Genomic DNA, 60,409 nt, shown 5'->3' with positions numbered 1-60,409 from the left:
AACAAAGCTAGATGACTAACCCAAACAGAATACTTCATCTTATGACTGATGTTTTCTTCAGAGGATGTTGTCCTTTTAAGCCCCAGTAGATAGATATATTGCACCTGTCTAGAATATCTTAAAAGAGTTAACTTTTTGCCAAGTATCCTATATAATACTATTCAAACAACTGACACTTTAATTGTAAGCTGTACCCCCAAAGTAGGCATTTTTTGAATTAGTGTACCTGAAATTGATAAATATGCATCACATTAATTTATTGGAAGCAGGAGAATAGAGTCACCTCTAAAAGTCAGCTTGACAAACCAAGGAAATTCCAGTTGAAGGCACATAGCCTATTAGTATAAAGATATACTACTATATCAATAATTCATATAAAGGTTATTGGAAACTGATTTTGATCAATTTTTGATGCCAAGAACAATTTCTGAATTTTTTAGTAAAGACAAGAAACTTCTTGAGCTACCCAAATGAAAACTCATATAAATTGTCCTTGATTTCAGAGGATTTCTCTGAAATGAGGAATATTGAATATAAACCTTCATGACAAACTTCAAGATGCTTGGAGAGTGCTTGACACTTTTCAGAAAATATATATTTAGTCTTGATGATTCTCAGATCAGAAAGCATTTCTTTCTTTTTCTATGACACTAGGAACTGACTCATGCATTCTACCTGAATTGAGAGCCATATCCTGACTCAAACCTCATTGTCACCCTGGTTCCTGGGGTTAAAAAGAGGTCTAGTTGGGTGGGAGTAGTTTTCTCTCTGATGAAATTTTGGAGTTGATGTAGTTATACTGATAACAATATTAGAAAGATTTATTCATTAGATGAACTATTCAATTTGATGAGGATTTTAAAATATATCCTTGCTTTGGCTATGCTATATATATATATATATATATATATATATATATATATATATATATATATATATATAGTGTGTGTGTGTGTGTGTGTGTGTGATCTATTTCAAGATACCTCTCAGTACATCAAATTTCTGCCTTTCCAAGGTAAAGATGTTAGTCAACTACCACCTTTCTGAGTTTCTGAAGGAGATTTTTCAAATTAAAATCCTCTATTTGTCAATCTCTAATAGACTTTTTTTCTACTTTTCTTACAATGCCATTTCAGTAAAAACCTTTTTGCTTTGAACTAATTGTGATTCCTGGTAAACATATAATTAAGCATGTGTGTGTAGTATAGTTTTAAGAGTAGAGAGCCATAGAATACCTTGAACCCATGACAACTATTCCATGGGTAATCTGTCCTATAATTTTAGGGGTTGCCCAAAGGATATATCACACACACACACACGCACACACACACACACACACAAAGACAAATATACACATATATATCTCTCTCTTGACACACACATATACAAATATATATAAATAGATAGATAGAAAGATAGATAATCTTGGGCATATGGAGGCCTGGGGGATACAGTCAGTTTAGGGGAGGTAGTTAACTTTTTTGATTGACTACCTGTGTATTTAAAACTGGCTATGGTGAAATGTTTGCTTCCTTTTTTGACAGGTCTTCTTTTTCCAACTACTCTCTGCTGCACTCTTTTCAGCAGCTTTTATTTTCCATAATTAGAGTTTCTTGGGTGCTCTTATGTCAGGATATTCATTCAACAGCAGGAAAAAAGAAATACAAAAGAAATAGTGATAACAAGCATTCACGGTCACATGAGAACTTTTATAAGGGCTCACCGAACTTCTATGGAATCAGGCAGTTCATACTGGACATGCTCTAAGTACTGGACCCACATTGGCCAGTTTCTCATTTCACTCTTTATCCATCACCACCTTTCCAGGAAAAATTTTCTATTTTCAGAAAATTAATAGAGTGCTTTTAAAATTTCATGTCCATATGTCCAATTCAAACCAGTTCTCTGGAATTCTATAGAGACATTTCTGGAATCCACAGACAAACAGCCAAATTTAATGAGGAACCAGGACAGACTTGGATATCAGTTTGATCCAACCTAAGAATGGATTGATCTATTATTTGAGACACTAGGTTCTAGCCCAGTTAAGTACAGAAAATGGTTTATTAGTAACATAGCACTAAATAGGGAAATTGGTAGTAAGAACTAGAAGGAAGAAAAGCATTTCCCTTGAAGTCATAGAGTACCTCTTGGTCCACATGTGTGGACCACATGTGTACCTTAGTACATTTTTGCCTCAAGTTTGAGCCTACACTCCCCAGACACCAGATGTGGACAGGTGGAGAATGCACTCCCAATTTGTCAAATATCTTAGCTATTCAGTAAATATTGCTTTATAAAAAAAACTAATTGATATCAATTGGTTAATAAAAATTAAAAGGAACATATTGTATGAGAGATCATCAGCAACAATTTTTCAGTCCAAGACAAAGCCAAGAACTATAGGAACACAATACTTTTCACACAAATAAAGTTAGATCTAAACAATTGAAAAAATATCAATTGCTGATTGATTGGCAAAGTTTATATAATAAAAATGACATTCTGACCTAAATTAATCACTACTTATTCAGTGCCATCCCAATCAAATTGCCAAGAAATTATTTTACAGAGCTAGAAAAAAATGATAACAAAATTCACAGGGAAGAACAAAAGGTCAAGAATACCAAGGGAATTAATGGGGGAAAAAATGCAAAGGTAGGTGGTCTAGCCATAACCGACCTTAAACTATATTAGCAAGCAGCAGTCATTAAAACCATTTGTACTGGCTAAGAAGTAGAGTTGTAGATCATTGAAAGAGATTAGCTACACAAGACACAGTCAATAATATAGTATTCTAGTGTCTGATAAACCTAAAGAATAAGAATTCACCATTTAACAAAAATTGCTAAGAAAATTGGAAAATAGTATGGCAGAACTGAGGCATTGACTAACATCCAACACCCTATACCATGATAAGGTCAAAATGCGTTCATGATTTAAACATAAAGAGTGATAAGATAAGCAAATCAGTAGATCAAAGGATAGTCTACTTGTCAGATATGTGGAGAAGGGAGGAATTTATGACCAAACAAGAACTAAAGAACAATTTGAAATACAAAATGGATAATTTTGATTATATTAAATTTAAAAATTTTTGCACAAACAAAACTAATGCAGCTAAGATTAGAAGAGAAGAAGAAAGCTGAGAAGCAATTTTTACAAACAGTGTTTCTGATACTGATATTTCTAAAATATATAGTGAATGGACTCAAATTTATAAGAATACAAATCATTCCCCAAATGATAAATGGCTGAAGGATATGAACAGATAATTTTCAGATGGAAAAAATTAAGGCAATTTCTAGTTATGTGAAAAAAATGCTCTAAATCACTGTTGATTATAGAAATTAAGATAACTCTGAGCTAGAACTTTATACCTATCAGACTAGCTAAGATTACAGAAAAAGATAATGATAAATGTTGGAGGGGCTGTGGGAAAACTGGTACACTAATGCATTGTTAGTGGAGTTGTGAACGATGCAATCAGAAAACAAAGGGCTATAAAAATGTGCATACCCTTTGATCCAACAGTGTCACTACTTAGTCTGTATCCCAAAGAGATCATAAAGAGAGGAAAGGATCTACATGTGCAAAACTGTTTGTAATGGCTTTTTTTGTTGTGTCAAGGACCTGGAAATTGAGTGGATGCTCATCAGTTGGGCAAGAGCTGAATAAATTATGATATATGAATATGGAATAGAATATTATTGTTCTATAAATGATGAACAGATTGATTTCAGAAAAGCCTGAAAAGACTTACATGAAATGATGCTGAGTGAAGTGAACATAACCAAGAGAACATTGTACACAGTAACAACATTATGTGATGTTCAACTGTGATGGACTTGTGTTTTCTAGGCAATATGGTGATTCAAGACAATTCCAATAGATTTAGGATGGAAAATGCTATCCATATCCAAAGAGAGAGCTATAGAAACTGAAAATGAATTGATTGAAGCATAGTATTTTTACCTTTTTTCTTTGTTTGCTTTTTATTTTTCTTTTTTTCTCCTTTTGGCCTGTTTTTCTTGCATAACATGACAAATATGGACATGTGTCTAAAAGGACAGCATGTTTTACAAGGATTGCTTGCTGTCTTGGGGAGGGAAGAGGAGGTAAGGAAAGAAGGGGGAAATTTTTGGAACACAAAGTCTTATTTTAAATTTTTCAATAGTATTTTATTTTTTAAAATGCAAGTAAAAATAGTTTTCATAATTCATTTTTGTAAGATTTGCTGGACTTGAGATGGGAGGACTGCAGTTCCTGGAGGCTATAGGGCTCTGCTAGCTTACCTGGCACTGAGGTGAGGTCCTAATACTGGAGTCTGGCTGAAGCCAGTAGAATGTTTCTGTGATTACCTAGGGCTACATTGAAGCATGTGACTATCGGTTGTTGGAGATTGCCTAAGGTTACACTGAAGCATGTGGTAGTTCTTAGAGCTGAATCTACCCATTTCACCGGCAATGCTGAGGCACATGTTGTGGGGAGAGAGATAAAGAGGGAGTTTGTTTGCCCCCACTGTATTAAGATCTCCCACTGGTTTGCTAAAAGTGATACTCGCTGCTGACTTACTGGGATGCTTCTTGTTCTGGACTGTGTTACCCTTTTGCTTAAGTGAGACAGACTTTCTTGGTCATATTCCAAATTTCTTGGGCTAAAAAATTGTTTCATTTTTTTCTTTTGACTGGTTCTATTATTCCAGGATTTTTTTTCAAGGCATTATTTTATTGTTGTTTGGAGGTAAATATGGAAGTATTGGGATAATTTATTGCTTACTCTTGCTCTGGGAAGTCTATCATTTTCTTAAGTTTAGTCAGTCAAAACAAATACAGTAAATCACCCTAATTTTTCATGTTTGTAAATATCCAAGGTACAAATGCTCCCACAGAAAAATGTAAAAATCATCTCTAATAAGCCAGCAGTCCAAGTCTATGCCAGCAGTCCAAGTCTATTCCAGCACAGCCTTGATACTACCATACTAGCTAGGGTATTTCCTAATATCTTGACATTGGAAATGCACAATTAATAATCATAGTGATGAATCTGAATGGAATGAACTTAATGAGAAGAGAGCAGAATGAATTAGAAATCAGAATCCAACAATATGTTGTTTATAAGAAATAAACTTGAAACAAAGAGACACCTACAAAGTAAAAATAAGAGACTAGAATAGAATTTATTATGCTTCAGATGAAGTAAAAAAGACTGGGAAAGCAATCATGATCTCAGATAAAACAAAAGCAAAAAATAGGCCTAAAAAAAGAAAATTACATTTTGCTAAAATATATCATAGATCATGAAGTTATGTCAATATTAAACATACGTGCACCAAATGGTATAGTGTCCAAATTTTTTAAGGAAACATTCCATGAGTTACAGGAAGAAACAGACAGTAAAACTATGCTAGTAGGGAAGCCCAAATTTCCCTTCTCAGAACTGGATATATCAAACCAAAAAATAAACAAGAAAGAATTTAAGTAGATATATAGAATTTTAGAAAATGTAGATATCATAGATCTCTGATGAAAACTTAATAGGAATAGAAGAGTGTATACCTTTTTTTTAGGTGTATATGACTCTAAAAAAAACTGAACATGTATTAGGGCATAATAATATGATCAAAAGTAGAAAAATAAATATTATATGCATCCTTTTTAGATCACAATGCAATAAAAATTACATTCAATAAAGGGTTATGAAAGCAAAGATTAAAAATTAATTGAAAACCAAACTGTCTAATGCTGAAAAATGCTTAGATCAAAGAATAAATCATAGAAATAATAATTTCATAAAGAGAAAGACAAGCATGAGACAACACAGGAAACCTTCTGAAATACAGTCAAAGGAGTAATTAGGGAAATTTTATATCTATAAATGCTTACATCAATAAAAGAAAGAACAGAACAATGAAGTGGGTATGTAACTAAAAAGAAAAGAAAGAAGAAAAAAAAACAAATTAAAAATCTCCAATTAATCTTCAGGTCAAACTAGAAATCCTAAAAATCAAAAGAGGGATTAATAATATTAAAATAAAATGGATTAATTAATAAATAAAAGTAGGAATTACTTTTATGAAAAAATATATAAAACAGATAAAACATTGGTTAATCTGTTAGATTACCAAATCACCTGTATCAAAAATGAAAAGGTGAATTCACTAACAATGAAGCTTAAATTAAAGCAATTATTAGGATCTATTTTGTCCAATGATGTGCCAAAAAATCTGACAACCCAAATGAAATAGATAAATGTTTACAAAAATACAAATTGCCCAGATTTATGGAAGAATAAATAGAATATATAAATAAGTCTATCTTAGAAAAAGAAATTGAACAAGCCATGAGAGTTCCCTTTAAAAAATCCTTATGCCCAGATGGATTCATAAATGAATTCTGCAAAGTATTTAAAGAATGATTAATTCCAATACAATAAAAAAAATTTGGAAAAATAGGCAGAGGGAGTTTTATTAAATTCCTTCCATGACCCAAATATGGTGCATGAAGAACAAAGACGGAGAAAGAAAATTATAGACCAATTTCCCTAATGAATACTGAAGCAAATTTTAAAAATAAAATCCAGTAAAAAAAAAATATAGCAATATATCACAAAGATCATACACTATGATTAAGTGAGATTTATACCAATAATGCAGGGCTGGTTCAATATTAGGAAAACTATCCACATAACTGACCATATCAATAACAAAACCAATAGAAATCATATGATTAGCTCAATAGATACAGAAAAAACTTTTGACAAAATAAAATATCTTAAGGAGTGAGTAGAAAAGGGAGGAAGGAAGGACAGAATTTGGAACTCAAAATGTTAAAAACGGAATGTCAAAAATTGTTTTTAATATGGAACATTTTTATATAAAATTACATTTTACATGTAATGTTTACATGTAACGGAATTTTTTTATTTAAAAATAATACTACCTCCTACATTTGTTTATGAGAGTGAAATGATTTAATATCTTTAAAGAGCTTTGCAAATTTTAAAGAGTTGTAGAAATGCTAGTTATTACAGAACCAGAATAGGGAGTCAATAATTAAGCTAATTAAAGGATTAGGGATTATAGACATTAGAAGAAGAAAGAGATTGAAAAATAATACAAAAGAAGGGAACCTAAACAATAAAAGTAAGATGGCAAAAAACAATAAAAAATTCAGGTAATTGTAGACACTCTCATGTAGCCCCAAACTGTATTCCATAAAGGGGTTGAAAAAAAATATTCCACTAGCCACCAAATCAGTGAAATTGTTCTCATTTAAATGAATCATCTATGGCAATGCAGAAAATTTGAAGCTGTAATCTTACATTTTTAAGATGAAATTTATATAAGATATGTCATCTTTTACAAATTTATCATTGAATCACTGGCAGGGGTAGTCCTTGGGCAAATGATAAAGGAAAAGAGTTTTCCTTTGTAGGTGAAGGACTACTCTTCCCTCTCTTTTCAGAGCCCCATTTTGTGTCACATTTTAGCAGACTGTTCCTCTCATTTGTTATCATAGAATGGGGAAACTAGAAAGAGCTCATAAATTCATCCCCATGAAAATGTTAATTTACAGGCTTCTGACATTTTCACTTTCTAGAGTATTTGCTTTACTTTAATAAAAGGTTTTTGATGGTTGAAGGCTCTTAAAGGTTGGAAAACATTGCTGAAGAAGGAATTTCAGACACTTAAGAAGACTAAACTAGAGAGTAAGATTAGGGACAATCAACAGAAATATTTTTTCACTTTGGAGAATAAGCTAATCAAGACTGAGATAAAAAAATGTCTCTTTTACCAAAGAAAAATTTGATACCAGGAAGACCAAAGGGGCATGAGTTAAATTTCTAGGTTTGCAAGTTCGCTTGTACATTTAAGACGTTTAGGGAAAGAATAAAAATTCAATAGGTCTCATTTTAAGACTGTAGATATTCAGCTACAAAAATACCTGAAATCCTTATGGAGTTACTACAAATCTATGTTCTGTTTATCCTTTTGAGCATGGCTTTGTCTGTAAACATCATCCTATAGTGTTTATTCTTCAGGTGCCCCTCAAATCACACCTGGCAGAGTTGTCTATTCTATTTGTTTTAATAAGTCAATTGAATAGCTAAGCATGTACTTTGTGTCATGCACAGTGCTTGAGTTTGGAGGTAAAAAGAACAAAACAAAACAATTCCTTTCTTCAAGGAATTTATGTTCCTGTATAATGTATATCATATTGCTTGTTTTCTCAATGGGTAGGGAAGGACAGAAAGGAGAGAGAGAATTTGGGACTCAAAATGTAAAATAAATAAATAAAAATAAAAATAAATGAATGAATATTTTTAAAAGGAATTTATGTTCCACAAGGTGACTACAACATGTACCCAGAGTTCTGAATTTTACAGCAAGCAAACTCTGACTTTAATCTCACTTTCCTTAGCCATGTCACATTATATGTATTTCTTAATCTCACTGGGCCTTTGTTTCCTTTTTCATAAAATAATGGGGATGGACTACATCTTAATGCATTAGTATATAATCTCTTTGAAGGCAGGAACTATCCTATTGTGGTTGAACTTGGATTCAGAAAGATTTGAGTTTAAATCCTACACAGATATTTACTTGCTTTATAATACTGGGGAAATCACTTTAGTTTCATTATCTGTTAAATGGGAGTGAAAATTACACATATTTTACAGAACTGCTGTAGGAATCAAATGAGGTAATCATAAAGTAGTTTGTAAGCCTTCAAGAGCTATATAATTATTAAGTGACACATAGCGGTAAGTGTTTATATCTACTGATATAATTTCAAAAATTCTTTTCAACTTTAAAGCATTGATGGGACAACTCAGTAAATAGAATATCCCCAAAAGTAAATAGAATATAATTAGAGAGGGAAAAAAAAGCACTAAAACAGCGAGTTTCAAAAAAGACTTTTTATAGAAAGGTATATCTAATCTGATCTTTAAAGGAAGCTAGAAATCTTAAGAAGCAGGTATAAGGAGAGAGTGAATTCCAGGCATGGGAATTGGAGATGGGTAAATTCAGGGATCACAGATTGAGCTGGAAGTCCTAAAGTTGAATCTTCTCATGTTATAGATGAGGAATCTGAAGCTCACCAGTGAAGAGACTTGCTCAGGATCATACAAATACCAATCAGGGACAGAGAAAATATTTGAAATGAAGTGGGCCCCTTCCCCCCCCCATTCCAGAACCAAATCTCATTCCACTATTCCAAAGAGTAGTCCAATTTGACAGAAAATTGGTTGGTATCAGTTTGTATACACCCTAGTTTTAGGTTAACAGTTAACCTGACCCTTAGATCATCCATATGTTTATACACTTAATGAACTTTCAGCCTCTTCTTTTTATATATTTTACTATCCTTTCTACTTCTTTCATTTCTTCTTTTTCTAATTCTACATTTTGCCCCCACTAAATACATCCTATTTCATATAGTCCAAGGATACTGATTTTCTACAATGGAAATACACTTGTGCTGGTACCATTTCTAGGTCCAATGGAAACCTAATCCCTGGGATTGACAAAACCAATTTCCTAATCTTGTCTGTGGTGTGAATTTTGCTCCAGCCTTGATCTTCTTACTCTCCAGTTATCCTTGCCTGTTTTAGGACTCTCTGATTCTTTGTTCTCTCTCCCTGATTTTCCACTTGACCACTGTTAAGACTAGTTCTATTTTTTTGGTGATCAAAGGTTCAACTTTTGTTCTAAAATGACCTCTGAGATTAAAGTATACTGAACTATGTGAAGATACAGAAATTTTGGACCTGGAGTTTTGAAGACTTGAGTTCAAATTCTGTCTTAGAATTAACATACTTAACAGCTGTGTGACTTTAGGTGAGTCAGGTAACATCCATTTGTCTCAGTTTTCTCAGTTGTAAAATGGGAATAATAATAATACTTAATTTCCAGGGTTGTTGTGAATATCAAATGAGATACTACTTATAAAATACTTAGCAACAGGCAATATTATTGTTGTTAATTATTATTATTAATACAGTAGATTGTTTTAAATGCTAAAACTATAACATTTAAATCCCACAAAAGTAGAGATGAAGACAATGTTCTTACTAGGTAATCTCTTGAGATCACTTTTAGTAATGTTATCTATGATTTTATGATCCTTTCCAATCAAATCAACAAGATTAAATATGGAGTCTATATAACACATTATTCACAAACTCTATGGTCTCTGTCATTTTCAGTAAGCTTCCCCCCACCTCCAACTACACTTTAACAACTATAGAAGTAGAGTATGATGTAGCTGGGGAAACCCTGGACTTGGAATCTAAATCTGGATTTGATTTTTGGCCTTGCCTTTTGACATCTGTGAGGCTCTGAATAACCTATGTAACTCCTCTGGCCTCTGATATAAAATGGAAGACATGATACTTCACAATTTACATTACAATTCTTATGAAGAAAGCACTTAGACCAATAATGATCAGTGGCAGGACATCCAACTGGAAATGTTTCTGCTACCTTCTCCTTTTGCTCCTCAGTTCCCTACTCTTATTGGTGAATTGCTCCTAGAACTTCCATTTTGTAGAATGACCAAGATTAGCCAAACTTCATTCTCTAGATTTTGCTATCATGCTCTAGTATCAGTATATTGGCCCCCCAACCCTACACAAACACTATTTTTGCTCCCATTTATATGGTATCTTCCCTCATTACAATATAAACTCCCTGACTGTTTTTTTGCTTGTATTTATATTCTCAGTACTATCCCTGGAACATTTGTTATCCAGTCATTTTCAGTCATCTTCAACTCTATGCAATCCCACTTAGGGTTTTCATGGCAGAGATTCCACAATGTCTTGCCATTTCCTTCTCCAACTCATTTTACAGATGAGGAAACTGAGGTAAACAGGGTTATGTGACTTGCCAAGGGTCGAAGCTAGTATCTGAGTCAGATTTGAACTCAGGAAAAGTCTCCTTGACTCCAGCTCAGTACTCCATGCTCTATGGTACCATCTAGTTGCTCTCCTGAAAGTGCTTAATAAATGCTCGCTGATTTGAGATCAGGTCTTTGTTGAGGGCCAGTCTAGCTAAGTTTGAAAAGGCAAGCAGGTTAGAAATGGGGGGAGTGTTTTCTTTTGTTTATTTTTGTCATAGCAACTCATGTGGCAGTCTTTGCCATTGCTGCAATTTTACTGGCAGCTGTCACCAGCTGTTCCCCTCCCCCTCCTGGATTCCATTCCTTATGTCATTTCTGGAGATAAGACTTGGTGGAAAAGGGGTGGGAATTGGAAAAGCAAACTGAAATGAGTGTGAAGGGTTTTTTCCTCCTAAATTTAAAAAGACTGTGGCCACATGTACAGAAGGAAGGGGTAGAAAGAGGAAGAAAAAAGAATGTGGCCTAGATAGTGAGACAGGGAAGAAGTAATTGATGTGTTGTTGGCTTTGATATTAAAGTGTTAGGATGTGATTGGCATATAATTGGGTTTTACAGTAAAGTGTTGGCATGAAGTTGGTATGTAATTGGCATGTTGGATTTCATTGTAAAGTTTGTGGTAATTGGTGTATTGCTGGCTTTGAATGTTAGCATGTTGGTGTAAACTTTGATGGTAAAGTATAACCAGATGACAAAATGGAAGTAGAAAAAATTCTGTAGTTACTTCCTGGGGAAGGAAAAAAAACTAAAAGAACTCCTTGAACATCATGGCCAAAATCCAGAACTTCCATTTCAAAGAAGAAATATTGCAAGCAGTCAGAAGGAAAAAATTCTATTATCAAAGAACCAAAGTAAGGATCACATGTGATTTAACAATCACCCCTATAAGGTAGTGAAGAACTTGAAATATAAATTTCCACATGGCAAAAAGAAAAAAAAAACCATGCAATTGCTGTGCTGTTGGACTTTGCTTCAAAACATCAGCATGTAGTTGGCATGGCGCTGGCTTTGACAGCAAAGTATTATCATGTAGTTGGCATGTTGTTTAGTTTGACATTAAAGTGTTAGTGTGTAATTAGTTTGATATTGACTTTGGCATTAAAGTGTTAGTAGGTAGCTGCTCAGTGCTGCCTGGTGCTACAGTCACTGTTGCCTGATACTTTTGCTGCTGCAGTTGCTGCCTAGTGCTGCTGGTGCTGCTGCTGCTGCCTGATGCTTTTGCTACTGCTGCTGCTGCTACCTGGTGCTTTTGCTGCTGCTGCCTAGTGCTGCTGGTGCTGCTGCTGCTGCCTGATGCTTTTGCTGCTGCTGCTGGTGCTTTTGCTGCTGCTGCTGGTGCTGCTGCTGCCTAGTGCTACTGCTGCTGCTGCTGCTGGTGATGCTGAGAGCACTGTAACCCCCACTTTAGGAACAAAGAAAGCTGCCAAATCTCTAATCAATTCCTGAAATCCTACACAATATATTATACTCAATACCTAATGAAAGCAGCAATAGTACTGGCTCACTTTCCCACCAGAAATGGGGCAGAGGCCCATTTCAAGTACAAAGTCAGAAAGTAGGTTGGAAGGATGGGCCAATAAAAAAAGGTATCACATCATAAAGAGCTATTTTGGTAACAGGGATGCTGAAGATACACAGAGGAAGAAAATTAAAACAAATGATCTGGAAATCAGATCAAGGAGAAAAAGTTTAAGGATCTTTGGATTATGTGCACACTGTAACACACAAAAAAGAACATACAAATTCTACTTCAAGAAATCCTAAAAAGAAAATGGCCTAAATCTCTTAGAGCTGGATAACAAAGTAGAAATAAAAAAAAATCCAGTTGTTATTTCCTGAAAAAAAAAATCCTAAAAGACAACTCCCTAAACATTATGACCAAAATCCAGAACTTCCAGCTCAAAAAAGAAATATTGTAAGCAGTCAGAAGGAAAGAATTTAATTATCAAGGGGCCACAGTCAGGATAACATGTGATTTAACAGTCACCATTATAAAGTAGAGAAGAACTTAAAAATACAATTTTCCACAAGGCAAAAATGGACTCACAGTCAAGAATAATTTACCCATAAAAGCTAAAGGGGAAAAATGGACTTAAAATGAAATAGGCAACTCCTAAGTATTCCTGATTAAAACAACAACAATAACAAAATCAAATTCAAACCTGAAAGTGAAGAGAAACCTAAAATACAAAAACTCTGAATGAACAATTGATAAAGGACCAAGCAAGGATCAATGCTTAAATTAAAATATGGGGAGATATAGCAGTTCTTTTTATAGCAGTAAAGAACTGGAAACTGAGCAGGTGCCCATTTAATGGAAAATGGCAGAATAAGTTATATTATATGAAAGTAATGAAATATTATTTTTCTATAAGAAATGATGAACAGGATGACTAGAAAAATCAGGAAAGAGTTACATGAGCTGATGATTGTACATGTGTAACTTGAAAAAAAAGAAAGAAAAATATGGGGAAAGTATACATGTGTCTTCTCTGAACCCTATTGTCATCAGGAATCAGAAAGAGTCCAAATAGACAAACCTTGGGAAGTGTTCTGTTTTTACTTTGTTATTTTAAGAAAAGAATATAAAGAGAGAGGAAGAGCAATATGCTGAGGAGGGGAGGAGAGAAAGGAAGGTTAGGGGAAATTATATCATATAATCAGAGAGCACTAGTAGATCTGTACAAAAAGAAGGAGATTTAGGGAGTGTGACTTTTGAACTTTGCTATCTCTCTCTCTCTCTCTCTCTCTCTCTCTCTCTCTCTCTCTCTCTCTCTCTCTCTCTCTCTCCCATGAGTATGCTTGTAATAAATGCTCAGGAAATCACAATTCTATTTTGGGTCTAGACTCAATTTATTGAAAATGCTATGTTTTAGAATTATTACCTTCTGCAAATATTTGGAAAAGAAGAAATGATGAGTAATGCATTAGAAAGCTGTTATAAAAAACACATAAAGATAGAATCATAGAATGTTAGAGCTGGGAAAATAAAACAGTGATCATCTATTCGAGCCATTCATTTTACAGATAAGGAAACAAGAAATCAAAGAGATTAAGTGAGGAGTGCTCAATAATCTCATTCCAATTTAGTTGTAAAATAAAGACTATCCTTTCTGGTTTAGTTTTCTTTTCTATAAGGCAAAAGCAATCCAAACTTTTCTGTAAGGTCATTAAGGACAAAAGTTAAGTAGATTGTGTAAAACAAGATTCTTATTTCCATAAATCCATCTATCTAGGAAATCATGCAGAGTCAACAAAATGGTCCAATCTTTTATAACTAAGAACTCATGAAAGAAATCACAGCATCCTCCCTTTTCTACTTCTTATTTAAAAATTACTACAGTTGTCTTATTATTTATCAATTCCCAAGTTTCTCCACAATGAATTTATTTCTCTAGAGAGTGCTTGATGTCCTATTGATTAGAACACTGTTACATTTGTATGGAAATTTTCAAAGTCTTTGTTTACTGTAACAAATGAAAAGTCTAAGAGACAGAATTTCTGGTAATTAATAATGAATATATTAATTAGACTAGCTAATAATCAATAAATTGATGATCAGTGGTTTCTCTCAGCAACAAAAGACAAAGGACACGGAGAGCCAGAAAGCTTTAAATAATCGTTGAGAGGGAATTCTCTTGATAAGTGAAAATCAGCCTTGATTAGTAGACATTTAATGAGAAGTTGGGTTAGAAGTTTTTAGTTCCTTCTACTGAGAACATGACCCAATCATAAGAGTGAGCCACCTCCAGCAATCTGGACAGAGGAATGCATCTCCTTCCAGACCTGTCTTGTTGGTTTTCTCCTTCATGATTTGAATCACCCTAAACTCTAAAGGAGAGATACAAAGACAGAAACTCTTCTCCTCTGGGCAATATCTAGTCTAAACTGGATTCTTTTTACACTTTAAACATAAGTAAAGTCTTCTAGTTAGATTGAGATCTGGACCAAAATAGAAAAGCATGTTCCTCAAGGGTTAGGAATAATCTCAATCAGTCATGTTCTTCAGAGGCTGACCTTCCACAGGAGCTGGGTCTTAATGAAAAAGAAGCCTGAATACCAATTGGTTATTAATGTAATAGTAAAATAATAATTTCTCTCATTACAAAAATATTGGTAAGATCATCACATCTGGTTACATGACAACTTGATATTTCTGCTGTATTATTTCCCAGAAATGACCTGCATAAAGCTGATTTTTCTAGTTTTGAACCTGGTTGTATGAGTAGTTAGGAAAACAATCTTAATTAGCTGCTTAATGGAAGTGCTTAAATATAGCTTACTGTTAAGTTGCTATTAAAAGCTTTTCCTATATCTGAAGATGACTCAGAACTAATTCCATAGAGGATGGTAGGAAAAAAAATATAAAAGTAGCAATTTTTTTCCCTGAACAAATCTTATTCATTCTAGATAAAAAAAGATTTCACTTTGCCAAAAAAAAAAAAAAAAAAAAAAAAGAAAAAACTTGTAGTGAATGAAAAGTACCACAGGGAAGAAAGATAATCTGTATTTTTAGCTGGGTGGACTGCTGGGATTTTAAACAAATGCTTTTCAACCTCTTAATTATCACTTGATAAAATGAAATACAATTGATATTTAATATACTAGACCAATTTTGAGTAATAAAGACAATCTTCATCAAATAATATATATACTTATCCAAATGCAAAGGGTAGTCTGGAGGACTATCAAAATTCCTTTTTATTTGGGTAAGTGAAGGTATAGAAGTGGAAAAACCAGTCAATTTTCAGATAGGGATTCTGTTTTGTTAGTTTAGAAATATCAACTGCTAGTCACTCTGGTTTCATGTTAGCTTTTTCTCTTAACCTAGAGCTCATTTCCATCAAATACAAAGGGCAGCATCATTTTCTACTTAACAAGGCTAAGGTTAGACTGTTTTACATTTAGTTTCACTTTGCTTGCTGAAGCTTGAGAACTCTGCAGCAATAAGTAACTTCTGTGCCTTTCTTTCACAGGACTCAAGGAGATAATATTTTAAAGCCCTAAGGATGATTCCTGACTCATAGTAGGTACTTAATAAATATTTGTTTGTTCATTTGCTTTATCACTGATTAGAAGATTTTGAAGGAATAATGGACAACTGATATTGAGGATATATCAGATTAATGGCTTGACTCAATTTTTTGTTCATCCTTCCTTTAGAAGCAATTCAATGACATCATGGGATGATGTCTTGACTTGTGTGTGAACTGAATTTCAGTGAGGCAGTGTTGAACAAAATAGTCAACCTCACTTTCTCTTCCAGGTTACTGAAACCCAGTGGAAAGACAAAAGTCAATACCACTGATGATGGCCTGGAATGCAGTAAATGACCTTGACATCTCTGTTGTCTGACCATGTACTCAGTACTCTCAGTATTTGCACCTGTTATAGCAATATAACCTTCTTGGGGTATATTCCAAGAGATGTTATAAGAAGAAAAAGAAACTTCTGTTTTATGACAGATTATGCCTAAGTGCTAAGCAATATTCAAGATTAGACTCAATCAGCCTATAGAGTTGCAGAATCATTAGTATTTATTGATCAATCAATTCCTCTCTGAAATTTGAAAATATTTCCATTACAGATGCCTGAATGGCATGAAATGCCCACTGGCCAATTTAAGAGTATTGCCCTATATGTTGGGCAATATGTTTACAAAGGAAAGGATAAGGAAAAAGAGAAACAGAAGACAGAGAAACCCATAGAAAAAGAACATACCCACTCTTTTACTGTATAGGTTTCAGTGCAAATCATCTTTGATCTATAGAGGCTGTTTTAGACCCCAATATTCACATGGACTTCACAAGTCACATAAATGTAAAGTAGCACTAGGGCCTTTCTCATTCTTTATACAGAAATGGAAACTCAGGCCAGATTAGAAATTCTGAAAATCAAAGAAGAGATTAATAAAATTGAAAGTAAAACTATTAAACTAATAAATAAAACTAAGAGTTGGTTTTATGAGGGGAAAACAATGAAATAGATAAACCTTTGATTAATTTGATTAGAAAAAAGAAAACCAAATGTCCAATATCAAAATTGAAAAAGGTAAACTTACCACCAATGAAGAGAAAATTAAAGCAATAATTAGGAGCTATTTTTGCCCAATTGTATGCCAATTATCTGACAATCTAATTGAAATGGGTGAATATTTACAAAAATATAAATTGCCTAGATGAATAGAGGAAGAAATAAAATACTTAACCCCATTTTAGAAAAAGAAATTGAACAAGTCATCACTGAACTCATTAAGAAAAAACATCCAGGGCCAGCTATGAATTCTACCAAACATTTAAAGAACAATTAATTCATTTTTCCCTATTTATTTTATATTTTTTCCAGTTACATGTAAAACAATTTTGATATTTGTTTTAAAAATTTTGAATTTCAAATTCTCTTCCTTCCACTCCCCACTCTCCATCCCCATTGAGAAGGTACATGTAAAGTGATGCAAAACATTTCCATAAAAGTCATGTGAAAGAAAACATAGATATCCCCCCCCCAAAAAAAATCCTCAAGAAAAATGAAGTTAAAGAAAAGTATGTTTCAATCTATATTCAGACACAATCACTTCTTTCTCTGAGTACGGATAGCATTTTTCATTATATAGTTTTGGGTCATTATTTTGCTGAGAATAGCAAAATCATTCATAGCTGATCATCTCACAACAATGCTATTACTTTGTATACAGTACATTTCATTTTGTGTGAAGGACTTTTCAGGTTTCTCTGAGAGCATCTTACTCATTATTTCTTACAGAACAATAGTATTCCATCATAACCATATACCACAATTAACCGGCATCACCTCAAATTTAGGAGAGATAACTGCATTAATATCTTTCCTTTACCTAATATTTATAAAGGGGATCTCTTTATCTGTGTTAATGCCATTCTCTATAATGATCAAAATGACCACACACCTTTACATGTTTCACTAATTAATGGGTTGAGCTGGGTTCAGGTGGATGAAATCAAGGACCAATACTATAAAAGGTGACTGTTTTTGGCAAAAACCCTAGGATAGGCATAAACTTTTCCTTCCAAAATTTAATCACTATATAGGACTAATGGGGGAAGTCAGGTGCATGGTAGCATAAACATCAAAGGAGCAAAGAGACTCTACATAATAAAGATGTAGTTTTACTCCCAAACCCTGTTAAAGAACTTGGAAACAGAATAAAATTCTTTTGGTCCTTATTTCTGTTTTTAGGAGTCACTTTAATAAAACAGACTGCTAAATCTCTCCCTTGAGATTGAGAAGTTGGCCCACATCACATGTGAATACATCTCTTCCTTCCAGACTGAGATAGATTCACAATAGCTCAAATTGCTTTGCAAAATTAAATGACCTTAGATATTCTTACTGCATCTCAGGGAAGGATTTGTGCTATGATTAATCATCCTGTTGTTCCTATATTAACTATTCAAGGGAAATTATAACCAACCTTCAAAGAAATCCAACAAGTTATAGTAGAAACACAATTATATCATCTCAGTAACTCCTGGTAGAATTCCTCTTCTTGATTAACTTGGCTGCAAGGAAACAATTTGTCTGCCATTCTTGGTAAAATGGACTTTTCTTGCTCTTTGTCTTACTATTCTTTGTCTTAGTTGCTGTGTTAAAACCTTTTCTAGACTTCTGTCAGAAAAACTAACACACACACAGCTGATTACTATGTTAAAAATTATTAAGAGAATTAGCTTATAGATTCCAATACACGTCATAGAGAGAGCCATCTATATCCAGAAAGAGGACTATGGGGACTGAAGGTGAATCAAAGCATAGTATTTTAGACTTTTTCTTTGTTGTTGTTTGTTTGTTTTTTTGGGGTTTTTTTCTCATTTTTTTCCTTTTTTATCTGATTTTTCTTGTGCAGCATGATAAATGTGGAAATATATGTAGGAGAAATGCACATATTTAACATGTATTAGATTACTTGGTGTTTAGGGGATGGGTTGGAGGAAGAGAGGGAGAAAAATTTAGAACACAAGGTTTTGCAAGGATGAATGTTGAAAACTATCTTTGCATATACTCTGATTATAAAAAGCTATTATTTTAAAAAATTTAGTTTATAGATAAGTGATCTATGGGAGATATGTTTCTCATTAATCAAAGAGGGAAACTGAAAACTGGGATAGCAAAATTGATTCTATTTTGTTATTGATTCCATTCTATATCAACACAAAAATTTTTGTAACTGTCTAAATCATGTATCATGTTAAATTTGTTACTATCTTATTCTTGCTGCAAGGAAATCTGTTATCTTTGAAGGATGCAGGCAGACACGAGAGAATCTGGTTTGTTATCCACTATTTCTTGGTCCACTATTGCTAAACTCTTCACCTTGCAGGTGAACTCAAACAATGAACATTCTCAGCAATAGGGTAGAAGGAGAAACCATTACTAATCAATTTCCAACCAATCATATGATGCTACAGCCAATTCATACTGCTTTTCTCATCTATAAGGCTAGCTTCTTTCTGGGTTTTGGGTGGATTTTTTTTTTTAGATTTTTTTTTCATCTATAAAAAAGGGATGCATGCCTATTTGGGCATTTTAGGTTTGCTTAGGTGACTGAGATTGTTGGCAAATTCGTGCTTTGCCAATAAATTGATCATGCTCATAACTCTGTGCCTCAGTTAACCTTAATTTTGATCATAACATCATGAATATGGTTAAAAATACAGTTATATAGAACAAATACAAAATACCATTTTTTTGATAATATAAGTTATTTTTTCCAGAGACTTTTTGTTTGTTCTTCATATGACAATAATATAAAAACCACACAATAGTAAGCTTGACATTGATTACTAGCCAAATAGGACAGATGTTTGGTGAATAATTAGATGGGCAAATAAGTATTATGGGGGAATCATCAAGGGTACACTAAAATAATAATGTTATGTATATTGCTCAAAGGTTTGATAAAATAGCCTTTATGTTTGCCAAGGGCAGTCCCTCTATGTATACCTTTGACATTATTTCCTCCTTCTTTCTGTATAATCATTCTTAATTTTTCTAAATTTAGATCTCTATTTATTCTTTTCTAGTTGTCTACAAAAATACTCATATACCCTATTTAAAAAAAAACACTTCAATAGATATTATAATCCTTCAACTCTCATTCTAAATCTTTCTTTTCCTCAGCCAAACTCCTAGAAAAAGGTGTGTGTGTGTGTGTGTGTGTGTGTGTGTGTGTGTGTGTGTATGGCTTCTAACTTCAACACTCAACTGTAACTGCTCATTTCAAAATAATCAATGCTATCACATTGACTCCTCTGCAATATATGACATGCTGACTCTCCTGTCCTGAATAACCTTTCCTCCTGGAACTTTCATGAAACTAATCTCTTCCAATTCTTCTCTCCACTCCAATCTATTTTCTATACATTCACTTAAGTGATTTTCCTAAAACACAAGTCTGATCATGTCACCTCCCTATCAACAAAATCCAGTGGTTCTCCATTGCCACTAGAAGCAAATACAAAATGCTCTTTTTGATGTTAAAAGCTCTTCATAACCTAGCTCCCTCCTACCTCTTCAGTCTTTTTATACCCTAGTCCCTAACACCTGTTCTTTAACCCAGGGACATTGGCCTCTTAACTGTTCCATAAATAGTCTCTTCCATCTGTTGATTGCAGGGATTTTCTCTGGCTGTCCCCCATGTCTGTAATGTTCTTCTTCCTCAACTCCACCAGTATACTATCTTGTCTTGTTTTAAGTAACAACTCTGAATTTCATCACTTACATACTAGTGACTTCACTCTGTTAATTATTTCCAATTTCTCTTGTATATTGCTTGCTTTGTATATAGTTATTTGCTGTGTGCTAGTTTTTATTCTTTTAGTAACTTCATCACTCATTGCAATGGCTCTTAAGCTAGTGCCTGTTTAGTTCTGACTCAATGCTGTGATGAAATCAGAAAGATACTGAACATTTAATAAAGGAGGAAGTTTACTTTGCCATAGTACAGCAAGATATGTATGCAAGAAGGACACAGTGGCACTTAGCTTCTCCAGTTGTGTCTTTCATCTCTCTCTGGAAACGTGTCTGGTCAGTTAGTCACCAGAGTACAGAGACTTATGTGGTCTTAGTTACCCACTAATTCGGAGGGTGGTGGCTATGTATACTTACATCTTTATGCTTCATAAAGTAAGGACCCATCAACTTTTGTGGAGAAAGGAAGGTATGTCAGGATCAGTGAATCTTTGATGACTCCCATTTCTGCCCTAGTTTCTTCAATCCCATATCACTAGTTGTTTTGCAGACATTAATTTTAACCAGATCTTAGGAGATACCTTATACTCAACATGGCAAAAGGAGAACCCATTGACTTTCCCCCCAAAAAAAACCATCCTTCTTCCAAACTTCCTCTTTTTGCTGTAGCTACCACTATTTGTAATCTTGTCATTATCCCTGATTTCTCATTCTCCCTCACCTCACATATCCAATCAGTTTCTAAATCTTGCATTTTTGGAAGGAAAGAACTAAGATTAAGGTGGGCTGGTAAATAATTCATAGAAGGTGGGATTTTAGCTAAGATTTGAAGGAAACTTAGAAACTGAGTGGGAGCTCTAGTTTCTAGAGCTAGGGAGGGAGAGAATTCTAGGCCTGGGGGGTAAAACAATGAGGGGAGAACAACTAGTGAAAATGTCTGGAGTTGAGAGGAGTATTCTGTGTAATATAAAGGGCAAGGAGGTTGGTGTCATTTTATGACAGAATACATAAGTACATAAGATGACTAAAAAGGTAAGAGGAAGCTAGGTTATAAAGGGTTTTGAATGCTAATCAGAGCATTTTTGCTCCTGGAGGTAATCAAGAACCAATGAGGTGAGCAAGAATCAAAGCAGCAGATAGTGGGAGCAATCCAAAGCTCAGGTTTAACAGAACAACCTCTTTACTAAGAGGTCAAGTGAACTGAGAGAGCAGGGTGGCTTTGAACTGTTTTTTTGTTTTTTTTTTTTTTAAATTAAAGCTTTTTATTTACAAAACATGTGCAAGAGTCATTTTTCAACACTGACCCTTGCAAAGCCTTCTGTTCCAAATTATCCCCTTCTTCTCCCCACTGTCTCCCCTAGATGGCAGGTAGTCCAATACATGTTCAATATAGTAAAAATATACGTTAAATCCAATATGTGTATACATATTTATACAGTTATCTTGCTGCACAAGAAAAATTGAATCAAGAAGGAAAAAAATTGGGAAAGAAAACAAAATGCAAGCAAATAACAACAGAAAGAGTGAGAATACAATATTTCAGAGTCTGATTCTTTTTGTACAGTAAAATAACGGTTTGGTCATGTATACTTATTGTGTATCTAATTTATATTTTAATGTACTTAACATCTACTGGTCATCCTGCCATCTGGGGGAGGGGATGGGGGTAAGAGGTGAAAAATTGGAACAAGAGGTTTGGCAATTGTTAATGCTGTAAAGTTACCCACGCATATATCCTGTAAATAAAAGGCTATTAAATAAAAAATAATAATAAAATAAAATAAAAATAAATTAAAAAAAAAAAAGAGTGAGAATGTTATGTTGTGGTCCACATTTAGGTCCTCTCTTTCAGTGTAGATGGCTCTCTTCATCACTGAACAGTTAGAATTGGTTTGAATCATCTCATTCTTGAAGAAAGCTCATCATATAGTCTTGTTGTTGCCCTGTATAATGATCTCCTGGTTCTGCTCATTTCAGCATCAGTTCATGCGAGTCTCTCCAGGCCTCTCTGAAATCATCCTGCTGATCATTTCTTACAGAACAATAATATTTGTATACTAGAATTTATTTAGCCATTCTCCAATTGATGGGCATCCACTCAGTTTTGAACTGGTTTAGAAAGGGATTAAAAAGGGAAAACAATTTAACTACAGCAACTAGGTCACCCTGGTATTCTAGTAGTTTTAAAAACCAAGCACTAGTTTGAATCCAATGCATTATACAGTCGTACTTTTTTATTTATATATTTATATAATATTTATATTTTATTATATTTATATATTTTTATATAATATTTGCATATTTATAACTTTTATTTCTGGTAAGATCGGTAGCATTAATACACCAACAGGCTGAGGGGATGTTTTGTGGCACAGACATCGCAGAGCACTGACTGGAACGGAAAAACCTGGATTCAAATTCCACTCTGCCTGCCATTTAGGGGAGGGGGTGGGGGGGTAAGAGGTGAAAAATTGGAACAAGAGGTTTGGCAATTGTTAATGCTGTAAAGTTACCCATGTATATATCCTGTAAATAAAAGGCTATTAAATTAAAAAAAAAATAAAAAAAAAAATAAACCCCCCACCCAAAAAAAAAAAAAAAAAAAAAAACAAATTCCACTCTGAGATTCGTTTCCTTCCTCTGTAAAACCAGAGGGCCAGGCCACATGGGCTGCCAGAAGTCTCTCCAGGCTTCTGAAGAATTGCCCATCTATATCGACGGGAGTTTCTTCACAAGAGTTTCCCAATCAATCATGAAGTAAAGGTGCCAGACAGACAAAAAAGGAACATTCTATCCCTTCTAGATCATTCTGTGGGAGAGAAATATATACCTTAATTTTCCTGCATTTGGCATGGAGTAGGCTGGGAAGGAAGCCCTTTCACCGGCCAGCTACAGCCCAAGGACCGGAGGAGACAATCGGAGGTTCCCGGCCTCAGGGGCCTTTCTCTCCTCGCGCCCCAGGCCAAGAACGCGCGAGACGAGACCTTGGCGGGCACGTGGTCTCTGCCGGCCGGCTCTCCCTTGAGCTCCGCGGCGCTTGGCAGCCCCGCCTCCCTTCGCTCCGCCTCCTCTGCTTTCTTTTCCCTCCTCCTTTCCCCTCCCCCAGCGCCTGGTCCGGCGCACCACGCATCACGCTAGGCCCGCCCCAGGGCGGTTGCTCGCGGCAGCCACCGCCCTCTCCTAACCCAATGGCGCGGCGGTCGCGTCAGCGCTGTGAGCCAGCACTTTAGGCTTCCCCCGCCTAGAGCCCATTACCACATCCGCCATGGCTGCTGCTGAAGCGGCATCTTGAGGAGCGAAAGGAGGTGACTTAGCCCAGTTCGCTTTGGTGGCGGTGGGGCGGCTAGAATTCCTCTGCTGCGGGTCATGGAGGAGCTGGACGCCGACCAGGAGACCAGGGCAGCCCAGGAAGCGTCGGCTCAGACGGCGACGGTTATCATTTGAAGGGGGTGGCGGCGGCCCGAGCTGGAGCGGCCGGAGACCCGACCCAGCTACGGCGGTGAGAGGCGGGAAGCCGGCTCGGGCAGGTGGGTGGCGGCTGGGGCACCCCTCGGGCTCGGAGGTCAGCCTGGAGCCGGTTCACAGGGAATTTAGAACTGGGCACGACAGCGGGAAAGTCGAAGTTTCGGGGCGCGGGGAGCGGCGCCGGAGCAGGGAGAAGCGGGAAGGCCGTGAGGCCTGGGAGGCGGAGCCGGGCTTGGGGAGAAGAGGGCTTGAGGGTCATGTGGGAAAACCCCCAGGCTTTAGAGGAATCTGCTGGGGGATGTCGGGAATGGGGTGGAGCTTTCGGGGTCCGGAGGGAGCGGAAGTTAGGGTTTTCGAGGTGCCCTGAGTTGAGGAAGTTCAGGGGGAAGTTGAAAAGGATGAGGATCTTTCTGGTTAGTATTTCTGGAATTGGCCTCGTTGTTTTCGGACCTTTTGTTTTCTCTCTACCGGGATCCCCGCCTCCCACTTGGGGGTCGGTGCCCTTGACGTTGATTGCCAGGAGATAAAGTAAAAGTTCATTAGGACCCCAACTGTTTACTTTCCCAACTCTCTGCTGTGTGCACCACAAAATTAGAAGCTTGGAAGCTTAGAGTTGGAAGCAGAAACAATAAAATGAGCTCTGTAGGCATAATATAGGGCCAAAATTTGGTGTAATCTGGCCCCCACAAGAGCTTTTAGGAAAATTAAGAAAACAATAAAAAAAAATAAAACTTTTTTTTTTTTAATTGTCACAGGAACCATTATGCTGAGGGTATGTCTGTACCAAATACAAATATGGTAACTTTAAATCTTTTTTTCCAGTTTGGTGATCTCAGATGCCAGATGTTGGAAGGCAGTAGGACAACAGACATTTTTCGTGGTTGTATCCATACTGAGTTGCAGTGATTGTCATTGAACTCTGGTTCCTGTTAACTGTTGGCCCTGCCCATAAAGTTAAGCAGGAACTTGTTCCTGAAGGATAAACAAGACACAGACTCAATTGGACATAAATGGATCTAAAGACAGCAGTGTTTAATGCAGCTCGGGATGGCAAGCTGCGCCTTCTTGCCAAGTTGCTGGCAAGCAAATCAAAAGAGGAAGTGGCCTTGTTGATCTCTGAAAAAACAAATGGTGCCACTCCACTTTTGATGGCAGCCCGATATGGGCACCTTGACATGGTGGAATACCTTCTGGAGCAGTGCAGTGCCTCCATAGAGATTGGAGGCTCTGTGAATTTTGATGGTGAAACGATTGAGGGGGCCCCACCTTTATGGGCAGCTTCTGCAGCAGGACATTTGAAGGTAGTCCAATCCTTGCTAGACCACGGAGCATCTGTCAACAACACAACTTTGACTAATTCAACTCCTCTTAGGGCTGCCTGTTTTGATGGTCACCTGGAAATAGTCAAATATCTTGTGGAACACAAAGCTGATTTGGAAGTTTCAAACCGTCATGGTCATACATGCTTAATGATTTCATGTTACAAAGGACATAAAGAAATTGCTCAGTATTTACTTGAAAAGGGGGCTGATGTTAATAGAAAAAGTGTTAAAGGTAAGTTCAAGGTCTGTGTTTTTATTTTAAAGTGACTACAATTTAAGTCTTTTCTAAAAGTATTGATTAGTATTGACTACTAGGTGTTCTCTTGTTTACTTTTCTTGAATCCTCTTGTAAAACTCCCTTAAAACACTATGATAAGCATTGTCTTTTAATTTATAGTTGAGTAAATTTGTACATGGATGTGAAATGACTTGCCTAGGATTACAGAAAACAAGATTCAGTTAATCAGATATATTCTTTAGTTTTTATTTAATGTATTCAGATAATTTATCTTTTTCTATTTGTAAAATGTACTGAATATAAAATATCGAAGTTGGCTTTTTACCAAATAGAAGGATATGTTCTTTTGCAGGAAATTGTGTCAGTAAACTGACCTTACTGGAGAATTTCTTTAAGTGCAAGAAGAGAATCTTTTCTTTTAAAACATATTTGTTGTATGCCTCTTTTAAAATGCATATTTGTACAACATTTATTAAATGAGGCAAGCTAGAAAAATCTTAAAATGCCCTTTACTGTTAGGTATTCGATTTAAAAATGGGGGGAGAGGGTTGTGCATTGAAGTTATCAGGAATGCTACCTCCTAATTTTTTCAGAGGAAAATGGCTTATTTATACAATTTTAAATAAGTGTTAACTTTGAAGGTCTTTTTCTTTCAATACTTGAAAACGTTTGAGTCAGTGTTTTGACATGGAAAGCCTTGTTTTTTCCCCAAAGTGTATAACAGTGACATAATTGTTTCTAGCCAACTTTATATAAGTTCTTTGAACATAAGAATATTTAGATATAATATTGCCCTTCTTTTTAGTTGAAACTCAGTAATATTAAGAGATAATCTCTGCTTACTTGTGATCATATTAATGTGAGAAGTTATAGAAAGTAATATTATAGAGGGCAGCTGAATGGCACAGTGGATCGCTCATTGGCTCTGACCTGAGTTCAAATTCTGTCTTCAGACACTTAATAATTATTAGCTGCCAGACCTCAAGCAAGTCACTTAGCCCTAATTGCCTTGCCTCCCCTTTTCTTCTCCCCTTCCCCCCCGGGGAAGTAATATTAAAGTTTGTATTATTAAATGAAAAAAAACGTGTTAGGGGCACTTTTGGAGGTTGGTTCATCAATATAATTTGTAATACCTTGAGATTGTTCTCTTATTCCAGTCATGTTCAACTCTTTGAGATCCCATTTGAGGTTTTCTTTGTAAGGATACTTCAGTGGTTTGTCATTTCCTTCTCCATTTCCTTTTACAGAAGAATTAACTGAGGCAACCAAGGTTAGGTGACTAGCCTAGGCCAGATTTGAAATTCAGGAAGATAAATCTTGTAGGCCTACTTCTCCATTCATCTGGCTGCCCTGTAGCACTCACAAGAATCTATGATGATTCGTTAAGGACTTTGTAACACTCTAGGAATACAGAAAGTCCTTAATGAGGAATCATAGATTCTTGATAAATTTCATTTTTCTTCTTTTACATTCTCTTTATAACTCAGAACAGTAATGAAAATTATGTAAGGGCCATTAATATAAATAGATTGTGTTGTTAGCCTTTTTCTGTTAAATTATAAATGACATTAAGCAATATTTAACTCTGCCTTGTGGTATTTGTCTCATCACCATTTACTCCTCCATTTCTTTGTTTTTATCATTTAAATAATATTTTATAGATCTTTATATGAAAGGATTTACTTTTTTTTAGGCCCTTGAGGCACAGAGCACCTCTGCTATTTGCACTTGTTTGTTGTCTTCAGAAATTATATTTTCCTCAATATCATCAGAAGTGTTAATTTTTATATATGTTGAAAAGCATACATTTCCATCTTAAAATTCAGTTTTTAAAGGTTTGCCACACTTTTTCATTTTAATTTTCACTAATGTTCATATTACATACAAAGATACACATAAAGAAGCTAGGGCAAGTATTGTTTTAGGTAAAATAACTTAGAGCACCCAAAGGTCACAGTGCTCTGGAAAAGCATGAGCCACAACCATTGCAAAATCAAGGTAATTCAAATTTATATAGTACTTAAAGGTTTACATATTATCTTCATTTGCTTCTCACAAAACTTCTGCTATTATTCTTAACATTCATATTTTACAGATGAGAAAACTGAAACTCATAGTTTTATATAGCACTAGCTATGGTCACATAGCTAGTGAGCTTCAAAACCTGGATTTCCACCAAGTTTGTTACTCTAAATCCAACGCTTTATACAATGTCAGAGCTAGGAATAGCAAGTAGGTCAATTTCACTAGAATACTTTCACTGGAAAGGTGAGCTGTCGCCAAATAGTGCAGGACTTAAATGATAAAACAGGAATTTTACTTGACCCTAGAGGCAACAGGGGGCCCTCACATTTTTTTTTTTTTTAACTTACCTTTTAAAGCAGTATAGTGTTTTAGACATGCATTTTAGGAATATCAATTTAACAACTGAATAGAATATGGATTGGAGGTGACAATGAGGACTTTTGGCAGGGATAGCATTTAAGAGGCTACTGTGTAAGTGGATGAATTGGGTAAGGTAGTACAAAAGGATGGATGTGGGAGATGTGGAGGTAGAATGAAAAGATTTGGCAGCTGATTTAATATGAAGGATAGACAATGAAAAGAAACATGAGAATCAAATAAAATATTTAATCAAAAAGTTCTATCTTCTGTGATCCTTTCTTTCCCTTGTTTGATCATATGCTCTTCCCCTATCCAGAGATATGTGTCAGTTAATTTCTCTGTTGTTCTTGATTTCATCTATTAGGTTTAAGTCAGATACCCTTTTAGAGCTTTAAGTCTTGGTATATTGTATGAAATATTATACCTAATTTCTACCAGATTGCTTTCCAGTTTTTCTAGAAGTTTGTATCAAATTACCCCAGTTACTGCAATCTTTGGGTTTATCAGGGTGATTTTTTTATTTGTTTTCTTCTATAGTGTACCTGATCTCTTTCACTGAGCCAGTCTAACCAAATCTCCAATTATTCTGATCCTTTTTGCATAAAGACTGTTTGAAGTGTTTGTTTTTATATAATTCTGAGTCTTGGCAAGTAGACTTTCAAGAGTACATGTGTTTTTAAATGTCTATATGGTATATTTGTGTAATGAAAAATACTTTTTTCTTATCAAGACATAAATTTGTTTCCTAAAAATTATTGATAATTGATTGTTGGCAAAATTAGAACTGATCTTTTTTGTAATAGGACAAAATAATCCCAAGCATTGGCACACATTAACTTAAATAATAGTAGCCCATTTTAATATTTTAGAATTTCCAAACTGACTTACATAATTTTTATTTGATCCTCACAATAATTATGTGTGGTGGGTATTATTATTATTCTCATTTTACAGATAAGGAAACCAAAGCTCAGAAGACATGGCTCCATATAGCAATGAGGCAGCAGAGTACAACTGTTTTGGCAACCATATCATATTTAACTTTTGCTGAGCATGTAGTAAATTAAAACATACAAAGCTTTGATAAACTACTACAAGGCAGACATGTCCCATTCTATTTTTGATAACTTAAAAGCGGCTTTTTATAAACTTAAAATACTTTTTATAAACAAGTGGCCCATAAGTTTCATCAGATTGTCAAATCCATGATAAAAAAAAAAGTTAAGAACCCTTGATCCAAATTGGTATGAATTACATAGAATAAAAGGAGCATATTTTTTCTGAAAAAGCAAGAACCTGCCTTCACTGAGGTTAGAAAGTGTGCTAGGGTGAGATACAGAGACAAACTGGGCCAGAAAACATTGTTAGATTGGCATATTAATTTAAATTTGATCATGTGTATTGTTAGTTTGTTTAAAAATTAGCATTGATTTTTGTGTGTATGTGTCCATATTTCCACCATAAAACCCTTCTTTGTCACAGAAAAGTATAAATAAGCAAAGCCAATAAACATATTGGCTACATTTGATAACATTTTTTTTGTATCATTGTGATCATCATGTAGATTACCCTTGGCTCTCGTTACTCTGCTGTGTATCAATGCATACAAGTCTTCTTAATTTTCGTATTTATCATTTTTTACATTGTAGTTATCCCACTATAATCATATAAATACAACTCCTTTTTCTCAAAGTCACTCATTTTGGTTACTACAAAAAGTGTTACTATAAAGTATTTTTTGTGTATCCTTTCTTTGACATTGAATATTAGTCCTGATAGTGGTATTGCTGGATCAAAGAATATATTAAGTGTCATTTGTATAATTTCAAATTAATATCCAGAATAATTGAGATCAATTCACATTTTGCCTATGATGTCTGTGTTTCACAGTCTTTTTTTTTTTTTTAATAGCTTTTTATTTACAAGATATATGCATGGGTAATTTTTCAGCATTGACAATTGCAAGACCTTTTGTTCCAACTTTCCCCTTCTTCCTCCCCACCCTTTCCCCTAGATGGCAGGTTGACCAATACATGTTAAATATGTTAAAGTATAAGTTAAATACAATATATGTATACATGTCCATACAATTATTTTGCTGTACAAAACGAATCGGACTTTGAAATAGTGTACAATTAGCCTTCACAGTCTTTTCAATATTTACCATTTCTGCTTTCTTTGTCAATCTGATGAAAGTGGGATGAAACTTAAAAGTTGTTTTAGTTTCTATTTCTTATGTTAATGGTTTCTATATACTTATTAATGGCTTCCTTTTTTTAAATTTATTTTGAAAATCATCTATGTATCCTTTGATTCCTAATCTGTAAGTAATGGCAAAATATGGAAATATGTTTAGATTGTACATGTTTAACCTATATGGGAATGCTTGCTGTCTTTGGGAAGGGAAGAGGAAGGAGGAAGAAAAAATTTGGAATACATTGTTACAGAAGCAATGGCTCTTAAGAATTTATATCAATTCCCTATGTGTTTTGGATATTAGACTTTTATCAGGTATTTTCTGTAAAGATATTTTTATCCCACAAATAGCTTTTCATATTCTAGCTGCATTGATTTTGTTTGTGCGGTTCTGAATTTTCGTTTTCACTAGACATAAACGAGATTATCCATTGATATGAAACAGCTATGAAGATTTTGAAGATTTTTGAAATTTTGAGTTAAACCAGAAATAGGAATTTGGAAAAAATGAAAATTATGGAGGAGAGGGAGAATTTTATAGTGACTTGTTTAATGTGTGAAATTTAGTATTTCTTTCATAGCCAAAGTGCGGGTCAGGATGCTTCTCAGAATAGACAGTAAATGAGTTTGAGAATTATTATGATGATCCTGTTAGCATCCTGGATACTTTAAAATCAGCCAGAGCCAGGATAAGCAAAAGTCCTTGATCTTTATTCTTTGTGGACATGAGAGGAATGGCTACAAGAATCTGGCCAGGAGTCACTCTCACTTGTCCTACTTTACCCTTTTTATCCCTCCTCCCAATCTCCCTCTACACCAACCAGTGGAGCCAGCACAGAATAGTGGGGCGGGCCATTTTCCAAGCAAATGCTAATAGAATATTGTCCAATTGGTAATTATCCTTAAGTGCTTGCTTGTCCAAACCTCAGTGCATCTGCTCAGTTTCAGCCCATTACAAATTACTTTTCAATTTTCCAGCTTATTAAGGGAAATAAAATATTCCTTAAAAAAAAAACAGAGAGCTTCTTTGTGGAAAAATTTAAGAGGTAGAGGATAATATTAGCAGCAACAATATCTAAGAGTCATATAACACTTACTCTGTGCCAGGTGTTATAGAAAGCAGTTTGGAATTAAGCCCCCAGAAGTTAATAAATTACAATGAACCCTTTGATTCATGGATTACAAAACCCCAAGGCAATTAAAGAAAAAGGGGAAAGACTCATGTATAAAAGCATTTATTGTAGTTAGAAACTAAGGGGGAGGGAAGGTCTTCCTTCTGGAAGACAGCTAAACAAATTGTAATATATAAATATAATTGAACGTTATTTTGCCACGAGAAATGACAAAATGGACAGTGAATAAAACATTGGCTTTGAATTGAGAATGACCCGAGTTCAAATCTAATTTTATACGCTCACTAGTTTTGTGACCCTGGACAAGTCACAACATCTGTTTGCTTTTTTCACTGAAAAAGGAAATAACAAACCGTTTCGGTGTTGTTGTCAAGAAAATCTGATATGGGGTCAAAAAGAATCGAACCTGACTGAATAAATAACATTATTTTGTGCCAGACACTATGCTAATCATTTTATAGTTATTGCAGACCTGGGAAATAGGTATTATTATTATCCCCATTTTATTACTGAGGAAACTGAGGTAAACAGAAGTTATGTGATTTGTCCAGGGTTACACAGATACTAAGTATCTGAGGCCTCTTTTGAATTCAATTCTGACCTCTGACAAGTACTCTTATTTACCAAGCCAGTTATCTTCTACATTGCCCTTTCATCTTTCCAAACAAGAACCAATATCAGAACCAAGGACAGCAAAGATATATAATTTTTTTCCTACAGAATCAGTGTGTATATATATATACACAATCTATTTCTATATTAATAAACCTTCTAAATAGGTCAACTGTATATAATTCTTTATCTCTACTCCTTTAAATTCTGGACTGAATTGGTGGACCTAAATAGTGAAGATATATAATTAGTTTTGAATCCAGATTTGAAAAAAGTCTTCCTGATTCTAAACACAGTGCTCTATCCACTATTCTAGTAGCAGTTCCCTCTAACTTCTAGGTCCCTCTTACTGTCTTTAATTTTAAAAGACTATTAGACTCTTGTTAGCATTAGATGCATAGTTGTACTTCTTCAGTTTATTTTGGACTAAACATTTTCTTTCTTTGGTACTTTGGTGTGACTAATCCTGTTTCACTGTGGGCTTGAAGTACTTGATCTCCTCACACCCACAGCCACTACACTTAAATGCTATGACTTTTATAACTAAGATTCCTATCACTGCGCTATCATGAAATGGAATGGAAAAGAATTTATTAAGCATTTACTACAAGCCAAGCATTGTACTGAGTGTTTGGGGGTACAAATGGAAAATAAGATAGTTCCTGTCCTTGGAATCACATTCTAAGCCCTTTACTACCTAGCTCTGGATCTACCTTATATAAGCATTCCCTTAAAATACTCTTAAGATGCAGGCAAAATGGCCTTATTGTTCTTCATGCAGGACATTTTGTCTCCTAAACCTTTTGCCTTTTCACTTGATGTCACTTGTTCTTAGGATGTCCTGTTTCTTTACTGCTACTTCTTAGAGCCCCCCATTTAAAAAAAATTTTTTTTTAATTTAAAAAATTTAAAAGTTAAAAATCATCTCAAGTGCTACTTACTACATAAAGTATTTTCTGATCTTGTCCTTCATTTAAAAAAATATTATTTTTATAAATGTATATGTTCTCTTCCAAAATGTTGCTAGTAAATGATTCTCTTTCCTCCCTGCATTTTCATGACGCTATTCTTTTGCTTTTTTTCCTCCTGGGGAATAAACAAGAGGTCCACGATTGTGCCAGGCAAGGCAAACCATCACCAACCACCTTGACCACCATCTCCCCTCAAATGCTTAAGGAGATAACCCAAGAACCTGAGTCCAAGAGATATTAGTGTCCCTCATATCAAGAGACCTTCCAGCCTATCCACTATAGTCAATAGTGGGAAAAATTATATTGGAAAGGGTGCCTATCTACTGCCAGCAGCAATGATTGCTGACCATTAGATTGTGAGCAGCTTGAGATCAGATTGGGTGTTTTTTGTGGGGGGGAGGGGATAGTCTTTCTTTGTGTTCCCAGCACTTAGCAAAATTTCTGACATGTAGTAGACATTTAATAAATCTTGACTTCTTGACCAATTGCCACCAATAGGTGTATTGACAATGTGGTCTAGTAGCACCCTACCTAGACCAGTCCTGCTTCCAATTTAGCCTTCATAGCTATCATTTAGGGAAATGGTTAATGACACCTACAGGGGAAACAAACCAGCTTAAGTTAAAGTAGCAGGACACCAAACTATCTTTGCTGTTCCCTAGACAATATTACATCTCTTCAAACCTTAATGAATTTCTTCTTCATCTTCACCTCTTAACAGTTTTATTTTCTACTAAAATTAATTTGTGCTTCTTCTTGCATGATAAATATTAATGTTAATATAACAATGTTAAGCCAAAGCATTTCGAATAGCAGGTTTAGATATGGCAAATTTAATTTATTCAAAAAATTCACAGAAAGTCATAGATCTTGAAATTTTATTTTGAGATAGTGGTTACTGGAAATAAAGTTAGGGCATTAGACCAGGAATTAAGAAATCTGAGTTTTAGTTCTAACTCTACCATTAATTTTTAATGTTCAATTTCTTATTTAAAGAAGAGAGTTACTAAAAAGGAAAGCACAAAGCTTGGAAATAATTTTTATTGCCAGTGTTCCTAATAAAGGTCTTATTTCTAGCTACATAGAAAACTGAGTCAGATTTATAAGAATACAAGTTATCTCCAGTTTATAAATGGTTAGAGAATATGAACCAGGCAGATTTCAGATGAAGAAATTAAACTTTTTTACAATCATATGAAAAAATGCTCTAAATCACTGATTAGAGAAATGCAAATTGAAACAACTCTGATCTATCACCTCATACAAATCAATTGGTAGAAAAAGAAAAATGATCAATGTTGGAGATGTCAAAAATTGGAACAATAATGCATTGTTGTGAATTGATCAACCATTCTTGAAAGTAATGTAGAACTATGCCCAAAGGAATATAAATTTGCATACCCTTTGATCCAGCAGATTCACTACTGAGACTATATCCCAAAGAGATCATAAAAAAAGGGAAAAGGACCTACATGTACAAAAATATTTATGTATGGCAGTTCTTGCTATGGGTGCAAAAAAATTGGAAGTTGAGAGGATGCTCATCAATTGGGGAATGGCTAAACAAATTGTGGTATGTGAATGGAATGGAATACTATTATGTTAAAGAAATGATGAACAGATAGATTTCAGAAAAACCTGGAAGGACATGAACTGAAACTGAGTGAAGTGAGCAGAATCAGAAAATCTTGTATACAGTAATAACAACATTGTGGAATGGTCAACATGTGGATAGACTTAGTAACTCTTCTCAGCAATATAACGATCTAAGGCAAATCTAAGGGACTCCTGATGGAAAATGACATCCATATCCAGTAAAAAAAAAAACTTTGAAGTCTGAAGGCAAATTTAAGCATACTATTTTAACTCTTTTTGTTGTTTGGTTTTTCTTTCTCGTGGTTTTTCCCTTTTGTTTTGATTCATTTTTCACAACTTGACCAATGTGTTTAATATGATTATACATGAATAACTTATATTAAATTATTGTTTGGGGGAGGAAAGAAAAAAATTTGGAAGTCAAAATTTTATAAAAGTGAATGTTGAAAACAAAAAAGGGGGATATAGTTAAAGATCTGCTTTACATAGTTAATTTAAGAATAACTTGAGGTAGATCATTTACTATTAAGGAAAAGTAACTTCTTTATAGAGTTGGATTTTTTTTTTTAGGAGTAGTGTTGCTTTTTTTTATGTAGTTAATAACTTGTAGAGCTTAACTTTTATGTAACATGATGAAACTTTTATATAGTTAATAGTTTTTTATGTATTTTATGTAGTAACTTCTAAGAAGCCTAGACTTTATATGAATAGAGCACGACTTTCTATAAGATTCATTCTATTCTGTTAAATTTTTTGTCTTTGTATACCTAATAAAGTTCTTGGAATGTAGTAGGTGCTTAGTAAATACTTGTTGATCTCTCAATTGTACTTGCTATGTGCATTATATTTCTTTGCAAAAAAGGGGAATAATATTGTGTTGTGTTTTTTCCCCTTGTAGCTTTACATATAACATAAAAAATAAAAGATTCTGCTAGAGTGTTATTATAGATAGATTTTTGTGGCATTTTAGAGGAATGAGTGTGTTATTTTTTGTAATATTTTACTTTTTTCCAGTTACATATAAAGGCAGTTTTTAACAATTTATTTAAAAAAATAATTTTGAGTTCTAAATTTTTTTCTCCTTCCCTTACATCCCCCTCCCTGAGACAGTAAGTAATTTGATATATGATATAAGATGTACATGTTCCATCATGCACAATGTATCACCATATTAGTCATATAAAAGAAGACACAGACTCAGAGTGGGGGGAAAAAAGCAAAAATTGCAGAAAGTGAAAAATAGTATGCTTCAATCTGCATTGATTTCTTTCTCTGGAGGTGGATAGCTTTTTTCAACATATGTCCTTTGGGATTGTCTTGGATCATTTATTATTGAAAATAGCTAAGTCATTCACATTTGTTCATTGTACAGTCTTACTATTAATTATGTATGATATTCTCCTGATTCTGCTCACTTCACTTTGCATCATTTCATAGAAGTCTTTTGTTAGCAGAATAAGTATATTATTAATGGGAATTTTGAGCTCTTTTAATATTGAGGTATCCCACAGAGATTTCTAGAGCATCTCATTTTGTATTTACTTTTGCAACCCCAAACTAGCATGAGAATCAGAAGAGTTTTGTGGGTTTTTTCCTTTGTAAAGAATCTATCACTGAAGTGACACAGCGTTGGAATCCCAGAAAAAAAAGGAGAATCACAGTTTGAAGTCCCAAAGGTATTACAGCACAATAAAATGCATTACATGAAGTGTTCATTAAGCTCAGGTAGCTAATATATCTAAGCAAGTAGATTGCACAGTGGATAGTGTTCTGGGCTTAAGGTCAGGAAGACTTCTCTTTCTAAATTTAAATCTGGCCATAGACACTAGCTGTGTGACCCTGGGCAAGTCACTTAACCCTATTGACCTCAGTTTCCTCATCTATGTAATGAGCTAGAGAAGGAAATGGCAAGTCACTCCAGTATTTTTGCTTACAAAATCCAGAGGGGTCAGACAACTGAAAAATAACCAAACAACAATATATTTTTGAGTGGCTTTAAGTTCCTCATCCCTTAGTTTTGTTTCATGTAAACTTTTCAACGGTGTCCCAACATCCATCAATTTAATCTATGTATAGGAGGAAATAGACTAGTATTGGAACATCTAAAAAAGGTAAGAACTTAAATAACAATGAAAAATGTGAAAGTATTTCAGTATCAACTTTTAAATTAATGTTGAATGGCCCACATTTTTTAAATTGCAGTATCATTTCTCTGAATATACAATATTAAATTCCTTATTTGAATACCTGCAAAAGCTGGTAAGGTGGATACAGTGCAGAGAGCCTTCAGTCAGTAAGACCTGCCTTCAAAATCAGCCTTAGGAACTTAATTAGTTATGTGGTCCTGTGCAAATCACAATCTCTCTTGTCTGAATCAGTGAATAATAATAGCACCTATATCTTGAAGTTGTTATAAAGATTAAATAAAATAATGTTTGTAAAGAGCTCAGCATAATGCCTAGCATCTAGTACTACATAAATGCATATTTCTCTTTAAATTGGATCTAAACTCTACACACTTTCCTTTAATTCTTTATTTACTATCTTGGTCTTAATGTGGACTACTTACTTCCACTTTCCTCTCTCCCCAATCTTTTTTGTTTGGCCAGACTTGAGGCCAGCTAGTAATTATATTCTTAGAAAGAGAAAGAAAGTAAAAGTAATAAAGATGGGGAGAGAGAAGAATAGGAATCGTACCGTACCTTTACATAGAAAGAAATTTTTAAAAAACTCTTTATAGTAAACATTTTTATATAGTAATTTTTTTCAGCATCTACTTAGATTATTTCACTGTAAAATTATAGACTATATTCAGAGAATACATAGTTAATTTTCCACAATTGGAATCAGATGTAGACCTATTATGTTCAAAAATTTTTTTAGCATGAGAACAAACTACTTTTATAGTGTGGATATGTGCTACATTGTATTTATCCATAAAAACATGTAATTTCCTTGTCTTTTTTTCTAAGGAAACACTGCACTGCATGATTGCGCAGAATCTGGAAGTTTGGACATCATGAAAATGCTTCTTAAGTATAGTGCCAAGATGGAAAAGGATGGCTATGGAATGACTCCCCTTCTGTCAGCAAGTGTGACAGGTCACACAAATATTGTGGATTTTCTGACACAACATGCACAGACTAGCAAGACAGAACGCATTAATGCCTTAGAACTTTTGGGAGCTACATTTGTAGACAAAAAAAGAGATCTACTTGGGGCTTTGAAATACTGGAAAAGAGCAATGGACATGAGGTACAGTGACAGGACTAATATCATCAGCAAACCTGTACCACAAACATTAATAATGGCTTATGACTATGCCAAGGAGGTGAACAGTGCAGAAGAACTAGAAAACCTTATTGCTGACCCTGATGAGATGAGAATGCAAGCTCTATTAATTAGAGAACGTATTCTTGGTCCTTCTCACCCAGATACATCTTATTATATTAGATACAGAGGTGCTGTCTATGCAGACTCTGGAAATTTCAAAAGATGCATCAATCTGTGGAAATATGCTTTGGATATGCAGCAGAACAATTTGGACCCCTTGAGCCCAATGACTGCTAGTAGTTTATTATCTTTTGCAGAGTTGTTCTCTTTCATGCTACAGGATAGGGCAAAAGGCTTATTGGGAACTACCGTTACATTTGATGATCTTATGGGTATATTGTGCAAAAGCGTCCTTGAGATAGATAGAGCTATCAAACAAACTCAGTGTCCACCTGACCAAATACAGTTGAATAAAGCCCTTTCCATCATTTTGCACTTAGTTTGTTTGTTAGAAAAAGTTCCTTGTACTCCAGAACAGGATCATTTTAAGAAGCAAACTATATACAAGTTTCTTAAGCTGCACCCTAGAGGAAAGAATAACTTTAGCCCTCTTCATCTGGCTGTGGACAAGAATACCACGTGTGTAGGTCGATATCCTGTTTGTAAATTCCCATCTCTGCAAGTTACTGCAGTACTGGTGGAATGTGGTGCTGATGTGAATGTCAGAGACTCTGATGACAACAGTCCCTTGCACATTGCTGCACTTAACAACCATCCAGACATCATGAACCTCCTTATCAAATCGGGTTCACATTTTGATGCCACAAACTCTCACAAACAAACTGCTAGTGACTTGTTGGATGAGAAGGAGATAGCTAAAAATTTGATCCAGCCCATAAATCATACAACATTGCAGTGTCTTGCTGCTCGTGTTATAGTGAATCATAGCATATGTTACAAAGGGCACATCCCAGAAAAGCTGGAGAACTTTGTTTTACTTCATAGATGATAATTTGACTGAATTCTTAATACTGTTGAAGCACGAGTTGGTAACAGTTGTTTCATATTTGAGCACTGTTGTGATAACACCAGCATTCATATAACTTGATAACATTGTGCTTTCATTGGCTAAAGCATTATGAGCATCAGATTTGCCGAATTGGTTGCCCCATATTTAATATAAATATGCCATATATTGTTTTGTGGATTATTGATAAATGTAACGCCATATTCAAACTCCTAAAATTGTCTGCCAAAGCCCTGTCTGTCTTGTTTTATTTGCCTGTTGGGTGTGGGGACTGAATTCTATTTTTCACTGGTCTCTTTATACAATTGTTGGTTTGCAGGTATCGAGCAATTGAAAGCCTTTTTTGTTGCCCCTTTTTTTCTATCAATTTCCTGGCTAGGCTTGCCTGTCCCTTCCTCTTCCTGTTTTATTCTCCTCCTCCTTCCCTTTCTTTCTCTTCCTTCTTCCCACTATTCTTTCTATTCTCCTCTTTCCTTCCCTCCATACTCCTTTCCTTCCCATGTCCTACCATCCTTTTTTTTCTTTTTTCTTTCCTTCCTCCCTTCCTCTTTGCCTTCCCATTTGTTCTCTTGCCTTCCCTTCCCCTCTTGAGGGGAATGGGGTGGGGTAGAGAGAGTGGAGTAGCCATAGAGAGGGAGCTTGGGCTTGAACATTTCTGGTTTTTATTTTTATTTTTTGTAATGATTCATTGCTGGGTTGTACAAGCTTTATTGACTTTTTACCATTTGCAGTTACCACAAGTGCTTTATATTCTCTATGCACTGGCTTACACATGACTGTTGTATGTTAGCATATTTCTATGCAGCAGTTTGCCAACTTCAGCTCAAACCACTGTTTTGAAGAGTTTGTTAAATTATTTTATTAGAACACTTCACAGCATGACTTTTTTTTTTTTTTTTTTTTTTTTTTTTAAAGAGCTATGTCAGTTGCCTAAAGTTTTTCTGATGGTTTTTTTTTCCCCCAGGATATTTGTGCATTTGCTTTCTCTAATACACTGAAATTATTATGTGCTCAATTTGGGAGACCTATTCGTCACTCACTGACCCAGATGAAATTTGTCTGCCATCTTGCATCATGAAACAAAAGGAAAAAAATCTTTAGATAAAAACTGGCATACTTTTCATGCTGCACCAGTGCTGTTTTGCATGTACTAATTGTGTGATTGTGTATGGATTTGCTCAAAGTTATCTCAAATTTAATCACACAGTTTAATGAGAAATAGATGTTCATAGTATAAAATTACAGATCACCTTGTTTTTAAAGATTGCCTTCCTTAGTTACAAGAAACTAAAGCATGTCAGTGGCATGATGCTTGCCAATCTAAACCTAGGCATCTAGTTTAATAATATTTTAGTAAATGGTATAATTTCATGGTATAAAAGGTTCAAATAAGTGTCCCATTTTTCCTTAAGTTTAAATACACTTCCTAAAAATTAACTTGCATGATTTGTCTTTATCTTTTAGCCATATAAGAAGGTTGCAGTACTCCTTAGCCCCTTACTGAAAGCTATATTTAAAAAAAAAATGTATATAATGTGTGCACAACAATTTGATATTAAAGCAGAAAGGGCTTTTTTGACTTAAAAGTATAAGTAAATTATAAATAAAGACTACAAATGTATAAAATTCAGGTAATTACCGTTCAGCACTTTATTGTTATTCAGAATAAAGTTTGATAGCCTATCACTGCAGATGTCTTAAAATGAAATTGTTCTGAATAAAAAGTTCCTCACTGATTTGAGGGGGAAAAAATCAGTTGACCTGTGGTATTAGGGCACTGGCAACATTTTGTTTAGTGGGTTTATGTAATGTAAAGATTATCTTATGAGATATTCTTGTGGCCAATAATTGAGATCACCTGCACATTTTCAGAAAATCTTTTCTTCTCTCCTTTTCTCCTCAACCTTCTTTAAATAATTTTACTTTTGTGCATTTTGGCTAGTAAAGGAATACTTTCCCACTTATTAGCTAATTTAAAATGTGGGTTGGGGATAGGGGTGTCCTTTTGGGTTTATGAAATTTTAGACCACCAATGAGTATGCTGCCTTTTGTGATTCAGGACTAAATATTTTCCCAACTTTTATTTAAACCATCCACTACTCAATGTAAGAACTTAATACTTTGTGAGTGACTTTTTAAAAAGAAAATTTGACAAGTACAGTAAATCTAAATTGAGTTGTTAAATATTTAAACTCATCCCTTTTTTGGTAGACATAAACAGATTTTTAAAAAGTGATTCTAATATTTTTCCTCTTTTGCCATATCCCTTTTATGTGCTTTCTTAGTAAGGGATCTCAAAAGAGTCCTTTAGGGATGAACCACAACTGGAAGGACTCTACTTTAAAATGTAGCATTTCTCTACTGATGACAAAAGATTACTTAGAATTATTCTGTAGTAGTGACAGTGAAAATTCCTGCCTAGTTTGAAATCAAAATATGTTGAGGTGTCATCATAAAAGAAAATTTTTTGAGAGTTGTTATTAGATTCCTTTGCATATGATAAAGCCTTTTGTGGTATTGTTAAAGAATATTGTGAAACCAAATAAAACAAGGTACTTGGTATTTTTTTTTAACCATTTATTAAATTTATCCCTAGTGTGATGATTGTACTAATTTGGGTTAGATCTACTGCAGATAAATGGTATAAGCTGTAGTTAATGCAAGTTAACATTATGTCTGCTATGTTCTTTTTTCACTTATTGACATTCAGTTTTTTCTACTGGACACTATTTTTTAAAGTAGAAATTTCCATTTCAACTAGATGCCAGTTTTATTTTATATGGACAAATAGGTTTTAAGTAAAAAAAATACTAATTTTCTTTCAGCTCATTTTTTAATAAGGGCTTAAACCCAAATTAATAAAGGAATATAATAAGATACCCTTAAATTTAACACTACATTGAACATTTCAGAGACCCCAACTACTGTGACTTTGAATAAATATTTAAATTATTTTTGGCAGAGTAACTATAAAGTTGTGTAGTCTACCAGAAATAATAGCCTGGAATGCAAGAATTTTAGTCTTTTTAATTTCTAAGCATAGGATAAATCTCTGTACTCATGTATACTGAAATATAGGATTATTGACTGGCACCTTTTGGGGTCAGATGGTAAAGAGCTTTGAAGAATATGATTATTAACCATCCTTTCTGTCTTATTTTCCTAATCAACAGCTCTCTTTTGTCAGTTTCCCATTGTGTATCTTTTCCAAAGCAATACTGTGTTCAGATATGACAACCAATGAATTGTCACACAATGGTAAAATGACATGCCACAATGTACATTGTGAGGCATAATAAAATTAAACATTTACACCAAACTTAAGTGTATGCTTGTCAGAATGTGAATTGACATTCCTGTTTGGAGTCGTTTATGTTTAACGATGAATATTTGTTTTTTCTCTGTCATCTCATAACATTTGTTGCCTTTTTTTAGAGTACCTTTGTGTACATTATGCTGCCCTAGTTTCTTTACAAGCCTCATTGCAAGATAGGCTGTAGAAATGAAAACAAAATATGAGAGACATTTCTACCAGTGGGGGAAGGATTAAAAAAAAAACCAAAACATTCTTACTATTGGTTTTAAAAGCAGCTTGGTATTTTGTTTAGAAGAACAAAATGTTATTTATCATCGCAAAATTGTATTGACTCAAAAGTTAATTTCCTTAATCCTTTTGCACACATTGTCTTAAGTGCTTGTTTATCTTGAACATTTTAGACAAAGTTTACTGATTAAACTATTGTGCCTGATTTGTTCTAGCACAAGACTTGCCAGAATTTCCAAACTCGAAGTAGTAGTTGATGCATATATGATTTTTGATTTTTCTCCTTTTCATTGTTTATTTTGACCAGTAAAATGCCATCTTTTTTTTCCCCTTTCAATATGTTCTTTTGTATTCTGGCATTATTATGCTGTTACTTCAATTATTTACCTAGCGTTTTTGAAAGGGAAATTCTCTCAAATTGATGGATTAATATGTTTTCATCAGCAAGCACACACACAAAAAAATCTTAGTATATCAAAGTACCATTTCCCTGTTTACAGAAAAACTTCATGCTTTAAGGGAAGGAAATTTTTTCAGATATGTAACTTGCTATTTGTTTTCAAAGATGAATTCTTAGTGGACTCTTAAGAAATCTATAATACTGGTTGTTTACAATTTTATTCTCTGGGTACTTAATGTTTACCTTTTGGTCTTGCAAAGTTTATAGCTGTATCTGCTCAAAACCCAAAGGAAAAATTAAACTCAGAAAAAGAAATTAATATTAATAAAGGATTCACAATAAAATATTTTATTGAAATTGTTTTCCCTAGTATATTAAAATATATTGATATTACTTGCTTGGATGAGTAGGGAGGGAGAAAACATTTAAAGCTAAAATATTAGAAGACTAATTTTTTAATGTAAACCTAAAATTAGAGTACAAGTCAGTGGGAATTGTGATTACATTTATAAACATTTGATTGATGCGATTTACCAGTTACAAATGATGCAAAAAGTCAGGAACTTTTACTCAAAAGATTTAAAATGATGAAATTATTTATTTTCCTCCTTTCTTAAAAGAAAAATATAATTTCATAATGGAAGATTTTATCCTGCACATTCAGATCTTCAATAAATATTTGTTAATTCATTGTTCTTTGATTTTTTTTCTATTTTGAAAAAAAAAAGGTAACCTAATCTTATTGAAGTTAGTTTAAATCTTAAAAATCATCAAGAACATAAATCAACACAGACTTGTCCCCAAATCCCAAAATACTAAAATACTTGAGGGTAGAGTAGATACAGCACACAACTTGGTGTCCTTGAACTAGTAGAACCTAAGTTTGAATCCTGAGACATTCGCTGTGTGACTCTAGGCAACTAACTAATCTTTTCTCAGCTACAAACAGGGTATAATAGCATCAGCTCAAAGGGTTGTGTAAATCAGATAATTTTTAAAGAGACTTTGTACTTGGAACCTCAATTACTTAAATGTTTCAGTGATTTATGATTTTTTTTCTGTAAGAGATACTTTTAATTGATGTAGACTGCTCCACCCCTCATATCTACTTCCCATTTTATTAGGATAATCTGCTGTGCTCAAAGAACTTCAGCTAGGAACTCTACAGATTTTCCTAAAGAGGTCATTGGACAACAGACCTAATAGTACTTTTTTCAGCCTTTACTTGAAACTTTTCTTGCTTGAAAGATAGTAAGACAAAGTGAAATTAGTGTATTTGTTTTTGTCTACTGTGTGGTTAAATGGAAGATTTTGTTTCTGTCATTTTACAGATGAGGGATTATTAATAGGAAATTTGGTAGAGTTTTGAATAGATGAGTCAGTTCTTTAAAATTAATATTAGGGTAGTATCTGTGTAAAAGTTTTTATCTGAAAGAATTGTAATGTTAACAAAGTAAGTATGAAAAGCTATATTTGACAAGTTTTATTTTATTCATATATTTGATCTTTCCTACTGCAAATATTTATTTCTCCCATATAACTACTTAGGATCCTGCTCTATCTTATTCAGATACCACTTGTTGCTTTCTCTGCTTTTTTTTCATTTTCCAATTCTTTGCCTGAAAGTTGCAAAAATATAATTTCCAGATAATTTGTTTGAAGGTGTTAAAACAAGAACTGCAGTTTGAGTTCTGTTTGAAAATGGGAGAGAAAGACTATGGGCCTCAAGAAAACATAATTAAACTTCAGTAGTTTGCCATTTAAATGTTCGTGTGGGAGGGACAGGGAAGAGAATAGCACAAATATAGACATTCTCTAAACTTTATATTTTTCAAAGCTTAAGAGAAAAATGTTAAAAACAAAACCCCACTATCAACTTCTGGTTTACTTCCTCGTACAAGTTATATAATGTTTTATCCCTGAAATATAAAAATTAAAAATTTTCATCTGTTAATCTCCCTTAAACTCTAAGCACTTAGTAACCAGACCTGAAGGAATCAACATTAGTCATCTTACAAAAACAACAAAATATTCATTTCTATAGTATGTCTCCTCTTGAACTTTCAAGGATCAAACATTCAAAAGACCAGTGGAAATCCTGCCTTTCAGGTTTGTGAGGCAGCAAGTAATCTAGAGGGTGCTCCAGTATATGGATATATTACTATAGTTGGCTTTAGAATTTCCTATTGTTAATGCTAAGTAGTGCTGGCTTTTACATTATTTTGTCAATTATAGAGGGTAATAGTCAATACAGAATTTGCATTGTTCTTGAGTTACTGACTTCACAGTTATAATTCAGCTTTTATTCTGAAACCTTTTAAAGTTGCTCATGTCCAACTCTTCATGACTCCATTTTGGGGTTTTCTTGGTAGAGAGAACAGGAGTGGTTTGCTATTTCTTCTTCAGTCCATTTTACTGATGAAAAACTGAGGCTGATAAGGTTAAGTGACTTGCCCAACGTCACACAGCTAGTAAGTTTCTGAGACCAGATTTGAACTCATGAAGATGAGTTCCTCATTCTAAGTCTAGTGCTCTATCTACTGTACCAACAAACCCTTAGCTTTTCTTGATGTCATTTTCGGTACTACTTAGAGAAATGTTATTTCATATAAGTAACATTTTTTATTTTGATATTCACATTAATACTAGTACATGCCACAATTACATCTCTACCATGTTATAAGATTTGTAATAATTCATCTTGCAAGCACCAGCTCAATGCTAAAAATCCGAAGAACTTGATTTGTGTGAAATAACTAAAACTCTCCAAGACAGAAGTGCAAGATCAAAAAAAGTTAGCTTTTAAAAAATGACCCTGAAGTTCAAGACCAATTTTATTTCTTCATACTTGTAGCATTTTAGCCTTTCTACTTTATGTATTAAACCTAAAATATAAAGCACAAAGATTAATTCATTTGCTTTTAGAATCCTGTTTTAATGTGGACAGCATTGGTCCCAGTGCCTTTCACACTGACTGACTGTCTTATGTAAGTCCATGTCTTAGGTCTCAAGAGAAATAGAAGAATCATGTATTTAAATGTTGGAGCACTACTGGGAATGTGTGTGTGTGAGAAATCATCTTCAAATGTTGCATTCTAGCTGGGAATATATAAAGGATAGTTTTTCATTTCGTTCTTCTTAGAAACATTATTTGGTTTGGGGTGTACTTTATAGGACACAAGGTACCACAGTCTACTAAATCTAAACAAAATGAGCAAATTATCCAATTGCCAGGACCTCTAGTGTACCATATCACTACAACACATAAGCTAAATGGCCTCTCAAGTTCCATCAGGCTCAAAATTTGTGATTGTATGGAATTTGTCAGCTCAGGTAAAAAGAATCAATTTTATGTTTTTTAAATCATAGGTACTTAACTTTTTCTATGTTCTGCATTCCTTCTGGTGATCTAGAGACAAATCTGGTGAAGCTTATGGATCGTTTTTTTAAGGAAAAACAATTCATAGAATTCCAAAGAAAACTAATCACATTGAAATCCAATTATCAAAATATGATTTTTAAATTGTTCACAGACTTCAGTTACAATTCTTCAATCTAAATGTTAATCTTGGTATAGGGGATCAACTTAGCTACTTTTATGGTGTCAAAAAATAATTTAATGATTGATGTTACTGAAGTGCTTTTGCCAAAGTTGAGCCTTTTTCTTTTTTTTAATTAAAAGAGTTTTACTGTCTGTTTAGGAACTCAAAGCTAGTCAGAGACAGGTGTATTGAGAAAAACCTAAATTAAAAAAAGTTTTGTTCTATTGAAGGGAATCAACACTTTTGAAAATTTACCCTGCAGTATTTTTATGTTTTACTATTGTAACCACATTTGTTTTTCTTGATTGTTGGATTTGAAGCACTGAAAATAGTTGTACTCTTCCTCAAGCTCAGCAGGGTCTCCTTTGGCAAATGCCTTCCAATGAAGTATTTTCTTAATGAATATTAACATCTCTTTTTGAAAGGTTGTGTGAGACTGTAGTAACAGAAAAAAACAACAAATAGAAAAAAAGAAACCTGTCCTTGCAATAACATTCTCTCTCCAAAGAGAAAGATTTGGCCAGAAGACTAGGCTTATTTAAACTTAATTTTGCCAGCGACTTAAGTCCCTTGACCTCTCTGAGTTCCCTGAGCAATAAAATGAGGAACTTGGACTTGGTAACCTCATTAATCTCTGAAATCTAAAGATTTTATTAGGGATAAGAATTAGACCTGTGATTTCAATGGCATAGGGAGCTCTCAGGAGTAAATTTATTTTTCTATTTAATATTTTTATTTTCTTCAGTTACATTTAAAACAATTTCTTATATTTGTTTTTAAAACTGAGCTCCAGATTTCCTTCCTCTCTGCCTTCATTCTCTATTCAGAAGATACATGTGAAGTTACACAAAACATTTCCTTAAAATCAAGGGGAAAACAAATCCTCTTTGTCTCTAAAAAAAACCCCTCAAGAAAAATAAATTTTTTAAAAAGTATGTTTCACTCTGTGTAGATACAATCAGTTCTTTCTTTGAGTGGAGAGCATTTTTCATAAGTGCTTCAGAGTAATCATGGATCATTACGTTGCTGAGAATGCAAAGTCATTCACAGGTGATCATCCTATAACCTTGCTAGTACTTTCCAAGTTTTTCTGAGATCATCCTGCTTATCATTTCCCATAGAACAGTAATATTCCATTATAATCCCATGGCACAAGAGAGCTACAAATACTATTCATCTCTTTTGATATTTATGCTGGCTAGTGGTATTATTAGGTCAAAGAATATGCATAATTTTATAGCTTTGTGGGCATAGTTCACATCTTTTAATCATTTATTAGTTGGTGACGACTTTTTTTCAAAAAATAAATTTGACTCAGTTCCCTATACATTTGAGAAATGAGGACTTCATCAGAAAAACTTGCTTCAAAATTTTTCCCCCAATTATTTTTGATACTCTATTCCTCCCCCCATTTATTCTTTTTTTTTTTTACCCTGAGCCTTTTAATCTTAGTTAGCATCTTCTTTTCAAGTATGCAGAAATACAATTTGCATAAATCCTCTGCTCTTTTTGTTACTTTTTTCCCATGCAGTTTTGGGCTTTGGTGCCTCCTTGATTGTAAATCCACAGAAAAATCAAATTACGGGTATGATGTGCCCTAGTAAGGCTCAGCCTTATATCCTCCCCAATATCTACTATAATCCTGCTTAGTAGTGAAGTAGTCGATTATCTTGTATTTGGTTTGCATGTTTTATGTATACATATATGTATATGTTATCTGTCCAATACAATATAAGCCTCTGTAATGTAAGGATTGTTTTGGGATTTTGTTTTTATATACCAGTTGATTAATGCAGTGAAAAACATAACAAGCACTTAAGTGTTTGACATTTTTTTATATTGAAATTAGGATTTGTTGTTAAAAAAATACCATTTTCCTTTTTAGTATATAAATATTCTCATTTGATTCAAAGTTACTTTTGATTTTCATGTCTTGACATTTATTAAGCAATTACCATATGTCTATAAGTACTCATATATTTGGGGTTTTTTTTAAAGCTTTTTATTTTCAAGATATATGCATGGATAGTTTTCAACATTCACCCTTGCAAAACCTTGTATTTCATTTTTTTCTCTCTTCTATACATAGTTCCACAGTTAACACTGCACAAGAAAAATCAGATCAAAAAGGAAAAAAAAATGCAGGTGAACAGCAATAAAAAAGTGAAAATACTATATTTTAATCTACACTCAGTCTCCACAGCCCCCTCTTTGGGTACCTCTCTTCATCACAAGACTATTTATTGGAACTGGCCTGAATCACCTCCCTTTTGAAAAGAGTCATGTCCATCAGAATTGATCATCATATAATCTTCTTGTTGCCATGTACAATGATCTCCTGGTTCTGCTCATTTCACTCAGCATCAGTTCAAGTAAGTCTCTCCAGGCTTCTCTGAAATCATCCTGCTGATAACTTTTTTTTTTTTTTTTTTTTTTTTTTTTGGCAATTGGGGTTAAGTGACTTGCCCAGGGTCACACAGCTAGGATGGGTTAAGTGTCTGAGGTCAGATTTGAACTCAGGTCCTCCTGACTTCAGGGTTGGTGCTCTATCCACTGTGCCATCTAGCTGTCCCTGCTAATCATTTCTTACAGAACAATAATAATCCATAACATTTGTATATCATAATTTATTCAGCCATTCTCCAAATGACACACATCCACTCAGTTTCCAGTTCCTAGCCACTAACTATAAAAAGGGCTGCCACAAACATTTTTGCGCATGCAGGTCATTTTCCCTTTTTTATGGTCTCATTGAGATACAGGCCCAGTAAAGACACTACTGGATCAAAAGGTACGCACAGTTTGATAGACTTTTTTTTTTAAGGAGTTTTAGACAATCATTTCTTGTTTTGACAGAGAAATTATAAGGATTTGCTCATACAGATATTATTAATACAGGCAACTTCCATTTTTTATAAGGTACAAAACATATCCCAACCTGCACTCACTTTTCTTCTCTCCTCACCTGCACTCTTAGCCTCCTTTTTTTTTTTTTTTTTTTTTTTTACTGTAGAGGGTATTCTTCTTAAGGTATAAAGATCTTTTAAAAATATATTTAACAGAAATTAAACACAATACCAACTGAACTTCTTCAAGCCAATATAAAAGCACTAATATACAACAATTTTCGTTACTGAAAATGTCAAACCAAAATTCCACTAAAATCCTTGTTTCAAGCCAAGTCTTTTGGCCTTAGAATTTTTCAGTTCAAATAATGTAGTATGTACTGTGCACACTGATATAGCATTTGGTTCAAGTATCATTAAGCTTTGTCTTTTCCTTCAGTTCTGAAACTTTTATTAATAGAACAAATCTGTAAAGAATTTAGATTGAACTACCTTTTGGCCTATGAGTCCTGCCATTGTGAAGTGCAGCATTATTTAACTGTTGAGATATTTTCAACTTTTTGGACTATTAGGAAAATGCAGTATAAGTTTTTTTTCCCCCTCTTTTAAGTGATGTGGACCAGCTGCACATTTTTAAAGATTATCTGACTAATAAGCTAATCTTTTCCCTGAAAAAAGAACTCCAAATTAAACATTAACTACTGGATACACTTGTTTTACTTCCAGTAGAAAAAGATAAGAACTGGGAGGATGTTCTTTCTTACCCAGAAAGTCTTACCTGAGAGCCTTTGGCCATCAAATACATTTATATGCACTTTGGCATCTACATTTTGCTGTTTCTGATGGTAAACATTTTTCCTTAATTATATATTGTCATGTTTCTCTTGTATTTATGTATCTACATGTATTATTTTTGTTAACCTACTTTTCACAGGTAATCAGATTATAATTAGATTTAAAAATAGGGATTGGCATAAATAAATCTCTTAGGAGTTAGCTGAGTACTTTGTATACAGTAGGTACTCATTATTTGCAGAATGAGTAATAAACTTTGCCTTCACTGTTCTGTATTTTTTAGTTAGTGAAAATGTCAAATCAAAATTTCTACCAAAAAACTTGTTTTAGTATTTTCTGGTTCTAGCTTTTAACCTCCATTAATACCTCCTATTAATTTTCATTAGTATCAGCAAAAATTCAATGATTTTCTTTATTCTATTTCTCATACAATATGTACCATAGTATATATTGCTTTATTGACTGAATCTATAGGGAACAAAGTATAGCAGATGATGGATGAACAAATAGTTACAGATATTATGGTACAGATATTAATAGCTGTTCATGCTTAACAGTTTACAAAATGCTTTGTATAAATTTTCTTATTTGAACCTCATAAATTATGCTTTGAAAATTCTGGACAAAAAAATAAATATAATTCAGAGAAATTAAATTTCTGGTCCATAGTTACATAGCTTAAAAAAGACAGGGCTCAAATGCTCTAAGGTCATTTCTTTTACCACACCAGTTTCTACTCTGGCTCATATAGAAGCAAAATGTAATGCATTTAAGGTTTATAGTGAAGAGCTGTGGTAATGATGGAGATGATCACAACTAAAAATACCTATCACTTCAGTTATCTTTATGTTTCCAATGATATTTTGGGACTGACATTATTTGAATAATCTCCCCACTCGAGATAAAATGTCACTTTCTTTAGAACAAGGATTGTAATGGGCTGAGGTTTGAGTTGATGCACTGAGGTCCCAAGCACGTGAGGCTAAATAGTAATTGGGCTATACTCTATTAATATACATGATTGGATAAAGAATGGTCCCTGCCCACTCTCTGTGCAAGTCCTGATGTGTTGTATAGAAAATGACAATTTTGGTGGGTGGAGGCAGAGAGAGAGACAGGAAGAGAAGCTGGAAGAGATTGGCCTGGGTTCGATACTCCTAGCTGCTGGTCGTGTGGCTGCTGGTCTAGCTAGATTCTTGACTCAACTACACATATTGCTATTGCCCATTCTCTTCCACCTCCGATCTTTCTTCACTGAGAATAAAGACTGACGATTTTCCCCTAACCTGAATTCCTGACTCCGGCTGATTTTAAAATAAGCGGTCTTCACAAAGGACATTTTTTTTTCAGTTCTTCTGCATCCCCAGTTCCTTAGAGTTGAACATAGTAGATACTTTATAAATGCATTTTGGATTAGATTGGTATTCCCTACTTTTAATTTCACTTTATAAATGGACAGCTTTAAGTGGGAATATTTATATATTAGAATATTAGACACAGTTCCCAGAAAGTATTATTTCTAAGGATTATGACTTCTTACTAGTGTAGAAGATGGAGTCAAGATGATGGAAAAAAGGCAGGGACTCACCTAAACTTTTTCTCAAATCCTCCCCAAAACCTTTAATGTTCCAAAATAAATTTTAGAGGAACAATTCCTCTCCCCCCCCCAAAAAAAAAAAAGTGAAGTAATTTTCCAGCTCAAGACAACTTAGAAGGTTGGCAGGAAAGGTCTGTTACCCAAGGGTAAGTTGTTGTTTGCCCTTTGTTCTCAAAAAGGACCATGACATAAGGAGGTAATGCCATGACATGCAAGTGAATTGGATTTTAGGGAGAGAGGGCCATGCAAGATCACCTGCCTCACTTTCCCCTCGAGAGCATCTGGGTCCAGTGGTCAGATCAAGAGGACTGGAGATAGCCTTGGATGCAGTGGGAGATTTTGGCCTTTTAAACTCAGGTCTTTAATAGATTTCAGTTTGACTGAGGTGAGAGTGGAGTGCCATCCAGCGAAGGATGCACTAATACAGATGGATTCCAGACAATAAAGAGCAGGATTTGGGAACAACTGAACCAGTAGCTGCAATGGTGGTTTCCAGATCTCTCAGCCCACAGAAGGTAAGGTATATCAGACAACTGCTTAGAATGAGATTAGAGGAATGCCTGTCCTAGCATCAGGGCAGGACTCTGTTGCATTGTCCATACTGGGATCAGGACTGCAGTCCTGAGTTTCAATTCCAGTGTAAGGAGGAACACTAGCAGACCAGAACTTGGATTTTCCAGAACACTGAAAGGGAGAGTAGTAAGCATACCTCTCCTTACATCACACCACTATAAAAGTACTGAAAACTTAACAGGAACCCCAGAAAACAAACAAACAAACAAAACAAAACAAAACAAAACAAAAAAAAACGTGCACAAAAAACCTGACGTGTGGGACAATGCTTCTTACTTTCTGGAAGCAGAGCTCCACTTTAGAATAGAATTAAAATGTGTATCTAATTTATATTTTAATATATTTAACATCTACTGGTCATCCTGCCATCTAGGGGAGGGGGTAGGGGGGTAAGAGGTGAAAAATTGGAACAAGAGGTTTGGCAATTGTTAATGCTGTAAAGTTACCCATGTATATATCCTGTAAATAAAAGGCTATTAAATTAAAAATAATAATAATAATGAAGGAAAAAAAAAAAAAGAAACTTTCTCTAATTACACAAAAGAAAAAAAAAAAGAATAGAATTAAAAGTCAAGAAATAGACTGAAAAATGGGGAAACAGCAAAAAAAAATCCTGATTATAGAAAGTTACTATAGTGACAAAATATAATCATAAACTCAGAAGATGGCAAGAAAGTCAAAACTTCCATATTCAGAACCTCAAAAAAAATTTAGAGAATTGTCCTCAGACCATGGAAGAGCTCAAAAAAAAAAAAAAAAAAAAAAGGATTTAAAAAATCAAGAGAAGTAAAGGAAAAATTAGGAGGAGAAATGAGAGTGATGCAAGAAAATCATGAAAAAAGTCAACAACTTGGTAAAGGAGATACCAAAAAATACTGAAGAAAACACCTTTTTTAAAAAGCCCACAGATGAGGCCAATGGTAAAGGAGGCACAAAATGCCAGTGAAGAGAATACCTTGAAAGGAAGGATTGTCCATATGGAAAAAGAGTTACAAAAATCCACTGAAGAACTCAAAAAATAGAATTTTCCAAGTAGAAGAGGAAGTTAAAAAAAAAAAAAACTTCTGAAGAAAATAATTCTTTTAAAAATTAGAATTGAGCAAATGGAAGCTAATAACTTTGTGAGACATCAATAAACAAACAAAACCAAAAGAATGAAAAGATAGGAAAAAAATGTGAAATAACTCATTGGAAAATCAACTGACTTGGAAAATAGAGCCAGGAGAGGTAATTTAAGAGTTATTGGACTACCTGAACCCATAATCACAAAAAAAAAAAAAAAAAAAAAAAAAGAACCTACATATCACCTTTCAAGAAATTGTCAAGGAAAATTGCCCTGATATTCTAGAACAAGAGGGTAAAAGAGAAATGGAAAGAATCTACTGATTACTTCCTGAAAGATATCCCCAAATCAAAATTCCAAGAAATATTATAGTCATATTCTAAGACTCCAAAATCAAGGAGAAAGTATTGTAAGCAGCCAAAAAGAAGCCATTCAAATATTGTGAAGCCACAGTCAGAATGGCACAAGATTTAGCAGTTTCTATATGAAAGGACTAAAGGGTTTAGATTATTATCCCAGAGGGCAAAAGACCTAGGATTACAATCAAGAATTAACCACCCAGAAAAACTGAATATAATCCTTCATAGGAATAAATGGGATATTCAGTGAAGTTGATAAGTGGTATTGTCTATCTCCAGAGAAAGAACTGGTAGAACTTGAATGAAATTGAAGATATTTTTCCCCCACAGCATGACTTACATGGAAATATGTTTTTCATAACTACACATATATAGCCTATCAAATTGCTTGCCTTCTCAAGGAAGGAATAGGGAAGAGAACAAGTGAGGGAAAGAATTTGGAACTCAACATTTAAAAAAAAAAAGAAAAAAATTTCTTTCTAAATGTAATTAGGGGAAAATAAAATATTAAATAAAAATTTTTTTAAAAGAAAGGAAAAAGTATAATTATTTCCTCTACACTATTTCAATTGATAATACCATAAGTTCCCATCAGTTTAATTACCATCTTCATGCTGATGATTCTCAAATCAAATTTTTGAACGGGCCCTACAAAGTAAAAAAAAGAAGAAGAAAATGTTAAATACCTCATTGGAAGAACTGATTTGCAAAATAGATTCAGAAGAGACGATCTAAGAATTATTGAACCACCTGAAAGCCATGATGAAAAAAAAAGAACCTGTATAACATCTTTCAAGAAATCAAGGAAAACTGCCCTGGTATCCTATAACTAGAGGATAAAATAGTTATGGAAAGAATCCACCAATTACCTCCTGAAAGAGATCCCAAAATGAAAACTCTAAGGAATAGTATAGCTAAATTCTAGAATTCTCAGATCAAGGAGAAAATACTATAAGCATCCAGGAAGAAACAATTCAAATATCAAGGAGTAATAATCAGGATTACCCAAGATCTAGCAGTTTCTACATTAAAGAATCAGAGGACCTGAAATATGATATTCCAGAAAGCAAAGGAGCTTGGATCAACTACACAGAAAAACTAAGCATTATCTTTCAGAGGGGGAATGAAAATTTAGTGAAATAGGAGATTTTCAATCATTTTGATGAAAAGACTTGAGCTGAACAAAAAATTTGATCTTCAAATACAACACCCAAGAGAGGTTAAAATATTTACATCCCTACTTGGGAAGATGATTCATATAACTTGAGAACTGTATCTTTGTCAGGGTAGTTAGAAGGGATATACTTAGAAGATATAAGTATATATTGACTTTAATATGATAATATAAAAAAGAAAATTAATAAAAAAAATTAGGAAAATGGATTGTACAGGGAAAAGAGGAAAGGGGAGATAAAATAGTTTAAATTATATCATATGAAGAGGCACAAAAGACCTAATACAGTTGAAGGAAAAAAGGGATGAACATTGTTTAAATCTTAATCTCATCAAATTTGACTCAAACGGAATAACATACATACTTAGTTTGGTATAGAAATTTGTCTCATCCATAGGGAAGAGTAAAAAAGGGAAAGGAAAGTGGGAGGCGAATAAAAGGGAAATCAGAGATAAAAAGGGAAAAGGATAAGAAGGGGGGGTTGAAAAAAGAGAGGGAAGATTGAGGGAGGTGAGAAGCAAAACACTGGTGAGGAGGGAAAGGGTGAAAGGAGAGAGAAAAGTATAACTTGGGGGAAATAGGGTGGCAGGAATTATAGAATTAGTAATCTTAATTGTGAATGTGAATGGGATGAACTCTCCCATAAAATAGAAGCAGAAGATTGGATTAAAAGCCAGAATCCTACAATATGTTGTTTACAAGAAACACACTTGAAGCAGAGAGATACATACAGAAGAAAGGTAGAAATCTGAAGCAGAATCTATTATGAAGTTAAAAAAAAAGAAGAAGAAGCAGGAATAGTGATCCTGATCTCAGATCAAACAAAAGTAAAAAAGAGATCTAATTAAAAGAGATAAGGAATGAAATTACATCTTGCTAAATGTACTATCAATACCAAACATATATGCAGCAAGTGGTATAGCATCCAAATCTCTCTTTTTTTTAAAATTTTTAATAGCTTTTTATTTACAAGTTATATCCATGGGTAATTTTACAGCATTGACAATCACCAACCTTTTATTCCAATTTTTCTCCTTCCCCCCACCTTCTCCCCTAGATGGCAGGATGACCAATACATGTTAAATATATTAAAGTATAAATTAAATACAAAATAAGTATACATGTCCAAACCGTTATTTTGCTGTACAAAAAGAATCGGACCCTGAGATAGTGTACAATTAGCCTGTGAAGGAAATCAAAAAATGCAGGTGGGCAAAAATATAGGGATTGGGAATTCAATGAAATGGTTCTTAGTCATCTCCCAGAGTTCTTTTCACTGGGCATAGCTGGTTCAGTTCATTACTGCTCCATTAGAACTGATTTGGTTCATCTCATTGCTGAAGATGGCCACGCCCATCAGAATTGATCTTCATATAGTATTGTTGTTGAAGTATATAATGATCTCCTGGTCCTGGTCATTTCACTCAGCATTAGTTCGGGTAAGTCTCTCCAGGTCTTTCTGAAATCATCCTGCTGGTCATTTCTTACAGAACAATAATATTCCATAACATTCATATACCACAATTTATTCAGCCATTCTCCAATTGAGGGGCATCTACTCAGTTTCCAGTTTCTGGCCACTACAAAGAGGGCTGCCACAAAAATTCTTGCACATACAGGTCCCTTTCCCTTCTTTATAATCTCTTTGGGATATAATCCCAGTAGTAACAATGCTAGATCAAAGGGTATGCACAGTTTGATAACTTTTTGAGCACAGTTCCAAATTGCTCTCCAGAATGGTTGGATGTATTCACAATTCCACCAACAATGTATTAGTGTCCCTATTTTCCCACATCCCCTCCAACATTCCGCATTAATCTTTCCCTATCATTCTAGCCAGTCTGACAGGTGTGTAGTGTTATCTCAGAGTTGTCTTAATTTGCATTTCTCTGATTAATAATGACTTGGAGGATCATCTTTTCATATGTCTAGAAATAGTTTCAATTTCTTTGTCTGAGAATTGTCTGTTCATATCCTTTGACCATTTATCAATTGGAGAATGGCTTGATGGCTTGATTTCTTATAAATTAAAGTCAATTCTCTATATATTTTGGAAATGAGGCCTTTATTAGAACCTTTGACTGTAAAAATGTTTTACCAGTTTATTGCTTCCCTTCAAATCTTGTCTGCATTGGTTTTGTTTGTACAAAAACTTTTTAATATGATATAATCAAAATTTTCGATTTTGTAATCAGTAATGATCTCTAGTTCTTCTTTGGTCATAAATTCCTTTCTCTTCCACAGGTCTGAGAGGTAAACTATCCTGTGTTCCTCTAATTTATTTATAATCTCATTCTTTATGCCTAAATCATGAACCCATTTGGACCTTATCTTGGTGTACAGTGTTAAATGTGGGTCAATGCCTAGTTTCTGCCATACTAGTTTCCAATTTTCCCAGCAATTTTTGTCAAACAGTGAGTTCTTATCCCAAAAGCTGGGATCTTTGGATTTGTCAAACATTAGAGTACTAAAGTTATTGGCTGTTTTGTCCTTTGAACTTAACCTATTCCACTGATCAACTAATCTGTTTCTTAGCCAATACCAAATGGTTTTGGTAACTGCTGCTTTATAATTTTAGATCTGGTACAGCTAGGCTGTACCTTCATTTGATTTTTTTTCCCTTAATTCCCTTAAAATTCTTGACCTTTTGTTTTTCCATATGAACTTTGTCGTTATTTTTTCTAGGTCATTAAAATAGTTTTTTGGGAGTCTGATTGGTATAGCGCTAAACAAATAGATTAATTTAGGTAGTATTGTCATCTTTATTATATTTGCTTGCCCTATCCAAGAGCATTTAATATTTTTCCAGTTGGTTAGATCAGACTTAATTTGTGTGGAAAGTGTTTTGTAGTTTTGCTCATAAAGTTTCTGATTTTCCCTTGGCAGATAGATTCTTAAGTATTTTATACTATCAGTAGTTACTTTAAATGGAATTTCTCTTTGTAACTCTGACTGTTGGATTTTGTTAGTGATATATAAGAATGGTGATGACTTATGTGGGTTTATTTTGTATCCTGCAATTTTGCTAAAGGTGTGGATTATTTCTAATAACATTTTAGTAGAATCTCTGGGCTTCTCTAAGTATACCATCATATCATCAGCAAAAAGTGATAATTTGATTTCCTCATTACTTACTCTAATTCATTTAATCTCTTTCTCAACTCTTATTGCCACAGCTAGCATTTCTAATACAATATTAAATAGTAATGGTGATACTGGGCACCCTTGTTTCACTCCTGCACGTCCAAATCTTTAGAGAACTTGAGTGAGTTGTAAATAGCAAAACTATACTAGTAGGGGGATCTCAACTTTTCTCTATGAGAACTAGATAAACCATAAAGTAAGCAAGAAAGAAGTTAAGAACATAAATAGAATTTTTAAAAAGTTAAATATGATAGACCTTTGGAGAAAATTGAATGGGGAGAAAAGAATATACTTTTTTTCTCAGTGGTACATGGCATCTGTACAAAAATTGACCATCTATTAGACAATAAAAACTTCACAATCAAATGCAGAAAGGCAGAAATAGTAAATGTACTCTTTTCAGATTGTGATTCAATAAAAATTCTGTGTAATAAAGAGGAAAAATAGACCAAAAATTAATTGGAAATGAAATAATTTAATCCTAAAGGATAAGTGGGTGAAACAATAAATCATATAAACAATCAATAATTTCATCCAAGGGAATGACAATAATGAGAAAACATACCAAAACTTATAGGATGCAGCCAAAGCAGTTCTTAGGAGACGTTTTATATGTGTAGATGCTTGCTTGAATAAAATGGAGAACTAGAAGATCAATAAATTCGGCATCAAGTAAAAAAGCTAGGAAAAATATGTTAATAAAATAACCTGCGGATGAGTCTGCCTATCTCAAGTGTCTCCTCAATTCAATCCATTCTCCATTCAGACACCAAAGTCATTTTTCTAAAGTGCAGATCTTTTCAACCCTATACAATAAACTTCAGGGGTTCTGTATTGCTTTTAGAATCAAGTAACAAAATCCTATTTGGCCTTCAAAATCTTTCATAACCTAGACTACTCCTCTTCCTCTCTTCTAGTCTTACAGTTTCCTCCCATGTACAATCAAGTGACCCTGATCTTCTTGCTATTTCACACTCCATCTCTTGGCTTGGCATTTTCTCTTACTGCCCTCCATACTTGGAAAGCTCTCCCTCCTCAACTCTCCAACTAAGATTCATTTTATGTCCTAACTAAAATTTCATCTAAAGGGGACTTTCACAACCCTTCTTAATTAAAATGCCTTCCTTTTATTTTTTCCTATTTTTACTTGCATATATTTTGTGTTTTTAAGAGCAGTTTATTTTTGTAAGATTTCATGTTTTAATTTTTTTCTCTCTCCCTTATTCCCCTCCTCCCAAGACAGCAAGAAATCTTATATAGGTTAAACATGTACAATTATTTTAAATATATTTCCATACTTGTCATGCTGAATAAGAAAAATCAGACCAAAAGGGAAAAAAATCACAAGAAAAGCAAACAAGCAAACCTAAAAATGATATGGTGCTGCCCTTAGGAATAACCCCAAGGTTACTTAGCCTTGGGAATGATGTAGTTAGGCTTATCTTGTCTTAGGCTATCTTGCCTTAGTTTACTTTATATGGTCAGAATGCTGATCCCAAAAGATTGTTGACTGTTAGATAACAACATGTTGGTCAATGATAATGGATTTTCTGAAAGTAATGAGCAATAATAATGAGATGCTTAAAGTTAGTGTAGATGCAGAAGAAAATTGGATGCCTGCAACTTGACCTAGTGACATTTAGGGTCCAAAAACATACCTCTTGAAGGTTTCCCCCCATGGCTTTGCCTAAGTAACTATGGGTACTGCACCTGCACACTTAATGAGAATGAGATCACTTCTCAACTCCACTTCTAAGACATAAAATTAGTGTATCCGACATGAAGCATGTGGTTTCTCTTACTTTTTTTGGGGGGGGGATACATTTTTTATTTTTTATGTAATAGCTTTTTATTTTTCCAAATACATTTCAAAGATAGTTTTCTATTTCTTCTATTTATTTATTTTAAATCACATTGCTTTATGAATCATGTTGGGAGAGAAAAATCGGAGGAAAAGGGAAAAACCATGAGAGAAATAAAGAAACAGAACAAAAAAGTGAACATAACATGTGTTGATTTACATTCAGTCTCCATAGTTCTTTTTTTGAATGCAGATGGTATTTTCTGTTCAAAGTCTATTGGGATTGCTTTGAATAAAGATAGTTTTCATCATCCATCTTTGCAAAATATTATGTTCCAAATTTTTCTCCCTCCTTCTCCTTCTGTGCCCTCCCCTAGACAGCAAGCAATCCACTATAAGTTAAACATGTGCATTTAAAAAAATAACTTTCTATTTTCAAAATACATGCAAAGATAGTTTTCAACATTCACCCTTGCAAAACCTTGTGTTCCAAAATTTTTTCTCCCTCCCTTCCCCTCACCTCTTTCCCTAGACAGCAAATAATCCAATATATGTTAAATATGTACAAATCTTCTATACATATTTCCACATTTATTTTGCTGCATAAGAAAAATAAGATAAAAAAAAAACCAAACAAAAAGCAAACAAAACAAAAAAGATGAAAAACTATGTTGTGTAATCTACATTCAGTCCCCATACTCTCTCTGGATACAGATGGCTCTT

The 60,409-nt window shown here is 34.1% G+C and overlaps 1 protein-coding gene across 2 annotated transcripts; it reads left to right on the top strand.

Annotated features, from left to right (window-relative positions):
• The first annotated feature begins 24,051 nt into the window (after window positions 1-24,051).
• On the top strand, window positions 24,052-42,440 carry FEM1C (fem-1 homolog C). 2 transcript variants are annotated; one of them, XM_031968511.1, is made up of 3 exons: window positions 24,052-24,129; window positions 24,918-25,649; window positions 37,521-42,440. In XM_031968511.1, the coding sequence occupies exons 2-3, from the start codon at window positions 25,106-25,108 to the stop codon at window positions 38,828-38,830; spliced, it is 1,854 nt and encodes a 617-aa protein (XP_031824371.1). In that variant the 5' UTR covers window positions 24,052-24,129; window positions 24,918-25,105; the 3' UTR covers window positions 38,831-42,440. The 2 variants fall into 2 exon arrangements, with proteins under 2 accessions (XP_031824371.1, XP_031824376.1); XM_031968516.1 differs by having other exon boundaries at window positions 24,100-24,157.
• Window positions 42,441-60,409: the final 17,969 nt, after the last annotated feature.

Source organism: Sarcophilus harrisii, chromosome 1 (assembly GCF_902635505.1).
Source record: "Sarcophilus harrisii chromosome 1, mSarHar1.11, whole genome shotgun sequence".
Classification (NCBI taxonomy): domain Eukaryota; kingdom Metazoa; phylum Chordata; class Mammalia; order Dasyuromorphia; family Dasyuridae; genus Sarcophilus; species Sarcophilus harrisii.
This window is presented reverse-complemented; position numbering and strand designations above follow the sequence as displayed.

What these genes read in the sequence shown, in the direction of transcription:
- FEM1C (XM_031968511.1), top strand. Translation starts at nt 25,106, where the DNA reads ATGGATCTAAAGACAGCAGTGTTTAATGCAGCTCGGGATGGCAAGCTG. An exon ending in TAATAGAAAAAGTGTTAAAG is followed by an intron (nt 25,650 to 37,520) that starts GTAAGTTCAAGG and finishes TTTTTTTCTAAG; the next exon opens with GAAACACTGCACTGCATGAT.